Source organism: Zosterops lateralis, assembly GCF_965231275.1.
Source record: "Zosterops lateralis genome assembly, chromosome: 19".
NCBI classification, from domain to species: domain Eukaryota; kingdom Metazoa; phylum Chordata; class Aves; order Passeriformes; family Zosteropidae; genus Zosterops; species Zosterops lateralis.
Window position 1 is genome coordinate 3,916,138 of NC_139779.1, and position 59,762 is coordinate 3,975,899.

General features: G+C 57.1%; 2 protein-coding genes across 2 annotated transcripts; one reads left to right on the forward strand and one right to left on the reverse strand.

Moving 5' to 3' along the window:
- Window positions 1–13,344: 13,344 nt before the first annotated feature.
- Window positions 13,345–16,940, forward strand: TIMM22 (translocase of inner mitochondrial membrane 22). The gene is made up of 4 exons (XM_083875000.1): window positions 13,345–13,577; window positions 13,936–14,132; window positions 15,145–15,217; window positions 16,258–16,940. Exons 1-4 carry the CDS (start codon window positions 13,352–13,354, stop codon window positions 16,332–16,334), a joined length of 573 nt encoding a protein of 190 aa, XP_083731126.1. The 5' UTR covers window positions 13,345–13,351; the 3' UTR covers window positions 16,335–16,940.
- A 1,010-nt stretch (window positions 16,941–17,950) lies between these two features.
- On the reverse strand, window positions 17,951–39,833 carry ABR (ABR activator of RhoGEF and GTPase). Its single transcript, XM_083874999.1, has 22 exons — window positions 39,664–39,833; window positions 37,854–37,958; window positions 37,235–37,420; window positions 36,712–36,819; window positions 36,029–36,089; window positions 33,640–33,692; window positions 33,357–33,497; window positions 32,913–33,034; window positions 32,630–32,795; window positions 32,394–32,516; window positions 32,241–32,316; window positions 31,998–32,102; window positions 31,445–31,519; window positions 31,201–31,298; window positions 30,957–31,088; window positions 23,659–23,718; window positions 23,456–23,565; window positions 23,058–23,197; window positions 22,453–22,587; window positions 22,099–22,204; window positions 20,405–20,552; window positions 17,951–20,268 (listed from the first exon to the last, which is right to left on the reverse strand). Exons 1-22 carry the CDS (start codon window positions 39,775–39,777, stop codon window positions 20,179–20,181), a joined length of 2,454 nt encoding a protein of 817 aa, XP_083731125.1. The 5' UTR covers window positions 39,778–39,833; the 3' UTR covers window positions 17,951–20,178.
- Window positions 39,834–59,762: the final 19,929 nt, after the last annotated feature.

The window sequence follows — 59,762 nt, forward strand, 5'->3', positions numbered from 1 at the left end:
TCTCCATTCCTCTGGCAGCAGAATGCAGGCCTCAGTTTGCTTTCACGTGGAGAGGTGTGCAGTACACCTGGAACCGACTGCCCCAGGGGTGGAAACACAGCCCCACCATCTGCCATGGACTGATCCAGACTGCACTGGAAAAGGGTGAGGCTCCAGAACACCTGCAATACATCGATGACATCATTGTGTGGGGGAGCACAGTGGCAGAGGTGTTTGAGAAAGGAGAAAAAATCATCCAGATTCTCCTGAAAGCCGGTTTCGCCATTAAGAAGAGCAAAGTCAAAGGACCTGCCCGAGAGATCCAGTTCCTTGGAGTGAAATGGCAAGATGGACGCCGCCAGATTCCCACTGAGGTCATCAACAAGATCACGGCGATGTCTCCACCGACCAGCAAAAAGGAAACACAAGCTTTCCTGGGTGCCATAGGATTTTGGAGAATGCACATTCCCGAGTATAGCCAGATTGTGAGCCCTCTCTACCTGGTTACCCGCAAGAAGAATGATTTCCACTGGGGCCCTGAACAGCAGCAAGCCTTCACCCAGATCAAGCAGGAGATTGCTCATGCGGTAGCCCTTGGCCCAGTCAGGACGGGACCAGAGGTGAAGAACGTGCTCTACTCTGCAGCCGGGAACAATGGCTTGTCCTGGAGCCTTTGGCAGAAGGTGCCTGGTGAGACTCGAGGCCGACCCTTGGGATTCTGGAGCCGAGGTTACAGAGGGTCCGAAGCCAACTACACCCCAACAGAGAAAGAAATCTTGGCTGCCTATGAAGGAGTTCAAGCCGCCTCGGAGGTGATTGGCACGGAAGCACAACTCCTCCTGGCACCCCGACTCCCGGTGCTGGGCTGGATGTTCAAAGGAAAGGTTCCCACTACCCACCATGCCACTGATGCTACATGGAGCAAATGGATTGCCCTTATCACCCAGCGTGCCCGTATTGGAAATCCGAATCGCCCTGGGATTTTGGAGATAATTACGAACTGGCCGGAAGGTGAAAACTTCGGTCTCACTGATGATGAGGAACAGGAACAAGTGACAAGGGCTGAAGAAGCGCCACCATATAACCAACTACCAGCAGAGGAAACATGCTACGCTCTTTTCACTGACGGTTCTTGTCGCATCGTAGGGATAAACCGAAAGTGGAAAGCAGCCGTATGGAGCCCCACACGACAGGTTGCACAGGCTACCGAAGGAGAAGGTGGATCGAGCCAACTCGCTGAGCTCAAGGCTGTTCAGCTGGCCCTGGACATTGCTGAAAGGGAGAAGTGGCCAAGGCTCTACCTTTACACCGATTCGTGGATGGTAGCCAATGCTCTGTGGGGGTGGCTGGGAAGGTGGAGAAAGGCCAACTGGCAGCGCAGAGGAAAACCCATCTGGGCTGCTGATATATGGAAAGACATTGCCTCTCGGGTGGAGAAACTAACAGTGAAAGTCCGTCATGTAGATGCCCATGTCCCCAAAAGTCGGGCTGATGAGGAGCACCGAAACAACGAGCAAGTAGATCAGGCAGCAAGAATAGAGGTGTCAAAGATAGACCTAGATTGGCACCATAAGGGGGAGTTGTTCCTGGCTCGATGGGCCCATGATGCGTCAGGTCATCAGGGCAGAGATGCCACCTACAAGTGGGCACGAGACCGAGGGGTGGACCTAACCATGGACAGCATTTCTCAGGTTATCCATGACTGTGAGACGTGTGCTGCCATCAAACAGGCCAAGCGGGTGAAGCCCCTATGGTATGGTGGACGGTGGTCCAAGTACAAGTATGGGGAGGCCTGGCAGATAGACTACATCACACTGCCCCAGACACGCCAAGGCAAGCGCTACGTGCTGACCATGGTGGAAGCCACCACTGGATGGCTGGAGACCTACCCTGTGCCTCATGCCACCGCCCGGAACACCATCTTAGGCCTGGAAAAGCAAGTCCTGTGGAGACATGGCACCCCTGAGAGAATAGAGTCGGACAACGGAACCCATTTCAAGAACGGCCTTATCAACACCTGGGCCAGAGAACATGGTATCGAATGGATATATCATATTCCCTATCATGCTCCAGCTGCCGGCAAAGTTGAACGGTGCAACGGACTCCTTAAGACCACCCTGAAGGCACTTGGTGGTGGAACTTTTAGAAACTGGGAAATGAACCTGGCAAAAGCAACCTGGATGGTCAACACCCGAGGGTCCATCAATCGAGCTGGTCCTGCCCAGTCTGAACCCGTGCACACAGTAGATGGAGATAAAGTCCCTGTGGTACATATGAAAGGTATTTTAGGAAAAACTGTTTGGATTAATCCCACCTCAGGCAAAGACAAACCCATCCGTGGGATTGTTTTTGCTCAAGGACCTGGTTATACTTGGTGGGTAATGCAGAAAGATGGAGAAACCCGTTGTGTACCACAAGGAAACCTAGTCTTAAGTGAGAAATGGGTGTAAGATTTCATTGTGATGCAGATGGAAATAGAATAAGGGGTGGATAATGTCCTGGATTTGTGAGATAAGAATGTATTCTATTTGCCATCTGTTGGAGGTGGGGGGCAGTTATCTTATCTCTTCCAAGAACAATGTCTCCCTCCGGGGAGATGTCTCCTGCTAATGGGCCATTAAGTGACTCACTGCATGACTGATAAGGTACATCATCCCATTGTGAGATGCTCCACCCAGAAGGAGGAACCAAGCATTCCTACCTGCATAAAATAAGCTTGGTCTAAGCCATCGGCCCAGTTTTTCTTCACTGGATTCCCAGAGGAGCAGCCATCTTCGCTGGATTCCCAGAGAAGCAGCTTCTTCCCTGCTGGATTCCCAAAGGAGGACCAGGCCCATCTACTCTATCACCAGACCTTCACAGAGAACTATACCCTTCTACAGGATCTCTGCTTCAGCAGGATTTCATCTGCCACTGCAGGAGGCACAGCCACCATCCAACTGGACTTTTACCAACACCCTGACTCCTCAGGGTGTCAGGTTTTCTGACTGTATCAGTAGTTTTGTTTGTACTAATTACATTTGTTGTTCTTTTTTTTTCTATTTTAGTTTTTTTTCTAGTAAATAACTATTATTCCCATTCCCATACCTTTGCCTGAGAGCTTTTCTTTTTTTTTTTATTTTGAAATTGTGGTAATTCGGAGGGAGGGAGGGGGTTTACCTTTTCCACTTCACAGGAGGCTTTTGCCTTCCTTTACAGACTCCTGTCTTTTCAAACTAAGACACACCCTTCTTACTCGAGGTGCCAGAGGCCTGAAGGAAGCTGATGTTATGCCAAGAGTAAATTTATGTTTCAGCTCAGTGTTGGCACCACTACTGCTATAATAGAGTAACCAAACCTTTAAAAGAGATTGAGTCCAAGCCAAATCTCCTCTGAAGATTATGGATTTGAGATACAGCTTTCTGATATTCTTAAGAGTAACGAGCTCTTGCTTTATCTTAAAATGCCAGAACAAGACAAAAGAGCACACCATGACTTATTTAGCACAGGATAAAGCTCTGTGTTTGGCAGGTCTCAAGCAGACATTATTAGTTCTAAGCCCCTAAATTCAGTCAGCTGCAATTCCAACTTTGCCAACATCTACAGTGTACCAATCCCTCTATCCAGCCCATTTGGACAATTTATTCAATATCCAAGGTCAGGCTGTGTGACCACTGGTAGAACTTACCCGTTCTGTGTTTTTACACAACATTCAGAGTTCTTGAGATTATTCAGAGCTCAGATGAGGAGGAAGTGGCTGTAGATACTTGATCTGAATGCACTGTTCCTCCTCCCTGAGGAAGTGACCCCACAGATGATGCAGGCATAGGCAATGAGGGTACCCAGGGGAGGGACTGCAGCTCTGGTCATGGACCACCTTCACAAGTGAACAGATGCAGCTCAAAAATACCAGCTCAGGGTCAGAGCTGGACCCTGAGCTCACAAATGAGACTGAATCAGGTGCAGACACTTTGCTAAGAAGCTTCTTTGGCTGAAGAAACCAAGCCCTTTTAGGAGTGCAGTGTTCTGCCCCTCTGCCATTGCTGGTGAGTTTGTTTGGGCTCAGAGGGACAGCAGCATTGGCAGCTTGATAGGTTTTCCTGTTCCTCCAGCCAAGAGAAATAAAGAACTGAGATGAGGGAGTGGGGAGGCAAGATGAGCTCCTGTATTGCACTCTGAAATATCTTTGGGATACATTTGATAAATATAACTTGACCGAAACCTAAAAATGAAATGCTTGGCTGTAAGGAGACAGTCACAACATTTACATACTTCAGTTTGGGGAGACAGCCAGGAAGAGTGGTGGAGAATTTCCCCAAACTCAACAAGACCAGACAGTATATTTGCTTATTTAGAGGTTTTCTGGTAGCCCTTATAGCTATAATTACCTGATCTTTTTACTTAGACCAAAGAATTATTCAGCATAAAATTTTCTGAATTGATAAATTGCCTTTCTGTTTAATTAAAAAAACAACCCAGAAACAAACAGCTAAAATGAGCTGGCCAGGCTCAAAGAAAGCCAGGGCCTTAACCACAATTACTTTCACACAGCCAGGCTGAGAAAACAATTTCAAGTAGCAATATAAACTTTTTCCAAGTATCTGCCAGGTTCTCACCCAGCTGGTAAAATGGGTTGACAGACAAAATAACAGTGAACATATTGCCTGCATTCTGCTCAATGCACTTGCTCCCACAGCTTCCCTACAAGGTATGAGAGAATAAGATCAAATCTACCATTAATACACCTTTAAAATACTATATTTAAGGAATTTAAAGGTTTTACGTTGCAAACTCGATTAATGGTACAATTCCACAAGAACAAATATGGATGAGAATGTAATAAAATGGGCAAAGGGCAGGTTTTTGAGCGGCACAGCTCATTTGAGAAGCAAATGCATAGTGCAGAAAAAAAATCTCATACAAGGAACAAGATTTAAAATATCTTTGCATTTACAAATATTTATGCCATATTTAACTGCTTTTGTGCATGAAACAATCTTAATTACAAAGGAGAGAAATTCCATAAACAAGGCTATTATGTCAATAACAATGTCTTTTTAAAGCAAGTCTCTAATTCAGCTGCAAGGCTCGGGACGTTGCTGTCTGGAGTTAGAAAACCAAAAGCAATTACAAAGGCAAGCCTGCATCAGACAGTGGATATTAGTGGAGTCAGGCCATGGCTTTGGGACAGCATTTACTCTGTGCCTTTTTTTTTTTTTTCCTTTTGGATATAACTGATCCAAACTTCTTTATTTTCTCAGTTGCAGTGCAGATGTCAGGAAGTTCACGCCACTGGTGGACGTTTGCAGAGTGAATCACAGGGCACCACTTTCCATTTTGACAAAAACAACTCCAGCTCAGTCAACAAGATGCTGCTGATCAAATGGGTGGATGGAACTCCTGCAAGGGCTGCCAAAAAGGCTCCACCAGCACAAGCAAGCTGTGTGAGCTGGCTTGGACAACTGGGATTTATTTTTCCTTCCCTGTTCTTAAGAGGCTACTCACAGTTTTGTGTTCCTACTCAACACCTGAGGGGCTCAGCCTGTGGGTACCACCTTTGACCTGCAAGTGGAGAAAATTCTCATTGCTGGAAGAGGCTAGAATAATTAAACTGGGGTGAAAAAAGGCAGATAATGTTTTATGGAACATGGAGTGCTATAGGAGACAAGAAAAACAGCTTCCTCTGGCGCTTATTGCCAAAATTTCAGAAGACCAGACAACAACTTGAGAATTTCCAAGGGAACAGCCACTGAGTCAGTCAAAAATAGAATTAGGAAACTGCTTGTTTCAAAAGTAAGTCTGTAAGATGTGCCAGCATTTTTCAGTATTTCTGTCATTTCCAAGTAGAACACTCAAGAGTTAACACACATTTATCACAAAAAAAAAAAAAAAGCCAACCCACAGAAAAAGGCAAAATGAGAAAAGAAATCTATGTAGCAAAGAAACACTCATCATATTCCATACACTTAAAATAAAAAACACTGAGCACTTTTGCACACATTTATGCAAAGTTTAGTACTGTTTGCAATTTTCAAATGTCTCTACTTCCTTAGGCATCATCAACAACCAGGGACAGCTTCCCTGCAGTCACTCTGCTATTCAAAATGTGGATAAATCTAAACATGCAAAAGGAGCAATACTGAGTGCTCTTCCCTGAAAGAGGACAATAAGACTTATACTGTACTTTTATACTAACTGATTTTTTTTTTTATTTCAATGATTAAAAGGAAGAAATACTTAAGGGAAAGGCAGTAACTTTCTATTTTATTATTACTCGCTGTTAGTTTTCTGCTATATAGGTTATAATGTGGCACTCATTAACAATTCATAGAGAATTACCATATTCAAGTAGCACAGCAAGTTTTTACTACCTACCCAGGCAAAATCCTACACAACCCTACTTGCTCCCTTTACTTATCATCCCCGAGGGATCTCATGCTGGAAAAGCTGGCATTTTATCGCCTAACGGGAGAGGAATTCCAACAGGTTAGAAACTCCAAGGAGTCTGGAACAGCAAAACATTCCATTAAATCACTGGCAATGCAGAGAATGAAGCACTGGAGAAGATGTTTGCTGGAGGCTGCCTTGGAATTAAAAACCCTGACGGGATTCTGGAGCAATGTCCCACTGCTTTGAACTTCTCGGTGCGTTTCAGGGGGATGCAAATGAGAGAGCTGAGGTGTCGCCTTTATTTCCGAGGGATTCACGCTGGAAATTCATGACAGGGACTTCTTATACCTTGGACAGCTGGAGCAGGAGCAGAGCTGTGGAATCAGCCCCAATCCACGGGGAGAATCACGGCGAGCCCAGCAGGAACCAAACCAGGACAAATCCACAGAGGGAACTCAGGAAGAATAAGAAGGAACAAGCCCTCTAATGCACATCAAGATTGCAGAAAAAATAAAAAGGCTCTTGGCAAGATTTGATTCCCCACATAGCGATGCCTTGGAGTTCCCACCTCGTGTTTCCTCTCTGCATCTTTTACAGACAATCCATCAGAATCGGTTGATCATTGCAGTAGCTTAATAACTTATCTATTTTACAGGAAATAGGTCAGGAAATGAAAGTACCTAAATTACTGAATAAATTTCAGAAATTAGCAAGGGTCTACAGTGCTCATCGATTTTATATAAATCCCATATAAATCAGCAGTTTTGACAGACTTGCACACTTATACAGAAGCACCCAGAAATTCAGCATAGAAATTTGGCTTTGATGATGTAATCAAATTGAGAGAAAAGGGAGAATCTAAATTAAAATTCAACAATTCCTTTCTTCTATACAGCTTGTATGAACAAACATGTTTGCTACTGCTTAAACTTTTAAATCAGCTTAGGAGGCTTGAGAAATTGAACCATGCAGCTGAAATTTGACGTGCCCAAACACTGAGACCCTCCCAGCATTAACCACAATGCCACAGAAGAACTACACTAAGAAACAAGTAGTGGTATAATGCAGGCAAATTCCATTCTGAAACCCAGGTTCTGCTTTCAAGACTTGTTACGAAATTATTTCCTTGCAACTCTTGGTCAGCGATCATAATCACTCCAGATTTTAAACCCTCAGTGCAAATCTGGCACTCAATAAACCTCATAACTAAAATGAATTAGAAGCATCTTTAAGCTCAGCAAAAAAAAGATCTTGGCATGTGGCTCACGTTGCCTACGAGGCAGGTAAGGACAAATATCAACACTTCACCAGAATGAGCTCATCCTGCAGGCACAATCTTCCCACCAAACGTGCTCAGTGCCACTCGTGCTGGCTCTGCTGTGCCAGTTGTCCCCACATTCACAAAGTGGATACAAACTGCTCCTCTCCTCAAGGTCTCATTTTCTCATGCAGCACCAAACAGCTCATTACCAGAGCAGAAGCCTCCTTTACCAAAAAAAAAAAAAAAAAAAAAAAAAGACCTAAATGCCAGAAGCAGGAGGCACAGGGAATGAAGTGGGAAAGCAGCAGGAATAGGTGCTCAGTTTTCCGTGTTTCTATAAAAGCAAGCGATAATTTAAAATCTCCGGCAGATATTAAAATAGGAAGGCAATGAAGCGAGAGAACAGATTGCATGGAAAGGAAGAAGTGCCCTATGGAGTTTGTGACCTGTTTACCATAAGTAAATAAATAAATGACAGCAAAACAACCCCCTGAGGTGACAGTTTGCATGAGGGACATTAGTGAATGTGGAAGCCTATAGGAACAACTGTCATTACAGAGCAAAGGATTGAGCGGCCACACAACAGGAGCTCGGGAAAGAAAGCAGATGTCAGAGAAAGGAAGATTTGGAAATCAGGACAGCAGGGAAGTCACTCTGAATATTGCCCAACTAACAGCACTGCCCTGGTGCACAGCAGCTGAAGGCTGAGAGGAAAACAGAGCAGTTTGAGAACACCATGAAATGAAGAGAGAACACACAGACCAGTTCAATTATTTCTGCTGCACACTGAATCACTCAGCAATTCTGCCTGCCTCTGTGGCACGTGGATTATCACCATTTTGCATCCTTCAGTAGGGCTAATTAGTTCACTTGCTGACAGCACTGAAAGAAAGGACAAGTGTTGGCTCAGCCAGAGGGAGTGACATCTTCCCACTCCTGCTGTCCAAGGAAAGCCTGGGCTGTCCCTGCCTGTGGCACTGTCCTCTATTCCCTCATTTGAGGACAGGCTCCAGAATAAAGCTTATTCCTTTCAGTTCCACAAACATCCACTGCTATCAGAAATCAGGAATGTGTTATTTTGGCCTCTTTGATCTCATTCAAACCGTGAAAACAACAGCCTAAGCATTTTGCCCTGCTGTATCTCGGGGAGCTGGAAACCTTTTACCAGCAGGAAACTCTTACAGCAGTTACCATGGTGACTCTGGTAATAGATATTTAAAGGCAGCTCACTCATAATCACATTTATTAGATATCAGGAGGCTTTAGTAAGAGAGGCACAAAAAGCTTGAAACCAGGGAGCCAACCAGGCTTAGTGATGGTATAAGAAATTTGTGGGGAGGGATCTGCTTATCCCATCATTGAGCTGGACACAAAGGGCTCCTTTTCAAATCAGCACTGAAGCTTGCAGAATAAACTATTTTTAGTTTGTCATTTACAAATTGGTTCTGAAAGCCTCATTTTAATCGTGGTGCTTCAAGAAATCCTTTCAGACTGGTCATTGCCAGAAATATAAGAAATAGCTGTGCCACAGCTCCATCCCCCATTAGAGCCAGGCTGCTGGGAATCTCCTGGTCTGCCATCACCTGGAAACTCAAATCTGAATAAAACTCTCTGAGTTGAAGAGATATGTTTGGTCATATAAATTTTAAATAATTTATTCCTTTAGGTTTGAGTCCACAGCTTGCCAATCCACTGGAACACAACCAATCTGCAGAAGCAGATCTCCAGATAGGGAGCCACTTCACCAGGCTGGCTAAGCCTGTGTACCAGTCATCAAACTGAGACCTCCTTTCTCTTTTTGCTGCATATTTCCATGACAACTTTCCTGCAGCATCAACTTCTTTCTGTTGGAAAGGTCTCTCAAAGACAATTTAGGCTTCTATAGCAACAGCTGAAAGCCCTGGGAGATGATGATGCCTGAAACTTTTTTTAGACCACACGAGTGTATTTCAAATATTACAGGTGAAAACAAAAATATGTGTAATATTGGGCAAACTGTGAAGAGGAGGAGGAGTACCTTGCTGAAGTGGAACAAACACAAAGAAACCACCTTACTTTCAAAAGAGCTGCAGACTCTGAGATCTAAAACGTTAGGGAGAGCAGACAGGATCAAACACTCATCTTGAAAAGCCACATCCTGTTCCTTCTCTCTGAGTTACAGAGCACAGTCACAAGGAACAAGTCTGCTGATCCTAAAAGGAGATTTTAGTCCAAGATCTCTCTCTGAAGTCTATTTTATATTGACATAAACAAAAAAAAAAAAAAAAAAAAAAAAATTGGAAAATCAGTGAGTCAGGACACTTTTTGAGTTTTAACTCCAATATACCTGCCACCTATCTATAATCTACCCTTTTTCTTAGTACTTTAGCTGTTTGCCATCATAGTGACACAGTATTCTCCAACACTTAAAGCTACTTTAGAAGAAAAAAAAAACCCAGCTGCACTCTCAAACAAATAAATTTGTTAAACTCAAAAGCAGAGGAAAGTACAGAAGCAGAAGCAGCTTTCCTCCTTCACTGAAATTAAATCTATTTCACAAAGCATTTCACTTCTCCAGTGCACTTTCAAACCTGAAGTCTTTTAAAGAAAAAAAAGACAAAACACTACATTCACAAGGTCAGTGAGAAGTAGGAAAGGATTAAATTTAATGCATAGATGAGAATCCCACAGGGTGGGAATGAAGTCCAGCAGGTCCCAGCAGCCACTGGAAACCTCTTTGTGCACAACAGGTGAGATCAGCACCGTCACCACCTGCAAAGCAGCCCCACTTTCTTCTGCTTCTGGTGATTAAAAGCTTTTGCTTTTTTCATTAAAATACCCATTAATTTGTATCCTCTTCTTCTCATTCATCCTCTTATCAGAACTGTCACCCATCATGACAATTCTGATAAGGAAAAAGAAGTGACCACAGGTAAGAATGAGTGAAAAAGAATGGATTTGATCTAATTCTTGTTGACTTCCACCTTCAGTCAGTTCTTGTCCAGCTGAGTAACTTCAGAAAATACTCTGGGACTGGCAGTTTGACAAAATAAAAGTTGAGGACTGTGAAAACTTATTTTAAGTTTTTAATGGCACCACTTGGGTCTATTCAAAGCTTGGGAAATCTACAACCAAGACATATGCAAAACCAGGATTTCTGACAAACGCCTCATTATTTCCAAGATTTACCCTGTCTGGAGAACACTGAAGTGTGGGAGTCACTGAGTCACCGTAAAGGTCAAGTGAAACGCGATTATTCAGTGTCTCCATGTGCTGCCCTCTGCTGAAAACAGACACTCGGAGCAGCACAAAAGCTCGGGATCGTCTGTGCTGCCGTCACACTCACCCGAATTCAAAATGTTTCATTTCATGGGACTAGGCAAGGATAAAAATAACCCGAGCTCTTGCACTGGACTGAACAGCTCCAGGATAAAAGAGTGGCTGCAGGGAAAGCAGCCAGGGAGAAGGAAGAGGGTCGGATGCATCAGCTGCACACTCTGCAGTGATGAAGGTTCACAGGCTTGGAAAAAGGAAACGGCTGAAAGTTTCATTTGGACAACTTGATTATCAAAGATGTATTGAACTCTTATATTCCCTCTCAAGTCCTTAGTCCTCCATCTGATTTCACCCACATGAAAAATCTGTTCAGGCAGATGAGATTATTCAAATACTTAGACACCAGAATTTGTTCATGTGTAGAACATGGAACAGCATGAATGGGAAGAGGAGAAATCTACTTAATATCTAAGGAGGGGGGGAATAACATCTAATTACATATTAATATCCATAAATAAGTATATTTTATAGAATCATACTTACAAAACTCTTGCTTAAATATTTTATTTGCAAACAAATAGTAACCCAGCATTTTCCCCCAAAACTCAGGGGAAAGAAAGTCAAAGCAATATTTCAACTATACATATATAAACTCTCAGTGCTGAAATTCCCAATCCAACACATATGTTTTTTCCCTTTAGGCCTTTGGAAATTAGGCTTTGCTGTGTGACTTCGAGATCAGCCCAGCGAGGTTATTTTGGATCAAGAAGATTGAAATCTTAAGTTGAGGGTTCCTTAGGGAGATCATCCTGCCAGCAACCTCCCCTACCCTGTAAAGATCCTGCTGTAGTAAATTTTAACCACATGTTTCTTCACGGGCTTTGACCTTAAAAAAAAAAAAAGGGGGGGGGGGGGGGGGTGGGTGGAGAATACCCCCAAACAAACAAACAAAATTAAAATAACTCCAAGGACAAACAAAAAGAGAGGGAGTAGCAGCGGGCAGGTGGGCCCTGCTGGTGCAGCCAGTAGAGGGCAGTGAGATTTAGAGGAAAGTTGTTCAACTTCGCCTAATGAAGTGTTTGAAGAGATGAGACCATTCGTTTAACTCGTTATTTGAACCTACCTACACTAAGACATAAGCAGGACAGAGGGAAAAAAAAGGACAAAAATAGAAAAGAAAGTTTATTACTTTCTTTATAAAAAAGTTGTGTTTCAGGATATCAGGAAGATCTCATAGCAATGCATCATTTACTCAATTTTTAAAGTAATTTCCAATTACTGAAATACAGTAATTCCATGCATCCTATTGGAACCAAGACAACTATTTCTCATAGATTTTAAAACCTATGGGTAACTTCAAATAGAAAAACATCAAATAAAAAGCAAGGTATTTTCAAGGCACACCTATTGTCACATGGAGATGAAAACTGGTTCTAGACCACAAGAACAAGAAAGTAAAACAGGTGAGGAAAAAATGCAACACAAATGAGGAATATAGATTTTTTTTTTTTAAATGCTCACTGCGCCTTGTTTAGCAGAAGGAAAAGCAACATTTTCCACCTTATCACCAAACAGAACAAGCCCCCAGAGCTAAGGCTTGGGCACGATTTGAGTATTTTGCGAGGTAATATTGTGAATATTATCAGAACCCTTTTGAGCTACACACGTCCTGAACTAACTAACACTGCTGCTGTACACCAGAGGAGAGACCCAGCTCTCCCCGGGGGATGTCCCGGCACAGCGGGGACACCTTTGCCGGGCTCGGGCCTCTCAGGCCCCGCGGCCCGGCCGGAGCTGCGGGCACGACCCGCCGGCCCGGGCCCGGTGCGCCCAGAGCCCCGCGGGGCTGCGGGAGCCCTCAGAGCCCCGGCTCGGTCCGGCGGGACGGTGCGGGCACGGGCAGCGCTCGCCCGCCCGCCCCGTGCGGGACCTGTTGCCCTCAGACAGTCGGCGGCGGGGAGGACGCGGGGACACGGCGGCGGCACCGCGACACCTCAGCCCCCTCCCCGCACCTCAGCCAGGGCACGGGGACTGCGTCCCGCACTGCGGCACCTCAGCGCTCTCCCGGCGCGGGGATGCCCGGCGCGAAGCTGCCGGTTCTCCCCAGCCCTGCCGGTCCCCCCGCGCTGCCCTCACATCCCCGGGCTCACCTGCAGCCGCCGCCGCGCTCGGGGATGCTCCGGAGCCCTCACCTCACCTGCACCGGCCGCACCGGCCGCCAGGGGGGTGCTATGAGGCACGTCGGGTAATGTAGTCTCCTGGCTGCTCGCGACGGCCAATCCCCGCGGCGCGCCGCGGAGCATGCCGGGAGTGGTAGTTCTCCTCGAAGGCGTCGGCGCGGTGTAGACTGGGAGGTGTAGTCAAATTGCGGCGGTGCGCCGCTGGCTTGTCCCCACTGCGGAACTACAATTCCCGTGCGCCCCCCGCCGCGGTGGTTCGAGCCGGCCTGGACGCGGCGTCGAGCACCTGTGGGTGTGCAAGACCATCATGGCGGCCCCGCCGCCCTCAGCCCCGGGAGAGCCGGGGCCGCCGCCGCCGCCGCTGCAGTACAGCCTCCTGCTGCAGCACCTCGTGGGCGACAAGCGGCAGCCCCGCGTCTTGGACCCCGCCGTGCTCGGCGGAATCCCCTGCCCGCCCAAGAGCGAGGAGCAGAAGATGGTGGAGCGGGTCATGGAGAGCTGCCCCTTCAAGGCGGCGCTGGCTTGTGTGGGAGGTGCGGCGGCTGGAAGGACGGGGGGCAGGCAGCTGTGGGTGGTTCGGGGGGTCCCTGTGGCGTCGGGGCGGGTGGAGAAGAGGCTGCAGCCCCTGTGCTGTGATTTTCCTCCTAAGCCTCCTCCAGTGCCTATCACATGTTCCAGAAAGGGATCTCTGCCTTCTTGGAGAGGCACAGGTGCTCATGGCCTTTCCTCAGCACAGCACAGGCTGTCACAGGTGTCCACAGTACCAAGAGATTCCTGCCCCTGTCACAATGCAGTGCTCACAGACAGCGGGAGCAGAGCCAGTTCATTGACTGCGAGGAATGTGCTGCTCCAGCCCAGCCGAGCTCATTTCATTGTGTTTATCTTTTGCAGGATTTGTCCTGGGAGGTGCGTTTGGTATCTTCACAGCTGGCATTGACACCAACGTGGGGTTTGATCCCAAGGATCCCTATCGCACCCCCACAGCTAAGGAGGTGCTCAAGGACATGGGGCAGCGAGGCATCTCCTACGCCAAGAACTTTGCCATCGTGGGTGCCATGTTCTCCTGCACGGAATGCGTGGTAGAATCTGTGAGTAACAACCTCTCAGCCACTAAGAAATGTTTTCTAGTACTCTTTAAAATCTTTTACTAGATGCAAATGAGTACATGCATCCTCTTTGCAATAGGGCAATGGAATAGGCTGCTTTGTTCTCTCTTGGCCAGCAAAGTTTTTCAGCTTTGAGATCTGTCTTCAGAGATGCTGTTCTCTGACAGAATGAAGAACTCTTTTGCAATAGCAAAGTGCTTTTCAGTTTAAGTCCTGAATGTATTGGCAAGCACAGGCATTACTTTTTAAAACCCTAGCTACAAGTGCTTGTGTGAAATGTCAAACTGTGAGCTGCAAGATGGTAATTTGAGTGTCTAAAAATTCCATATGCAGAAAGGGATCATTGGATGAAAGTTCTTGAGTAACAGGCTGGTTTTCATCTGGCCCCTACAGCCAGAAATTACCTTGGTGCAGCTCAGTGGTAAATCTGTCATCTGCTTTTTTAAATAGGAAAATTAACCTGTTATGACTTTGAGTCCTGCTTTTTAATTGAAAGCCACCACTACTTCTTAACTCATCTAGAAGAAAAGTGTATCTGCTTGCACAATGGAGCAGAACAAAGAGATCTGTGCACTGGTGAAAATCCAGGGTGTCCTGGTGATGGAAATGGTCCATCTTTGTCAGCAGGTGCTGTGATTATCACCTGTGCCAAGGACCAGGTGCATGGCCAGGCTCAGGGCTGCTCTCATGTAGTTATTGCAGTTTGAGACTCAGGGCTGTGTTCTGGAGGCTGTGCTGGCTCTCCTGAGGATCCTTCCCACAGCACTGCATTGCACCATATGGATTTGTCTTACCTCTCCCAGTTACCTGCTCCTTCCTCCCTCCCTTCCCAGCCCTGCAAGTTTGGGAGTGCAGGGCCATCTGCTGAGAGCAGAGGGAAGAACATCCTCAGCTGAGAAAGGGATGGAAGGTCGTTTAATCTCCCTTGCTGTTAGCACAGACACTGGGTGTTTATCCCATGTTTACTCATTGACTCTGATTTCTAATTCCGCAGTATCGTGGGAAGTCAGACTGGAAGAACAGTGTTATCAGTGGCTGCATCACGGGAGGAGCCATCGGCTTCAGAGGTTGGTGGTGCCTGCTGGCAACTGTTTCTGTGATAACTGTGATAAGATTGAATTTGGTTATGCAGAACACAGTGTTCTTAGTGCAGCACACGCACTACAAACCTCTTTTCATGGGGTTGTGGTGAAGGCAGTGTGGGAGCGTGCTCCTGACTGGCAGAACTGTCAGCTCCAAGGATAAGTGTGGATAAGGAAGGGTTGGTCAGAGAGGAAAATCAACAAAATTCACTTGAAAGAAAAATCAGGAGTTGGTGGTGGCTGTCCACACTCTCTTGTGGTGTCATGGGAGACAGCCAAAAATACACACAGAGCAACTCAGAAGGTCTTGTGTTAACTGAGCACATCTACCATTTCACTGTCTCTGCAACTCTCCTTTGAAATTAGAGCTAAAGAACACTATTCTCTTCTTTTGTACCATGTGTAAAATGCTTTTCTCCTTTCTCATGTATCAAATTCAAACAGACAAGTCTACTTGTATTGAACGACAAGGAGCACTGGGGTTTTAGTCCAGCAGCACTAGTGGGGGACTTTCCTTTAGTGGTAACATCTGGGAAAATCTCCAAGTGGGAGACAGCTGCTCTCCTCATCAGAAATATCAAACTTCTCTCACTCTCCTTAAGAAAAAAACCCTGTCCTGTTTTATTGAGCATAAATGAAAAGAAAGCTTTTGAAAGTGCTTCTAATTGAGCTTGTTAACTTGTGTCTGTCCTTGACCTAATCCTCTTAGAGCTGTCAGGGCAGTGGCTGCTCTTCCTATCCCTCCCTAGTCCCACCAAACCTCTTGAAAGGCTCAGATGAGAGCACAGTAAAATCAGCAGTGGCCACTGGAGGGTTTTCTTCTGTCCCCTGGGTGAGCTTCAGGGCACAGCACCCAGAGAGCAAATCCTGCTGGCCCCGAGGGGTTGTACATCAGGCAGTGCCACTGTCCCCTGGGAGGCCCTGCCAGGTTCCTGCTGGTGTGAGCTCTTTGAGCCAGCACAAATCATGGAGAAGGAGAATATTTTTCCTGCTTTGTCTGATTGTTTCCCACCCTTGCCTTGCAGCCGGGTTGAAGGCCGGGGTGATCGGCTGCGGAGGATTCGCCGCTTTCTCCGCTGCGGTCGATTACTACCTCCGGTAACAACCGGGTCCCTGGGGAGCAACACTCCCTGTTCAGTGCTGCTGCTGAGAGCCTGCATCACGGCACAACCATCAGGATTACCTTTCCACTGCCTCTGGAGTCCTGGCCACTGCGAGCAGGGCGGGCTGGCCACTCTCTGAATGACTAACAGCGACCTGGCTGCGAGCCCTGGCGAGCTGCTCCAGGCAGGCTTGTGGGAGCACGGGAGGATGGAGCCAGGCACAGAGCAGCATCTCCAGGACACATCAGCTGACTGTCAGTTTCCAGGAAACATGCCTGGACTCTGAGCTCTTTCAATCCTTTGGGGCTGATTTTGATTAAGTCTGTTGCTAGCATCAGAAGAAGGCAGGAGGACAATCTTCGAAGAGAAATGCACCGATTTAGGTTGCCGCATATTTGAAGGTGCTGCAAGTGTTTTAACAGTCACCAGTTTGCAACTTGCAACTCTGTTGGGGAGAGGTAAGATCCTGTGGAGAAATAACTTTGTTCCAGGCTTTTCTTAAAATACCATCTTGAAGACAAACCACCATCTGTACAACTTGTCTTATTTCAAGTATAGAGATGAACGCCAGATTTCCTTACCATGTTTTAAAGGGAAAAGCAGAAAGGAATCCTTAGCCTTAGAGCTGTGTGGTTACTGGCAGATGAACAAAACAGTTTAAGGGAAAAAAAAGAGGTTGTTGCTGAAGTATAATTCTCTGAAGCCACTTGGCTAGCCTGATTTAACCTCACTGTGGGAGTACAATCTTGCTACTGCTTTAACTGCCCCAGGCTCACCCCATTAGTTCCAGCCGTTTGACAGTGAGACTTAGAAAGCAGAGTTGTGAAAATAAACTAGTGTTTGGCAGATAACTGGGCACTCAGCACACAGCCTGCTTCCCATCATGTCCCTGTGCCATCTCCAAGTGCCCCAGTGTTACACAAGGGGAAGTGAAGTGTTATTTCTGCCCAACATTAGTGCTGAAATCAAAACATCCTCCTGCTCTTCTAACCAAGCTGTGTTCTCAGACCTCAGAGGGTCATTTTTAACCTTCATTGAGCCACTCCATAAAGGCAAACACTCCCTCTCATCTTTTTGAGGCAGTGGTACTTCAGACACAGTGCACAAAACTAATAGGGATTCTCCCACCCACTCCTTTGCATCCACAGTTTGACATCCCAGAACAGTGACATCCCTTGTTGACCTGGAAGAGCAATATTGCCAGTGTGTTTTGGCTGATACAGTGGTCAGTTTGGAGGCGCACTGGCTCCCATTCCCACATGGAAAGAAGTGGGGAAACAGCACCATGTGATCTATCAGATGAGGTTTCCAGATCTCCTGATGTCCCTTGCTGTGCCTGTTCAGTATCCTCAGGCCAGAAGCTGTGCAAGTCAGCTGAATTTTAAGCTTGAGTAATTCTAGGCTGATTAAACAGGCTGGCTCCAGACAGTCCAGGTTTTTTTCCTCCAAAATGCAAGGATGTAGCCCAAACCATAAGAATTCTCTTCAGAGATTGCCTGGCACCATGCCTGTGCTTATACCACTAGCTTGAAGAGCAACTAGCAAGAATTCCACGACAGAAAGAAGTTGTGATGCCAAGGTGATCAGTTAGTGCAAACAGCAACACCACAGAGCTTCTTTTGTGCAAATATCAGGGCTTTGCATTTTTATTAACATTTTTTTTCTCCTCACGAGGTTTTACAGCCATTTAAAGTTTATAATCTACAGAAATTGAAACAGAACACAAACAAAAATATATCCTTAACAACTTTTGAAAGTCAAATATTAATTAACAGTTCTATTCTACCTGTAGCTGCAAGAGTCCACCCCCTCTTTTCCTTCCTGTTAGGGACAAGCAAAAGCCACTCATGGGGACAGCCACAGCCTGTTGTGCTGGGCTGTGGGGACCGGGCCTCCAGCCACTGTCGTGGGGGGAGATTTGGCTGTACAGAGTCTCCATCTGGAATGACAGTGTCGTGGACAGAGACTTGGACACATGTAACAAATCAGACACACACAGGGATCAGTTGTGCAGTCAGATCTAAAACTCGGCCTCCTTACTGGGTCCAGGGCCAAGACAGACGCCTGGTTGTTTTCTGCAATGCTGTTTCCCTTCTGTTTAGCTGGTAGTCAAGAGGAGCAGGGTCTGGAGTGTGAGCCCTTTGGAGGGGGACTGAGACCTCCCCTTCTTGGTTGCTTTGCTGGTGCAGGGCTGGCAGGTGCTGCCTTCCCCAGGGAGGTGGCTGAGGACATACCTGGTGTGTCAGTGGCTGGGCTCTACCTGGAACAGTCCGTAATTTGGGAGGGTAAAGGCAACGCCGCTGTGAGGGACACGCTTGGTCACTTCTCATCCATCTCCGTTTGGCACAGGAGAGCACAGGGCCAGCGCAGTCAGGGAGGTGGGGGGGCTTTTCCCACAAGAACACGGACTCAGCTCACAGAGCGAAAGGTTTTGTGTCCCAACAGGTACCAACACCTACATGGGAATGTGGGGGACATCCCGGGAGCCGGGCACTTGGGCAGCCTGTCCTGCCTTGGGACATGATGTGACAACTCCAGCCATCAGCTTGGGAGGGGTCAGGAACTGGAGCCACTAACAAACAGACCTGAGCTGGCTGGGCACGGCTAATCCAGCAGCAACCACTTTGGGAGAAAGACATTTCTGCCTTCAGCCAGGAGGGCCATGAAGGCTTTCCTCCTCCCATCCTTCTGTGCTGGTTCCCAGGCTGGGTGACCATCCAGCTGCTGCAGAGCACTTGCCTCTGGCAGCCAGGCTGCCAACCAAGGCAGGGTCATGTTGCTGCCACGTGCTCAGTGCAGCAGGGAAGGCCAAGGAGGGGAAAATCTCCTTGTCCCCATGGCCATGGGAGGAATGCTGGTGCCCCAGCAGGCTGTGCCACGGGGTGTATGCAGTGCTTGTGGCAGCACTGGGCTGGCAGGGGCGTGAGTGCCTCACTATGGCAGAGATAGAACTGTACAGCAGGTACCCTGTTCCCCACCAAATTTCCAAACTGGGGAAATTTGGGACCACATCAGTGCCAGAGCAGACGTGGAGTCAGCCCGTGGTGCAGAAACCAAGCCTGCCTGGCTGCCATCCCTTCAGCCTGCTGTGGAGCCAGACCAGCACAGCACCTCTGTCTCCAGCCCTGTGTGAGGGGTTACCCCATAACGCTACTCAGAGGTGAAATCCAGCGAGGGGAGAAACCACCACGCCACACACACACAGGCAAAGCACTGGGGCCGGGGCTGGAGAGGGAACTGGCCTGAAAATACTCAGAAGAGCCATGGCAGGGAGGAAGCAGCACCCTGCTCCTCTGCTCTCACAGGTTTGCTCGGGCCGGAGCAGGATCCAGGCACAGGGTCCAACGTTTGCGCAGGCAGCAAAGCCAAAGCAGAGCTGGTCATCACCGTCACTGGGGAGGGAGGCCCGTGAGCTCCTGGCCTCGGAGAGAGCTGGTGCTGCACATGCAGGCGTGGGCAGGGAGCTGGGCAGCAAACAGGCACTCGTGGGGCACTGCAGGCTTCAGGCGAGGGGTGCCTGCTAGGAGTGAGCAGGCAGAAAGGAGTCCAGGAGAAAACTTGCCAAGGGGGAAGCCTGCGTCCACGGCCCTTGTCAGTCACTACCTCTTCCGTTGAGCAAATATACATAAAAACAATCCTTGAACACAAGAAGGGACATAAGACACGACTACTTTACAGAGAGGCCCTGGCACTGGTGGGGCCAGGCTGCTGGAACGTGATTGTACAGGAGCTGCAGGCAGCACCATCCTGGGTCTGGGCTGGTCTCCCTTGGGGGCTGTGATCCAGTCCGTGTCCCCCAGCAGGGAGCTGGAGTGTTTGCAGCTGGTGCCTCCTGCCTGCGGGCTACACGTCCGTGGAGAAGTAAAGTGTGTTGCGTTTGAGCTCCGTGAAGGAAATGGGAGGATGCTGCAGGTAGTAGAGAAGGACCTGGACCTGTAGAAGGTAAATGGGGGGTGTTACTACAGAAAGGAGAATAGCTCCCACCTCCCAGCTTATCCCAGTTTATCCAGCAAAAAGTAACAAATCTATCCAGACAGGCAGGTGAACCCCTCCAGTACCCAGCTCTTACCTGGGCCATCACATCGTGGGACCAGATGTCGGAGGCCAAGGTGAGGTGCACCTTGCTCTCCCCCTCTGAGGGTCTCAGCAGTGTTGGCCCAAAGACTGTGGCCAGATTGTGGAGAGACATTTTGTTGATAGGCTCCTTTTCAGCCACCCTGTGGGGATACAGGGAGAAAGGCAGTGTCAGCCCCTAACAACCATCAGGAGTGGGGAGCCATGGGGTGATGTGGAGGCCGAGGGCTGCTCTTCCTTCTCCCAGCAGCAGTGAGGCACCTCCAGCTTTCCACTGCCCTTTGTATCCCTCAGAAAACCCAGGTGCAGGGCAGGGAGCTCTGCCCCCTTCATGGCCTCTGCCGGAGCCGCCGGGCCTGGCCGGGAGCCCCGGGTGTGATGTGGCAGCGACCAAGCCCTGACTCCTGCACTGTGGGGCCTCCACCCTTCCCGAGCCTGCAGGGTATGGGGAGCTCTGCACCAGCCCGTGCCCCCTGCACCCACTCCCCTCGAGGCTCCCTGCCCCGACAACCCTGTGGGAGCCCTGCCAGCATGGAGGGAAGCAGGACCACAACATTGCCATGTTAGGAGGCAGCTGTGCTCCCCGGCACAGGCTGCTCGCTTGAGCCCAGGCCAGGGGAGCAGATGTGGGAACTGGCTGTGCCCGGTTCTCAGGATGGAAATGGATTTTTCCTTCTCCATCCCCCAGCATCAATCACTTTTTCTGTTTGGTTTTAGCCAAACCAGAGGAACAAAAAAAAATTCCCCTTCATGATGCAAGTAACATGAGCCGTGAGCCCCTGTCCCAAGCTCTGGCCAGGCTCTGTGTTTTGCTCTGTTGCCCTTCCACAGCCCTGTGCTTTCCGTGGGTTTTGGGCCCCCAGAGAGTCCCAGTCCCTGAGTCCTCAGGTTTGGATGCACCTCATGTGGGCCAAGACAAAGCCTGTCAAACACTGCTGCACTCACCCTGGGACAGGTGACATGAGGTATTACCTGCAGTTCTGGGACATTTCCACAGAGCTGACTATGCTTGGCTCTTGGCCACCTGCTGCTGACAGGTGACAGGGATTGTTGCACCTTGTCTTGCAAGGGCTACTTGCTGGACTGGTGGGAAGGGACACAGAGCTGTTTTCCTGCTAAGGGGGACACTGCAGAGCTCCCAATTGATTCCCGTCCTGTGCTGAGGCCAGCTGCTCCCTGCAGAGCTCATCCAACCAGCTGCACACCGGCTGCAGCAGCCAAGTGTTCCATGTTTCCAGAGGTCATGTACTCCCTGCAGAGCTGACCTGGATCACTGGCCAGGCACAGCACAGGCCCTGCTGGCACCGTGGCCGGTAGTCCTGGGACACCAGGGGCTGCTCTGGAGGGGCAGAACAGCTCCAGGATCCCCTCAGCACCCTACAGGGCCCAAGGAGAGATGTGGAAAGGCAACACTGATACCAGAGAAGGGTCTGAACAAGTGTCAGCCTGGGGAATATGCCAGAGCCCAGAGAGATGGGGCAGGTGGGACACACCTGAAACTGTACCCTCTTGGAAGAGCTGGGAAAGGACCACTCCATGCCTGCCCCAAGCTACTGTTGCTGGCCTGGCTGCTGCTCTGCTCTCTACCAGTCTGGGATCAGCCTGCAGCTGTGCAGGCACCACAGGAATCAAACAGCAGCTCTAACTCTGTTTATACCCCATCCCCACAGCAAAGCAGTGAGCCATTACCTTTTCAAGTGCTCCAGCAGGAAGAGGAAGGTGATGAGGTTGGGGTCAGGCAGCGAGCGGAGAAGGTGCATCATGCAGTTCTCCTTGGCAGCAGGATCCGAGAGGGCTGGAGGCAAAGAGGGAAAGGGCTCAGGACAGGGTCTGGTGCAGCAGCAGGACCCACTACAGCCAGACACCTCCCAGCAGCCAGTGTGTGAGCACTGGGGAGCAGCACCCTGAGCTGGCCTGGAGCCAGCAAAAACAGTCAGGACTAAGTGGGCCAAGCTGGGAAAGACCCTTGGGAGTCTCCCATCCCAGCAATGTCAAACAGAGGCACGTTTGTGCATCAACCCCTTCCCATCCCCAAGCCCTTACCGATGCCCTCCATGAAGGCGGGGTAGAGTCTGTCAGTGAGGAGGGGCTCGGGCAGCTCACGGAAGTACAGCTTCAGCGTGCCAGCAATGGCATTGATGTCCATGTCACTCAGCATCACCAGGATGTCCTTGTTATCTGTCCAGAGAGCACCCACATGTGATGCCTCCTGCTCTCCTTCCCCTCCAGGTCTCCACCCTCTGTGACACTCCAGCTATCCAGACAAGCTGCCAGCTGGAGAGCAGGGACAGCACTGCTGGGTTCACAGCCCCATTAGCCAGGCTGAGGCTGGGAAAAGCCGAGTGGTTCCCGCCTGGCTGGGCAACAGGACACAGAACGATCTGCAAATCCATTTGCAAAGTTTCCCTGACTCAGTGTCTCCCAGGAGGCAGCCAGCAGTGGCAGCAGCTCAGAGGCATCGAGGCACAAACAGGGCTGGGATCTCTGGGTGTTTTTGCCCCTCCTCACCCCTGCCCCTTCCTGTGCAGGGTGGAAAATCTGTACATGTGTAGTGCAATAACCAAACCCTGAGCTTGCAGAGGGCTGAGGGGGCTCTCAGCATCTGGGAACCCTCCCATTGGAACACCAAGCTCCCCCAGGACACTCACTCGCATCAAAGACAGCTTTCAAGGCCTGAATGTCAGTGGCAACTCCAGAGATCCTGTAGATGCCGACCTCCTCGATGCCCCTCTTCTCCACCTCCTCGATGCACTGGCGCACGATGTAAGGCACCTTGGAGCGCTCGCGCCTGGCTCGGGAAACGGAGCCGTCAGCAAAGATTCCCAGGGGAACCCCTGGCAGCGAGCCCAGCCCTGCAAACCCCAGCCCAGGGGCAGGATGGGCATGCAGGAGGGAAGGATGGGAATGGCAAAGGGAATGGGAAAGTGCCCAGCAGAGAGAAAAGGCCAAGCTCCCCAGTGTTGGTGGGAGCAAGGGGACACCTCACAAGTGCAACCCCACACCCACGGGGACCAGAGCACATCAGCCCCCACAGCCCTGCATTTACTTTGTCACCACACTGATTTTGACCCCGAAGACACCGGTCTGCTTTTTGGACGGGGTCCTCTTCAGGCTCATGTCCCTGCTTGTGAACTTCATGGAGAATTCCACCTTGATCTGTGGGAGACAGGAGGTGAGTCCTGGCTGACCTCAAGGCAAGAGGGGGCTGCATTCCCAGAGAGGGGCTGTGAGTCCCCAGGCCCCACTTACCCCATTCATCTCAATCACATCCATGTGCCAGTTTTTTGTCTGCACGGCCTGTGGGTCCAGCTGTGGGGAGAGATGGTCTGTGAGTTCTGTTGGGACACAGCCCGGTGCCAGCCCTGCTGTCATCCCAACCTGGTGGCCCCCAAAGCCCCTGATCTGCAGATGGTGTAGGGAACAGGACATGCTTTTCCTTGGCAACATGCTGCTCAGGACTGGAGGATGGAGAGGTTTCCCTTTTGGGTCTGGTGTCCCTCTGGCTGTGCCCTGAAGCCAGGTGGGCTCAGCCCCCCTATCCTGCCCTCTCCCCAGAGCCCCTGCAAGGCAGTGCTTTAACCCACACCCGAGAAGCAAGAAACTTCCAAGAAATTAGGACTATTTCTGGCGGCAGATTGATGAAACAGAACTAGGGCAGCGTTTTCCATGCAGAAAAACAACATCTCCCCATAGCCAAGGCTATTTATAACCCCTGGGAACGACAGGCTCTGCTATTTCTGGCTTTGGGGCTAGCAGGGGACTTGGTGACGCTGCCCCGGCACCCGGGTGCGGTGAGAGGTGCTGGCATTCCCAAGGCCCCGGCACGTGCCGTGGTGGATTCCGGGCCCCAGGGCTGGGCAGAGGTGGCTGCAGTTGCCTTTTGGGGCTTTTTAGTCCCCAGCTGGTGGGTATCGATCCGGCCCCATCGATCCCTGTAATGCACGGGGCGGGCAGCCCGGCACTAATGTCCCCTTGGGGAAGGGGATGGGATATGGGAGCTGGTGGAGGCTCCCAGGGCTGGGGACACGCAGCTGCCAGGTCACACTTGCACCAGGCACGTGGGGTCACTCTGCAAGGACACAGGAGCTTCCTGCAGCTGCTGGGTCAGGAGATGCTCTGGGCATCTCCTGTAAAGATGTCCAGAGCTGCTGCTGCAGCCACGGAGCTGCTGTTCCCCTGCCCATAAAGTCACTGCATGTCAGGATGGGGGAGCACTGTGGGGTCCCTCATGTCCCTTCTTGCACACCAAGACCCCACAGTCCCAAGGACAGGTTTGAGCTGCCCTGGCTCTTGGCACAGACCCAGCACGGTGGCATTGCCACATGCCCAGTCCTGTGTCACAGTGAGCTCAAGCAGCTCCTCAGCCACAGGAAAACTGTGATCCCCAGCAAGGCAGAAATGCTCCTGTCCCCTGCAAGGCCCAGAAATGACACAGAGCCCTCTCTGGTGCTCCAGCCCAGCACATGGAAGGGCCCAGCGAGTGCCACGCTGCTTCCTCTGTGCCAGCCCTGTGGCTGCTGGAGAGCAGGAGGAGGAGGAGAAGGGAGGCTGCAGCTGCCCTGGGCTCCCATGGGACCCTGCAGCAGGTCTGGACACTGGGATCACGAGACTGCAGCCAGACCACAGCCAAGCCCAGTCCTGCTGCTCCAGCTCCTCTGTGCTCCCCCCCAGTGCTGCATCCCTCACAGCACTGCCATGCAAACACCACAGCCAATGCCACTGTCCCAGAGACTTTCACCCCTTCCCCCACACATCCCTGTCCCACTCATAGCAGTGAAGCCCCTTCCTCCCCCAGCCAGGTCAGGAGCCTCCCTGCTCTGCAATGTAATTTTAACTGCAGCCACCATATATGCCTTCCCCTTCCCTCAGGTCCCTCTGGCTCTGATGGCCCTGGCAGCTCACATCTGGAAGGGCTTTAGCAGAGCTCTGAAGAAAGTTTTAATAAAAAACAGGTTGGCTGCTGCCAGTGCTGCAGACCTTGCCCTGAGCACGTCACTTCCCTGCAGCCTCTTCCCCCTGCATGGGCACAATCATCCCACAGTAGCCAGCTAAATTTGGGCTAATTCTGCTGGCACCACAGGCCTGAGCCCCCTTGCAGCTAGGGCAGGTCTCTGTGCACTGCTGGGGCACTGCCTGTGGCCTGACCCTGGTGCTCTCCAACCCTCCTAGCCAGCACAGTGTGCAGCAGCAGCAGCAGCACACGACGCTGCCACTCCCCAGCTTAAGCAAAGCTGAGTCCAACCCTTCATCCCCAGGCATGGGCGGATGGACAGGAGCATCCACCCACAGAGGCAGAGGGAGCTCCTGCCCACACAGCACTGTCAAACACCCCATCCCAGCTCCCACCACCACCTCCTTGTCCTCTGAAAGGAGCTGCCTTGCTCCAGCAGGGTGCAGGGACATCCCAGGACAATGAAGAACTCCTGGGATAGGAGCCCTGGGGAGCAGCCTCTGAGCCAGCACTGTGCAGGATGAGATGTCAGCTCCTCTTAGGAACATCAGATGGCTTCAAACACCACCTTTGCCAGGGGAAACATCTCAGCCAGGTCACCAGCACATCTCCAGGCTGCTCCCTCCTGCATCTCAGGGACTCTCAGCCATGGTGGTATCCACGCCCAGGTCAGCATCCACTGTGGTGCTGCTCTCATCCATGGCGAGGTGGAACACCCTCTGTTTGCTGCCACAGGGATGTGCCATCACCCTGGTTTCCCAAATTAGCCAAAGCTGTTTGCTTGTAGGACAAGGCCCAGGGTTGTGGAGGAACAGGCAATGAACATCCTGGCAGTCCTGCAGCACTCTGTGTGTTCTGGGGAGGTCCTGCTGGTGCTGACCCTCCCCTGCTACTGCTTGTCTTGTCCATGGGACAACTCCAGACTAGAGGTGATGAGGCCACATCCTGGAATTCTGTCCTTAAGACACATCCAGGTCATGGCACTGTGACAGACCCAGGCAGGGTTGGGTGCCCAGAGCTCCAAGGTGGGGAGCTGTAGGGCTCCAAATCCTCACGCTGGCTCCCCAGGACCTCAGACACTGGGAATGCTGTGGTGGGGCAGGGACTGTCAGGCTGGGCATGTCCCTTCCTCACATCTCAGGCCCATGAGGTCACCCAACCATCAGCCCTGGGTGAAGCAATTGGGAGCAAACTGGTGACTCAGGGTGTGAGTTCATCTCTGTCAGGGCCCTGGGGAGCAGGATCCCAGAGGAACTGCTACAGCCATCATTGCTTCCCATCAGCATGGCACCCATAGATTCCCCAGCCTGGCTGCCCTGGCAAACAGATCCCTGACCAGACCTCCATGCCAGCAGCTCCTCCCCAGGGAACAGACAGTCCCTGAGCCCCCCAGTGCCACAGGACAGAGCAGCCCCCACACCAGCAAATGCTGGAAAAACACAGCCCCCCAAAAAAGCATTAATTCACAGCCCTGACTGAGAGTGACCCGAGAAGCAGCAGCAGCACCCACAACCCACAGGACCCTGCACAGACCTGTCGGGGCCACATCCTGCCCTGCAGCCCCAGGGCTCCCGGGCAGCAGGGAAGCCAGCAGCAGCCACAATGGGCACGGGAAATGAAACCTCTTCATGTTTTGACCCAGCAACAGCCGCCGGGCAGCCTCCCCAGAGAGCCCTGGCTGCCCCTTAATCCCCTGTGCGGAGCGGGAATCGAGGTTAATGCCGCTGCGTCACTGGCGGCCCCACTGCTGCCAAACCGAACCCCCCGGGCCCGGGGCAGCCCCGAGCCCGCAGCTCCCTGGGCAGGGGGACTCCACCGAGGGGAAACCCCCAGAGTCCCCCCTGGGGCTTTTGGGACAGCCTGCAAGGGTGCTGTCCCCCTCCTTTGTCGCCTCTGTCGCACACCCCTGCACTCCGTGTTCCCGCAAAGACGGGCAGCGCTGCCTGATGTGGCTGCGACACAGCTGTGAGCTGGGAAAGCCTGGATCGACCCGGCTTGCAAGAGGGGGGATGCAGGTACGGGGTGCTGTGGCACCCCAGGAACCCGGCCCCAGCCAGCCCAGAAGCGTCACTGCCTGCTGGGCAAGCTCCAGGGGCTTCCCTGCCCTGCCTCTGCAGGACCCCCCGGTGCAAACAGCTCAGCCCCCCGGAGCCTGCCAGCACACAGCCAGAGAGAGGGAAGGAGGAAAACAAACACCTCACAGGCTGCCAACTGCATCTAAGAGCTCCCAAAGCACCCAAACAGCCTCCGTGCACAGAGCCCACAGCAACTCACTCTCCACACAAACAACACAGCCCCCCACCCCACAAAAAGCCACGGTCACCGCGCAGAGCAAAGCCCGGTGGAGCCGTCCCAGAGCCCGGTGGAGCCATCCCAGAGCCCGGTGGAGCCATCCCAGAGCCCGGTGGGGCCATCCCAGAGCCCGGTGGGGCCATCCCAGAGCCCGGTGGGGCCATCCCAGAGCCCGATGGAGCCATCCCAGAGCCCGGTGGGGCCATCCCAGAGCCCGGTGGGGCCATCTCAGAGCCCGGTGGGGCCATCCCAGAGCCCGGTGGAGCCGTCCCAGAGCCCCGCAGCCGCCCCCCGCACCCGGAGCACCTTCTGCCGGAGCAGTTTGCTGCGCACCCTGCCCCAGAGCCGGGCGCCCGTGTTGGGGGCTCGCTTCCCCTCGGGCTCCTCCACCGCGGGCTGCTGCTCGCCCCCGGGCCCGGGGCTGCCCTCCGGCTGCACCAACACCTCCGTCATGGCCACGACAGCTTCGGCTCCGGCCAGGCGACACCGGGGTGGCCGGGAGCGTGCCCGCGGCTGGCTCAGCAGAGCACCCGCATCCCTCCTGCCGGCGGGGAGAGCTCAGCGGGGGCCGGCCGGGGCAGCCCTGCTGGGGCGGCGCGGCGCCCAGCGGGCAGGGCTCATCCTCAGGGTGTGAGCCAGCCTGCCGAGGCGGCGAGGCAGCCCCAAAAACCTCCCTCCCCCTGCGAGGAAGTGACTCAAAGGCGGTCCCGCCGCCCCCCCCCCCCCCCCCCCCCCCGGCGGCCCCCACGCGTTTAACTCTCGCCCTGCCGCCCGCCGCCGCTCGGGAGCGCTGGGGGGGCTGCCCGGGCTCCCCGCCGCCGTTATCCGTGTTATCCGCCGTTATCCCCGTGCCGTTATCCCCGTGCCGTTATCCCCGTGCCGTTATCGCCCCGCAGCGCCAGCAGCAGCCGCTGCCCCCGAGGCACCGTCGGCGGCGGCTGCAGCATTCCCGGCTCCGCGCAGGAGCCAGGCTGGCTCTGCTCTCCTCTCCTGTCCTCAGGAGGCTTTTGCGGTCTGTTGTCACCCCTAGGGACAGCTGGGCACCCCCGTGTCCCCTCTGTGTCCCCCGGCCCTTGTCGGCCCCACTGCCAGGGGGTGATGGGGCAGAGAAGCCCAGGAAGGGTCCCTGGCTGCAGCTCTGACAGGCAAGGACATGGTGAGGTGCAGGTTTGGGGGGACTTGCATTTGCCCCTCCAGTCCATCCCTCAGCAGCCCCTGGAGTCCACACAGGTCACTATGGGTCTCTGCAGGTCTGGGGTGCCCCAGCATCCCAAATCTCCCCTGCCAGAGCCTCTGCCAGCCCAGGGACAGACAGGCAGGCAGCTATTGCCTGAGGGTACAGCAGGCACCGTGCCCATGACAACACAGGCTCTGCTTCAACAGCCACATCCCCCCCTGTGCATCAAATGGGCTGAGGAAGGGGGTCCTGAGACCCCCCTCATGCACCCACTGCCTGTCCCCTGCAGGGCATGGGGGCCACATCCAGCCTCTGTCCTCTGCAATGTGGGCACAAGCACTCACAGCCTGCTTTGCCCACCACAGCATCTGCCTGCCATCCTGGCACAGCACCACAACACCTCTGCCAGCACCCAGCAGACACAGCCCAGCTGCTGGGAGCAACTGGGACAGCTCAGAGCAGGGCTGAGCCCTGCAGTGCAGGGGACACAAGACTCTCATGGGGACACAAGCCAAACAGTGCAGCCCTACCCTGACCACAGCATATTCCAGCCTTAGAAAATGGGGTTAATAACAACAAAGCATGGTTAATGCCAACCAGGAGCCACATCTTCCCACTGAGCAGCCAGTGCTGCTGTGTGGAACCAGCAGCAGCTCATGATGAACCCAGGGAGCAGCCGGGGTGAGGAACATCCAGGGCAGCATCTCTGCCTGAGAATCTCAGGGAGAAGGCAGTGGGGCAGCTCTGGGGCTTGACTACAGCCCACAGCCCAGGAGCAGCACTGCCCATCCTGCTCACTGCTGTCCTGCCCTGTCACCCAGCCCAGCCCTGGGGCAGAGGCTGAGCTGTGGCTCTGGGTGACAGCAGGACAGCCCCAACCCTGACACTCTCCCATCCATCCAGATCCTCTTTGGGATAAGCAGCCCCAGGGCCTTCTCTCTTTCCCTTTCTTCCCCCACAAGTTTTGCAGAGCGGGTACGAGCTGTGCTGTCCCTGTCCCGACCCCCGCATCTCCCAGTATGACTCATGTTTGTTGATCCAGGCTATTTCCGAGAGCGCAGCTGGACTGATCCCCGCGGGACACCGAGCCCCTTCCCTGCCCTGGCCTTCCCACTTGGCCCAGTGCCACCCCCACACCGCTGTTTCCTGGGGGAGAGGGCAGCAGATGGATGATTTCAGGTATGAACAAGCCACTGGTGGAGCTGAACCCCCACCTCCCACCCTGTGCCCCCTCCAGTGCTGTTTCCCCACAGGATCCCCTTCCCAGCAGCATTTCCATGCTGCTCTCTGCTCCCCTGGGAGCTGCCCTCAGTTGCTTTCCCACGGAGCAGGCAGCCATGAGGGGCCCTTTGAAGTGGCCCTGGGTCGAGGGCTGTGTCCCAGGCGTGACCCCGTCCCCAGCACAGCCAGGAAGGCAGCCAGGCTGGGGTGCCTGCCAGAAAAACATAGGGACACCCCCAGCCTGAACCCTGTCCCCCTTGCCCTGGGCTTCCCTGCAGCCTGGCCAAGGTGGCTGCAGGGGGAATAGGAGATCTGGGGGTTGCCTGACCCCCACTCCATCCTCCTGGTCCTGCTCACCTGGGAGCATCTCAGGGCAGCCCAGACCTCCATCCTCCCTGCCTGACAACCTCCAATCAGAGCAGGCTCAGCCGTTGCCCTGGAAACCCCCGTTGCCATAACAGCAGCTGATGGAGGCACAGGGAAGGCAGATGGTGGCAGAGGGGACACAGGAGGGACAGGGGGCTGCACATGCAGAGCCCTCCCTAGGGCAGCTGCCAACCCCTCCCTGCAGCCCCCTGGGGCCACGGCACAGAGAGCAGCAGAACAGAAACACTTCCAGCCCAGCTGGGGCTGGATGCACTTCTGCAGGGAGGGTCTGGCTTTGCCACCTCCACGAAGGCCCCTCTCACTTTGTCCCACCTTCTCCTGCAGCCACTGTGCCCCAGGACCATCATCCCCCATGCCTGATGCCCACGCACCTCACTGCCTTCAACCCCACAATTGTTGTACCCTGCTCCCAAAAGCAGCACTGCCCACCCCAGGCATCACCCCAGGACAACCCTTCCACTCCAGACCTTAAGGAGTCCTCCTTCAGGTGAGAGGATGCCCAAAAGCCCCAGTGCATACCTGGATCTGCCCCTTGCCCATGATCTTGTCCACAATTTCGTTGTTGTCCTTGTTGAGTTTGGTCTTGTCATAGCACTTCTCGTAGCAGAGGATGCGCAGGGACTGGGAGCCCTCCAGCTCGATCTCAAACTCCTGGGGTGTGGAGGGAGGGTGGCTCAACCCCAGCACCACAGAGTGGCTCCAAAACTGGAGTTGAAGGGAAATGGGGAGCACAGACCCCTCCCTGCATCCCACCCTCCCTCACCTCATTCCACTGCGGCTCCGTGGTGTCCCGGAACACCCTGGTCTTGGCTTTGCTGACAAAGTAGCCAAAGGAGTCCACTTCCAGCGTGCAGTAGAGGTCTGGGGGAGCAGATATTGCTCAGCAACCCCAGGAACACCCTCACCATCTCCCAAGGGACCACTGTGGGCAGAGCAGGGCCACGTGCTGGACCCCAACTCTTCTGAGCCCACCGGTCCCTCCAAGCAGGGTGGGCACCCACACTTACTGGCTGACTGCTTGAAGCCCTTGGCAGAGTGGACGATGACGTGCAGGAACCCATAAAGCCCTGGGGACTCGTCATCTGTGGCAGGAGAGCACAGGCTGTGTCAGGGCCTGGGGCTGGCCATCCCCAAGGCAGCCTTTGGCACCTTTGCTACAGCAAGCACTGTGCCTGCAGTGACACCCAAATGCCCCCAAGCCCCTGGAGGGACATCCCTTAGTTCTGTATCCCCCACTGACAGACATCCCAAGCTCTCCTGCTGCTGGACAGCCCTGGGGGAAGTCCCCAGTGGGGCTGGCTGAGTCTCACCCCGGGCACACTGGTCCTGCCCAGCCCACGGCAGGGGCTGGAGAGAGCCCAGCGGGGACTGCAGAGAGCCCAAACGCAGCCCCGTGCTGCAGCCAGGATTGCACTGCCTGGGAGCCCGACGCTGCTCCAGCAGTGCCACCTGGTGGGAAGCTGTTCCCTGCACAGCAGACTCCCTGCTCCAGCTCAGGGACCTCACAGCTCCTGCCCGAGCTCATCATCCCGAGCACAGCAGGACCCAGCGGTCACTCACCGTCCTTGTTGCTGGTGACGGGGATGTTGTGGACAGTGCGGAGCTTGAAGCAGGATCCTGTGAGCACCTGCAGCTCCACTGAGCTCAGCACAAAGGCCTGGAGGTCTGGGAGAGGACAGAAGCTTCAGAGGGACACAGCCAGTGCTGGTCACAGAGACTGGAGAGCACCAGGCTGGGATCCTATAGGACTTCCCTGTGGAGGGACCAAGAGCCCCAAGAGGATCTTGGCAGCCCTAGACTTACCCTTTTTCTGCAGTCTCTGGATGGCCTCCCTCCACTCAGACCGCTCGTAGTCGGAGGAGAGCAGGAACAGGTAGCTCTGTAAGAGAGAGGGAGATGTGGCAGGCTGTGTGCAGGCAGGGCTGAGCCCAGCCAGCCCCAGCCCGCCCTCCTCACCTTCCCATTGCGGTTGTGGATGCGGAAGGGAATGGCAGGTGAGTTGAGGAGCAGCCAGAATTCGTTCTCAAACATCTTCTTCTTGAGGCGCTCGATGGCGCGGCTCTGCCCCTTGTTGGCTTTCTGCAGACGGGGAGCAGAGAGGACCTTCCAGAGGTGCCCCTGGCCCCCAGGTCCCATCCCTGATCCAGAGCAAGGCATCCACCCCAAGAGCAAGTCCTGCACCCTTCTCTCACCTCCTTCTGCACCTCGCTCTTGATGGCAGAGATCTTCATCTTCATGTCCTCCAGCTCGTGGTCGGGGATGACGTGGACCTGCGGGCAGTGCTCCGACTCCTCCGGCGAGGGGAACACCAGGTCGGCCAGGGGCACGTACCACTTGCAGTCGTACTGCTGGTGCTTCCTGCAGCCAGGGCAGGGTGCTGGCTGATGCCTGAGCCCCTCTCTGGCACATCCCCCGGCCCACTGGGGGACAGGGAGGTTGTGACACACTCCCCCCAGTGCCCAGTGCCCTCCTTACCCCACTGCTGTCTTCTTCAGCTTGGCACAGAGCAGCACGTCGGTGAAGAGGAAGACGTGCCGCAGCTTCCGCGAGCCCTCCGACAGCTCCACCAGGAAACCATCCTTGATTAGCTGCCGGGTCTGTGGGGCAGAGGGGCTGCCATGAGAGCAGGCAGGGAGAAAAGGCCAACAGTCCACGGGGAAAGGCTGACAATCCTGTCCCTCTCTGTGGCTCAGCCACCAGGAGTATGGGAAGGTCCATGTCCTCTATGCTGAATAAGGCACCAGCAAGCAGCAAGAAGCAGGTAGAGCCCTAATCTTGTACGTAGAACTGCACTGGAGGAACCCCTCCAACTCCTCCCCAGGCACTAAGGAGCTCTTCAGGGCAGGGACATCAGCCAGGGGCTGGCAGAGGGCTCAGCCCTCACCCTGTGCCCAGCCACTGCCCTCCCCACAGGCTCACCTCGCCCTTGGGGGTGGTGACTGCTGTCCTCCGGGGGTCAATGTCCTCATTGATGCTGGAGAGGAAGTTCTGGGAGATGCGGAGGGCGTCCTGGAGCAGCGGGTAGTCAGGGTGGTCAGCTGGGGTGTGCTTGAGGAGGTCCTGGAAGGAGATAAGCACAGGTTAGCACCTCAAAGTCACCCAACCTGGAGACCCCTCATCAGCCCTCCCCACAGCTGCAGATCCCCAGGAGCAGCAGAGACAGAGCCCACCACTATCCCCGTGGGACTGGTGTCACACTCACGTGCAGGACGAGGGTGCTCCGTGTCACCCGGTCGATGGGTTTGTACAGCAGCGCTGAGGGGAGAGAGAAAGTGTCAGCAGCCACCTGTGGCTGGAGCCCTGGGCCCTCTCCCACCAGTCACAGAGAGCACAGGGACAAGGAGGAGAGCCCAGGTGCCCCCTGGTCTGCACAGAGCCCTAGGCAAGCATCTGGGATCTGTCCTGCAGAGAGCCAGCACAGCTGGACAATCACAGCAGTGCCAGGAGCAGTGGGGAGCCACCACTGCCACAGCCCCATGTCCTGCTGTGCTGGGGGCACGAGGAACCACAGGTAGGTCAGGGTGGTGAGCATCACTCTGACTGCAAGATGGGATGTCCCACCATGCCTGTGGCAGCACAGGACTGGGACAGCCCCTGGAGGGCAGGGCCTCCCCGGCAGGGCTGCACCCACACTTGCCGTGCGGTGACTGCGGAGCGGAAGAGCCGCTCGTCACCCTCAGCAGCTTTTTCAGTTTCTCTTTTGGCTCAGCCTGTCCCTCACCAGGCTGTGCCACCCCATGGGACACCCTGTACCCACCTCTCTGCACCAGCCCAGCCAGCCCTGGGTGCAAAGGGAGCCCAGATTGCTCTAGCAGCAGCAAAACCCCCACGTACAGAGAACACCAGGTCCAAGGCTTCAGCCTCAACACCACTGCCCCATGTCCCTGCCTGCAGCCCCCCATGACTGCAAGTGAGGGCCCACCCAGGGCAGGGGGCAGAGCTGCCTCACACATGGGGTACAGACAACCCCTTTCTCCTGCCAACACCCTTCCAACAGGAAACAGCTCCAGAGGTTCTTCAGAGACACATTTCAGTGGAAGCAGACAGACCCTTTGCTCCTCCCCACCCCTTTGAGCAGGCAAAGGCACAGAGCCCACTGACAGTGCTGCTCCCTGTGCCTGGGATCCATGTCTCCCCCGGCTGCTGCCAGCCCAGCTGATGTCTCTGGGTTTTCCCTTCACTTTGGAGCACTTCCCCAAACTGCCAGGGCTGAGAGCAGCCAGGTTTTGGTCAGGGGAGGGAAAGGTGCCACCTCCTCCCCCTAGGCTGAGTCGTGGGGAGTTCCCATCCCCTTTATCCCACAGGGTGCTGCCTCATGGCACCCACTCCTGAGACAGGGTGAGCAGGGGATCTCTGCTCAGGAGGCGACAATGCCAGGCTGAACCTTAACCAGAGGCTGCACCCACACAACTCCTTGCCAGAGGGTAAAACAAGAGCCCTGCTTCCTGGGATAGCCAGCAAGAACCCTGCTCTGGGATAAAGGTGACAGGCAGGGAACAAAGGCCAACAATCCATAGGGAAAGGCTGACAATCCTGTCCCTCTCTGTGGCTCAGCCACCAGGAACATGGGAAGGTCCATGTCCTCTATGCTTAATAAGGCACCAGCAAGCAGGAGGACCAGGTCGAGCCCTAATCTTGTACCTAGAACTGTACTCTCCAACTCCTCCCCAGGCACTAAGGAGCTCTTCAGGGCAGGGACACCAGCCAGGGGCTGGCAGAGGGCTCAGCCCTCACCCTGTGTCCCCTTTTCCACCATCCCAGACCCACAGGAAGAATGGACCTCCTGCTGCCATCACTACAGGCACACACAAAGCTCCGGGGAGCTCTGGGAGGGGCTGTCCCAGCTCAAGAGAGGAGCAACGGGCTCCTTGTGCAGCCAGCCTGGGACCTGGGACAGCAGCAGGCAGGGATACCCGGTGCCTCTCCTCCCAACCACGGAGAGATGGACATTCCAGCCCTGTTCCATGCTGGGGCAACAAACGGGGACCCCTCCCCATCACCCCCCACAGGGCAGAGGGGGTCCCCCAGCCCAGGATCCCCCTGCCCACCCAGCCCAGCCCCTTGTGTCCCATCCCCGGCAGGAGCCCCAGCCCGGCGGGCACGGCGAGCGCGTGGCTGCGTGTGCCGGAGCCAAGATGATTCAATCGAGCCTGGAAGGAACAAAGACGCTCCCAACTTCAGCCTGCAGAGCACGACGCAGCCTCCACCGCTCCCCCCCTCATCCCCCCCAGCATCACTCCCCTTTCACTGGCAACCCCAAATCGGAGCCGCCCCCCCTGGCCTCACCGTAGGTGCAGTTACAGCAGAGCCGGACAATGATGAGGATTTCCATGGCAGCCCCGTCTCCACGCAGCCATCGCTGCCGCTCAGCCCGGCTGCGGCACAGCCCCGGCCCCTCCGCAGGCTCCGGCACAGCCGCGGGCGGGGAGGAGCGCTGGGCAGGGGCTGGGGGGCTGCCGCACGCCCCCGGCATCCTAAAGAGCTGCGACCCTCCCTCCCTGCCGGCTCCAGGTGTGTGCAAAGGGCCCGGTAATTCACTCACTCACACACACACACACAAATCTGAGTCCCCCTCCCCGTGCCCGCCGTACCCTCCATGGTGACGGACGTGTGGCTCTCCTTCGAGTCCTTGGGGCCCTTCACCTTCAGCTCCTAGGGAGGGAAAGGCCCATCAGAGCAGCCCGTGGGGGGGAAAGGTCGTGGCTCAAGGTCATGGGGTCCCCCCCCATCCTTCCTGCACCCTGATATCTCCCCCTGGCCCCAGCCTGGCCGTGCTGGAGGCCACACTCGGGTGCTGGGTGAAGGAGTGTGGGTTCCTGCCTGGCTGGGAGCAGCTCTGGCTGTGCCCAGCAGCTGGGACATGCTGGTGATGCCACCGAGCTGAACAGGATGAGGGGGTCCAGGTTGTAGCCATGGAGGTCCCCATTTCTGTAGAGGAGCCAGGTATGGAGATGCAGGCAGCAGGAGATGGGTGAGCCACAGGTGCCCAGCACCCACCAGGACTGGACTGGGGTGGCGATTGCACAGGCTGAGCCCAGCCTGAGCTGGCACAAGGTGGGAACAACCTCCTGCAATGCCCCAAACACCACAGCCCTCCAGCACAGCCCCCAGTGGCCCAGCCCTTGGGGACAGTCCCTGTGAGTCCCCAGGGCAGGGAGAGCATCTCCACGGGGCAGACATGGTCAGCTCAGCCACGAGGACAGCGTTCTCTGTCCTGTGCGGGGACAGCCCGGGCACAGCCCTGTCCCATTGGCACAGCCCCATCCCAGCTTACCTCCGAGATCTTCTGGAACTGGTAGTTGCTCTGGCTGCACTTCTCTGCCGTCTCCAATGCAATTTTGTAGTTATCCACAAAGGCCTTGTAGACCCCCAGCTGGCTGGCCTGTGGGGAGTGGGGGTTAGCCAGGCACCAGCAGGGTGCTGAAGCCCCCCACAGCACCCAAGGGGTCAGGCAGCCTGTCACCTCAGGCAAAGGTGACACCGCCAGAGTTGTCCCCTCCTGGAAGGACACTCAGCCAGCTGGGGGTCACATTCTTGGCTCCTGCTCAGGGCAGGATGGTGGGGCTCCTGCCCAGCCTGTGCCTCCATAAACCTCCAAAATCCAGCAGAGAGATAACAAATGCCTTGCCAGCAGAAGCTGAAGCTACAGCCCTTCAACCTGGCCTCTCCTTCTCCTCTCCCCAGCATGGTCATGGCGTCCATGGGCACAGCCCCTGCGGGCATCACAACTCCAAACTCATCACAACGCCAGCCCTTCTCCTCTTCCAAGTAGAGCAAAACACAGGGAAGGTGCATACCAGCTTCTGGAAGAGGTGGCCCATGGTGACATTGCTGTCCCACTGCTGCACCTTCGGGCACAGGCTGTCGTAGAACTCCTTGTGGATCTCATAGATATCCTGGATCTTGTAGAAAATCGTCTCGATCTGCTGGAGGGTGAGGACAGGCTGTGACGTGGTGGCTGTGGCCTTCAGTGGCTTCATGGGCTGCCAGAGAAGGGAGAGTTTGAGATGAGGGCTAAGAGGACAGCACTGGAGATGAGGAGGATCTGATCTGGCAGTGAAGGCTGCCTGGGACAGAGGGACCAAGGCTGGCAGCTGGACCAAGGGGCACTCCTGCATCCTCGGATTTCCCCTTAGCAGTGGTGACCCCGTGTTGTGCAACAGCGTCTCGCCATGAAGGTCACCAAGGCCACAAGAGGAAGCAGGGCTATAAATATGTCCCCAACATGGACATGGGCACTGGAGGACAGTGAGATGGGGGCAGCCAGGATAGAGCAAAGCTGGCTCTGGTGTGGCTTCTGGAGCTTTGCTCCCAGGCTGACATGGCTGGGGAAAGCCACCCAGGAAGAAATCCATCCATCCATCCATCCATCCATCCATCCATCCATCCATCCATCCCTGGAGGGGCTGTGCTCACCAACAAGAGGGCCTCCAGCTGGTTGATGTAGATCTCCTCGCTGGCCAGGAAACCGGAGAGCACCAACTTCCGCATCTCCAGGCCTTTGCCAGCATCCCGCTCGCCCTGCAGAACACAGCAAGGAGCCTGGCTGAGCCAGCAAGTGGCACAGGAGGAGACCCCTCATCCCACCAGCCCATTCCTGGCATCCCCACGTGGGCACATGTCCCTGCCAGTGCCGGGAAAGCTCCGTGGCAAGGCGTGGGCATGTGCCTGCTGGGCAGCAGAGCCCGTCTGGAGCCAGCTGGGAAAGCCACGAGCTGTGCTGGCTCCTGTCCCCTCCCTGCTCCAGGCTGGCCACAAGCCCAGCGTCACTGGCAGAGCTCCAGGATGGCGCACGGCATGGCAGGACTCTCCCAGGGCAGAGTCCAGAGACGCCCAGTGAAATCATGCTTGGCGCTGGATGGTGCTCCCACGTGACGTGGCACCACCCTTCCCCTTGGCTGAGGTTTCCCTTGGGAAGTGCCACCCCAACAGGCACTGCCCAGTGGCACCGGGGCATGTCCCAGCACCCAGGTTGGCTGCAGCACTGATGCTCCTGTGGTGTGACCCTCATGGCAGGGAGATGTCCGGGCTAGGGGGGCTCTGGGACCCTCAGCGAGGCTCTGTCAGTGCCCAAACATGGACATCTCAACCCCTGGATCATCCCCTGGTCACGCCTTGGCCCCTCCCCTTAAAAATCACACTTGAGGACCAGGCTTTGCCACCCAGACAGGGGCCAAGCAGAGCCAAGAGAGCACCACTCTGGGCCATTCAAGATGGTTTGGGGGAGACACTGGTTGTGCCTCACCTCTGCCCATGCCAGCCCTGGCTGTTGTGCCAGGGGAGGTGGCAGCTGCAAACACCTGGGGGGCACAGCCCCGAGGTGGGCATGGCTGAGGATCAGCATCTCTGCCCCACTCTAGTGTCCATCAGCCAGCCCTGGGCACTGCTGTGACAACCAGAGTGTCCACCCTGCCAGGCTGTCCCAGTAAGGCTGGGCCACGGTGACCAGCACAGCAGGAGGGTGCGCGGGGGGGGCCGTTTTTATTCACTGGGAGCTCGTGGGCTCCTTGCCACAGATTAGTCACGGGCTCTTCCTGCTTCCCCCAGCCTGGGCCCTGCGCAGGAGCTCAGGGGACAAGGGGCCCACCCACACTTGGGGCCCGCACGCCCCATGGGGACAATGTCAACTGGACCCCCATGAGCCAGAGCAGTGACTCTTAATCAGGGCCTCGTGGCTGCCCCACGCAGGAGACCCCAGGAGGAGCAGGGCCAGAGCCCTTTGCAGCACCCAGGCACCCTGGCAGGGTGGGCATGAGAAGGATGCTGAGCTGCACCTGCCAACACAGAGGTGTCCCCAGGTCTGCCCCCCACCCAGCTCTGTTTTGGGACTGTTTAGGAGTTTCTGGTGGCCGAGCAGTGGGGCAGAGTGTAAAACCAGCCCCTTCCTGAGCACCCAGTGCTGGCTCTGCTGAGCCACACAGCTCCCACCCCACAGCATACGTGGCTCTATTCCCCCCTGGAAGGACAGCTGGGTGGTGACCCCACTCTGAGCCCTCCACACCCGGAGCCTGGCACAGCCCTGCCCGTGCCCCTTGCCCCTGGCCACAGGCAGCCCTGGGGGTGTGCTGGGGCCTCAGTGATGCTCCCACTGCCCCCAGCTCTGCCCCCGCCAGCACCCACCACATCACCCCAGGAGGTTCCAACACCAGGGCATCACCAGCGCCAGCAAACGCCCCTTGTCCCCACGCCCACTGCCCAGCACGGGGCAGGGTCCCCCCCTGCCCACCTTCTCTCCGGGCGGAAACGGAGACACGGGGCTGGTGGGGGTTCCCGGCTCGGAGTCATCTTCATCCTCCAGCACTTTATCCAGGTACCCTATGGCCTCCTCTTCCTCCTCCATGGCCGGCCGGGCGGCGGGGCGCACAGGGGACCCCACAAGGCTCCGGGCAAGGGGCACTCACGCGGCTGGGCTGTCCCAGCCTGACTCAGCCCTGGACTCCGGCCGCCAGCGCGGGATGAAAGGAGCCATTATGGGATCCCCGGTGCTCCAGCCTGACCCAGCCCCGGCCTCCCAGTCCCCGGCGGGCCGGGCTCTCTGCTGGGCCGCCCTGCGAGCCGCAGCTCGGGGCTCCGGGCAGCGCTGCGAGCACCGGGCCAGCCCCGCTCCCCGCCGGCTCGCTGGGCCAGGGGCCCGGGCGGTGCAGGGGCTGTGCCCGCGCCCCGCGCCCCGCACCGGCCGCGCCGCTCCGCCCTGCGCGCTGCTACAGGAAATGCTCTCCGGCGATGGAGGTGGGGCCGCCCCGCCGCCGCAGCCGCCTGTGGTCAAGGCTGGGGCGAGCGGCAGCCGCCTTCCCCCGGCGTTGTTTAACAACGTGTGTCCAGCTGGAGCTGGAGCGGGGAGGGGTCCCCTGGCAGCCCCCCCGCGCTCCCACCCCCGGCAATGGGAGAGCATCCCTTGTGTGTCCCGTGGGAAGGCAGGGCCGGGCCGTGGGGATTGCCAGCAGAGAGAAGTGAGCCTGGAGGGCAGCAGCATCACCAGGTCCCACATGGGGGGGACTCGGCTGGGCACCCCCAGAGCTGCCAGACCCCTCCCTGCCCCAGAGGGGACTTGGGGCAGTGTCACAGAGCAGAGCTCACACATATCTGTCACTCAGTGACTCACTGTCACTCTGGCACCTCACCGCTGCCCCAGCCTGAGCACGACCCCCCATGATCCTTATGAGGGACACGGGCCTTGGCAAACAAGGCAAGAGCAGGCTGGAGGAGGGGACACTAATGCAAGAGCTGTTTCAGTAGTTTCCCCCGGGCTCCTCAGAAGCAAAAGGGGAAGCAGTGGCTGCGTGTGCTCTGCCCACAGGAGACATCTCTTCTCCCTGCACCCGTGTGAGCCTGCAACAAACTCCTGCTGTGACAAGTGGGCAGGGACACAGACACGGGGACTTTCCAGAGCCCCTGTCCAGCCCTGTGTCCGTGCCACAGCCCAGCCTTTGCCCAACATGGCAGGGAATGGTCCCTGTTCCCAGGAATGCCACCCACAGTGCCAAACCCAGCAGTACCAAACAGGGGCTGGGACACCAACTCCACACCACAACCTCGTGTTTCCCAGGTGGGATGGGGAGGGTTAAGATGTATCTGCAGCAGTCACAGCCCCAGACATGGTTACAGCTGCCCCAGGGGCTTGCAGGATGGGATGCCTCACCAGAAACCTCCTCCAGCCCTTTCAAAGGCAGAGCCATCAGTCCTGCCCCGCTGGAGGAGAGCAAAGGGGTGAACATGGCACCCTGTGTCCCCCGTGGGGCTGCACACACAGTGCTGGTGATGGAGGGTGCTCTGCCAGCACAAACAGCTCCAGATAAAGAGATGGAGGCAGAGCTGGCACTTCCCAATCCCAATCCAAACACAACCAAGTCACCCTGTGCCCATATCCAGAGTGCCCCACGAGACCCCAGGGACTCCCCTGTGGCAGCATCTCCCCCCAGCCCCGCTCCCCAGGCCACCCTCTGCTGTCCCTGCTGGCCTCGGGCTCAGAGCACTCACAGCCCCTGGGGGCACCGGCCTGTCGGGGCTGTGCTGGGGGGACAAGGAGCCCCAATCCCCAGCGGTTCAGAGACAGCCCCGGGAGGCGGGGGCAGAGGGCAGCAGCCTCCTCTCCCTCCCCAGGGGCGTTGGGTTTCGGGACGACGATGCTGCGCAGGGCTACCCTGGGGAGGAAGCCACACCTCTCCCTCTTCTGCCTCAGCATCCGGGTCAGGAGCTTAACTCTTTCCATGACAAAAATAAAACTTCACTTTTCCCAGGCCGGGCAGCGCCGGGGGATGCCCCAGCCCGGGGCCGTGCCTTGCTCCCCGCACTAACCCCGAGGGCCAAAGCGCCTGCCGGGCCCCCACCGCCCCCGGGCTTCATGGAAACTTGCATTTTGGAAAAAAAACCCACATTTTTTTCCCCTTTGGATCCCATCCCGCAGCTCTCCGGGCATTCCTCCTCTTTTGGAGAAGCAAAGATGCGCTGGGAACAGCAGGGGTTACATCTAAACTGTCCAGAGCGAGGAGGGGGCACCTCGTGTCCCCAGCCCTGCTGGTGACCGGTCCCCCAGTGCCACTAGATGGAGCCGGCAGCCCGCGGAGCCGCTGTGCCCTGTCCCCAAGGGCTCCCGGAGCTGGGGACCCTGAGAACTCCCCGCTTCCAGCACGTCCACCCCTCTGTCCGGCCAGCGCATCCCCCCCGGCTCTGCAGGGACAGGGGCAGGGGCACAGAGTGTCCCCCGGGCACGGCACCCCCAAACCGCTGCTCCCCACACTGCCACGGCAGAAATTGGGCTCAATTCCCCAGGTCACGGCAGCAGCAGAGCACCACAAACACCGCGGGCACCCAGAGCCCCGACCCCCCCCTTGCCCCCAGCACCTACCCCAGTGCCGAGCCCATCGGTGGGCGTGGGCGAGACCCCGTCCCCGCTCTCCTGGCCGCGGGCGCTGAGCTGGGGGGACATGGTGGGCGATTCATCGATGTAGGGCATGGTTTCCGAGCCCTCCGGCAGCGCCTTGGGCTCCTCGTTGCCCTCGGCGTCGTACTCGTCCGCACCATAGTTGAAGTCTGTCGGGGTGAGAGAGGGGTAGCCGTGAGCATCGGGGCACGGCTCAGGGTCACCGTGTGCCACCAAGGCCACCCAGCCCGGCCTGTGGTCACCCGGGGCCACTCCCGGCCAGCCCAGCCCAGCCCAGCCCAGCCCAGCCCGGGCTCGCCGCTGCTCAGCCAAGCAGGCAAGAAGACATCGCACATCACGCCGAGCATCCTCGGCCCCGCGGGCATCCTCTGCTCGACACACTTCCCTATATTTGAATAATTAACGGAACCGAGAGGCCGCCGGCCCCGTCTGCGCAGGGACAGCTGCTCCGCCAGACGCTCCAGCCCCGGGCGAGTGGCTGTGCCCTGTCTGCCCGCCGGCCACCACCCCTGTGCCGCCCCTGTGCCGTCCCTGTGCCACCCCTGTGCCGTCCCTGTGCCACCCCTGTGCCATCCTTGTACCCCATCCCTGTGCCACCCCTGTGCCGTCCCTGTGCCACCCCTGTGCCATCCTTGTACCCCATCCCTGTGCCACCCCTGTGCCATCCCTGTGCCACCCCTGTGCCACCCCTGTACCCCATCCCTGTACCCCATCCCTGTGCCACCCCTGTGCCATCCCTGTGCCACCCCTGTGCCATCCCCGTGCCGTCCCTGTGCCGTCCCTGTGCCATCCCTGTGCCGTCCCTGTACCCCATCCCTGTACCCCATCCCTGTGCCATCCCTGTGCCGTCCCTGTGCCGTCCCTGTGCCATCCCTGTGCCACCCCTGTGCCATCCCTGTGCCACCCCTGTGCCACCCCTGTGCCGTCCCTGTGCCACCCCTGTGCCGTCCCTGTGTCGTCCCCGGAGAGAGATGAGATGAGCTGGGCTGGCAGCCACAGCCGCCGTCCTCCTCGCTTGCCCATGCCCACGCTCCTGGGAGCAGGGAAATGTGTGCCAGGCCCGGATCCACAGCACTGGGGGCAGTGCCACCCCCCTGGCAGAAGGGCTCCATCGCCTCCCCAATGGGGGACCAAAGGGGGCTGCATTCCCAGCTCAGGATGAGCCCCCCACCCCAGAACAGCACCCATTTTGGGGTGCCCCACGCTGACCCATAATCACCCATGGCCCAGGGGAAGACGTTTTGGGGAGACAGAGCCCCAAGTGGGAGGGCTGGGGGGGTCTCCAGGGTCTGCAGTGGGGCCCTGGGGAGCAGCGGGGGACCGGGGTACATCCCAACCTGTTACCATGGGAACGGCAGCGGCTCGGTGGCGGCGGGAAGAGGTGGCTGCAGCAGCCCCGAGATGCTGACAAAGGGGAGGGGGAAGGGAGCCCGGCTGCGGCAGGGGCGGCCGGGGGGTGCAGCCAGCCCCCCTCACCATGCCCCCGGCCAGGAGCCCCTCGGCAGCTCCCAGAGAGTCAGGGGGCTCATCCAACACCACCCTGATCCCACAGCAGCCCCTCACTCCCCTCCCATCCAGCAGCCCCAGGGATCCCTGGAAGCCACATCTCCACAGGTTCCTGGGCACGGGCACTGGGGAGACCCCAGCTAAGAGCCCAGGTGGTAACCTGGCCAAAACGGGGTGCACTGGGGTCAGAGCAGCCACCCCAGACCAAACCCCACACCATTCCCAGGCCATGTCCCCACGGCCCTGCCCATCCTGGACAAGGACTCCCCCGGCTCCCACCAACACCACTCAGGACATTAATATTACATCCTGCTTCCTAAGGAAAGCGGATAAATCTTTAAATCAAAGAGCGCTGCAAAGCCTGCTCAGGCCAGGAGCCCTGCCAGTGCCACTGGGGAGGGATGGGGAGTCCCATCCTGCACCTGAGGGGGGTTGGAGGAGAGCTGTGACATGGGCCAGATGCACCCCATCTCTGCCAGGACACCACAGCCCCTCTCAGACCTTAGCTCTTTAGCAATTAACTGATAAAAAGAGGCTGTGGAGTCACCCTCAGCAGGCCACCACAGCTCTCCTCCAACTCAGGAGCTGCCTGGATTGGCCTCCCCACCCATAACACCCCCTGGTCCTCAGCTTCCAGGAAAAAAGGATCCCTGGCTCTAACCTGCCCTGCCTTTTCATGGTGGGATGTCCATGGTCTCTCCCACCTTGGACAGGTTCCAGCACCATCCAGGAGCACGGCAGCATAAGGATCACAAGCACTGGTGTCCCCCATGATGGCCACACACCCACCTCCCCCTGAGCCCCCACAACCAGGGACTGTCCCCAGGCTGGGAATGCCCCAGAGCATCCCAAACTGCCCATCCATGCACCTTTTCCCACCAGGTGGGGTTTAAGTGGGAGCCAAGGCAGCAGAGGGAGGCCAAAGCTGATGGTCCCCACCAGCTCAGAGGTCATCGGGTGCCACCACCTTCCCTCCACCATGGCCAAGGTCTGCAGCTCCAGGCTTAACCACAGGGACACCCAGAGTGTGCCTGTCACTGTGGCAGTCCTGGCACAGCAGGGTGGCACACCTGGGTGCCTCAGCATCCAGCTAATGAGGAACACAGCGTTAATGAGGCAGCTGGGGACTCTGGGAGGTGACACCTGCAGCAGTGCAGGGAAGGTGCCATGGAAAGGGAAGGGACTGGCCTGCAAGGGTGCAGGAATGACCTGGCTCCTGTTGCTACCAGTTGGAGCAGACCTACATCCCAGTCCCAGAGCAGACCTGGGGATGAGATCTACAGGCAGTGCCCAACAGGCACCCAAGGAGAGGGACCCTGTGCTGCCCACAGGACAGAGCCATGTCCCCACGGCTCCAGCTGTGCCACCCACGGCTGTGCAGGATTTGAGGGGCCTCACCTGGGGAGCCTGAGCAGAGGAACCTCCCCAGCAACCCCACAGGGAGGGGAACAAGCACCACCAAGCAACCAGGAAAGGCAAGGGAGACACTGATGGGCAAGGGGACAGAGAAAGGTTGTCCCCTGTGTCTTCCTGTCTGTGGGGTGCTTGTGCCACCCAGGCAGCCCAAACCCAGTGCCTCCCTCCCTCCTCCCCCACAGCTGCATTGCCCCTGCAGCCTGTTCTGTGCCCGTGCCAAAACCCAGTGCTATTTTTGCTCCTGATTTTTAGCAGCAGTGGAAATCCTCCTGCTGCACCCCAGGCATGGAGACCGAGGGGAGGGAGGAAGCCTGGCCCAGGGGAGCCACTCTTGGGGGGTGACACCCCGGCCTGAAACAGCCTTGTAGCCCCAACCCCAGAGACAGCCCCGGGGCCCTGAGCTGGATCCAAGCCCACACTGCACCAAGGGATGCTGACACCCATGGGATGCTGACACCCATCAGAGCAGAGGCCCTGTGAGCTGGCACACGGCCCCAGCAGGGTGACAGGGCCAGGAACACATCCCCTTGAGGGATTATTTTCCCCAGGAAAACGTTTTTTCTCTGCCACACATCTTCCCAGGCTGACCCAGGCTACTGCCAGCACGATGGTCCCCAGGAGGGAGCTCAGCCAAGGGCAGCAGCTGGCTCCTGCCCAGCCTGGACAGAGCACAGTCACAGCAGCTCAGGGTGGCATTTCCAGCTGGACACGTGCTGTTCCCCACACCCTGTCAGTGTGTGGGCACGTCCCAATGCTCACCCATTCCATCTCACTTCCAAGAAAAGCCCAACATCCACACAGAGCCTGTGAGATTTTGGGGAAACGCCACGGTTTCCCTGTGCCTGGGTGAAAATTCACCATGACAACACAGATGTGTGAGCTGGCCTCGGACCTGCCTCCGTGGGCCTCTGCTGAAGGGTGGCTCAACACAACGGCATCTCCTCCACACCATCACTGCCTTGCCCACTGTGATGAAGGTTGGACCCTGCCCTGCATCCCCCAAAATATGGGCATGCCAAGCAGCCTCCCCCACGCCTTGGGGAGGGCAGCTGGAGCAGGATTTGGGATGGCAGAGCCATGGCTTTGCAGAGATGCCGTGGCTGGGGAGGAGGGTGCAGAGGCTGGGGCTGGATGTGGCCCCTGGGCTCCAGCCCAAACACCTGCACAGCCACCCCAGAGCCCGGGGCTGCTGCTGGATGTGGCCTCTGGCTGTGGAGCCAGAGCCTTCAGGCTGGAAAACTTGGGGGAGGCGGCTCAGCCCTACACAAGGCGCCGCTCGGCGGCCCCGGCTCCCTCCGGGGCATGACAGATGCCAGACCTGTGCGTGGAGCGTGCCCTGGAGCATCCCACCTTCCCACGCACCCGCGCCAGACCTCGCTGCCCCACCAGCGCCGGGCTCAGCACTGCACCCCAAACCCCACCCCGGGATGCCCACACAGCTCAAAATAACAACGGGGACCCTGTGCCCGAGCCCCCTCATGCCCTGGCCACGTCCCTGGGCGCTGCTGAGGGACCAGGAGCGGCACGGCCGCGGGGCTCGCTCTCCCCTCTCCCCTCTCCCCGTCCATCGGGGGGATCCGCACCCCCGGGGCTGCTGCAGGACGCCCCCGGCCCCGCCGGCTGCCGGGACCGACACCGCGTTGCCACAGCACCGGCGGCACAGCGCCTGGAGCTCGCTGCGAAAATCACGGCTGGGAGAGAGAGAGAGAGGAGCCTTCCCACGGCAACGGGACGAGGGGCCAAAACGCATCCCCATCCCCAAAGCCCCCTGCGGGCAGTGCCAGCTGTCAGGAACGAGCTGCTCCAGCCCCAGCGAGCCCCACCGCTCTGGGGCCGCCACCGCCACCATCCTGCTCACACAACATCCCCCCCGGAGCAGGCAGAGGGTCCCCAGAGCCGGGGGGATGCCGGACCCATCCCGGCCAGCGCCGCGCTGCCCCCGGGGAGGGGAGCACAGCCCTGAGCCGGCCCCGCCAGCCCCTGCCCGGCTCTCCCCGGCGCAGCATCCCTGCCCAGCGCGACGCAGCGTTACACAACAGGTAGGGGCGAGCCGGCCCCTCGCCCCCCTGGCCCCCCCGCCGGCCCAGGCCACGTACTGCTGTAGAGGGTGTCGATCCAGGAGAGGCGAGGCAGGCCGCGGTGGCTCAGCGGCTCCATGCTCGGAGGGCTGTGCCGGCGCTCAGCCCGCTCTCATCGCACAACAAAGGCGGCGGGCGGGAGGCGGGGGCCGCGGGCCCGGGCGGGGGATGGATGCCAGAGCCGGACACGGCCGCCTGCCCGGGCACACGGCCGCGCTTCTGCCAAGGGTGCCCGGGGAAGGAGGTGCCGCCCGGCAATGGCAGCGGCGTCCCGCCTCCCGCCCCTGCTCGCCGGGGGGAGCCGAGCTCAGCGTCCCCCCGCACGCAGCCACGCCGACCCTCCGCAGGGGTCTGGGGACCGCCGGGGAGGAGGAGGAGGACAGGGAGGGGATAGTGGTGGCACAGCAGCGTATGCGGCTGCCCCCCCGGACACCCCAAGGAGAGCGGGAGGAAAGGGGGAGCTGGCTCCATCACCCCTTCCATCACAGCCTTATTTCCTTGCTGTGACCTGGGGATGCTGTGCCCACTTCACAGCAAAACCCTCCCGGCCCCTCAAGTCATACAGCTGAAGGACACACACGGGCTCTTCCCAGCCCTGCTCCCTCTGCTCCTGGAAACCAGGGCCTGCAGAGCCGGGAGCAGCCCTGCCCCACACACCTGGGGCTGGCGGAGCAGGACGTGGGCAGGCAGGGGTTAAACCGCCCTCCCCAGCCGCGTGCAGCCAAAGGAAATACGAAGTGCCAGAGTCATCAACCCCAATATGTCAGGGCGCCAGCCAAGCGTTCAAGTGCAGAGAGTGCCCTGGTTCAGGCTGTGCCGGCACCGCTGCCCCGGCCCGGCACTGCGGGCACCGTGCCCTGCCCGCGGGGCAGAGAGGGGAAGGGCTCCGGGGCCAGATGGGAGCCAGGCAGGAGGGATGATGCTCTATCGGGCACACGGGGAAGGTGGAGCCACCAGAGCGTGAAGTGCCAGGACGTGGGTGAGAGACCTGAGGGGACCCTGCCAGGGCACTGCCACCGCCTGAGTCCCGGAGCCAGGGCTGTCCATGCTCGGCTGCAGCATTTTGGGGGAGCACAGGGAGCTGTTGGTACCTGGAATCCAGGATGAGGAGCCACTGCTGCCCCCAGCACAGCCCTGCGTCCAGCCCTGGCATGGCAGGGACATCCAGAGCCTCCTGCACCCACGGGCTGTGAGTCACGGAGCTGAGTCAGGGGCACAGGGTGCAGCCCTACAGCTGCCATTGTCCACCCTTCCCCTGCCCCATCCCAGGTACTATGGGGAGCTGAGACTCCGCTTGTCCCCAAAACATTAGCACAGGCAGTGCCCAAAGGTGGCCACGCTGTGACAGTCTTTGCTGCTGTCCATCCCTCACCAACTCCCCCATTCACTCCTGCTTTGGCTCAAGCTGAGCATGTCCTGGCTTTGTCCCTCAACGGGTGGAGAATTTCCTCCATACCCCACACTCCTGCACCCCCCAGCCCCTCAGAGCCTGAGGCCCTGCCAGGAAGGTGACAGTGGTTCAGCTGAGAGCATCAACCTTGTTCATGGCAGGAAACCACACTCCGTTGGTGCCTTGGGGAGCCCCGCAGCAGCACCAGCACAAGATGCAGCTGCTCATCCTCAGCACCATGGCTGCAGAGCCGCGGGGGCAGCAGGCAGCTGGTTTTCCATGCACAGCTCCCTGCATACAGGCAGGGAGAGGCTTTTCCACATTTTTCCCCCAGCCAGATACACTTCCTGGCTACTCCCGCCCACGGCACCAGACTCTCCGTGCCCACTTTGCACATCCTCCTCTTTATTCAACACAGGACGTGAGCTGAGCACTTGGGATGAGCTGCCAGACCTCCTGGAGCCATCCCCAGGATGGCCACCCCCAGCCTGACACCACACAGCAGGTCCTGGCAGTGCCACGGCCAGGAGGAGCAGGCAGGCAAGTGCCCCACAGCTGGGTGAGCATCCTGGCCAGGGCAAACCAGGGCCACCCTGTGCTGCACCACTCAGCTGGGCAGTTGGCCTTGCACAGCCCACACCAACCAGCCCCACCAAACTGCTGGGCTGTATTTTCAGTTTGGTTTTCACACTCTTTTCACCTTTGCAACAACAACAACAACAACAATAAAACCTCAAAACCTGCAAAGTAGCTGAACCCTCCTCCCTCTCTCTGTGGCTGGGGGGAGCACTCACCCACACCCTGGCACCCACCAGCCCTCGGTGACAGAGACCAGTCCTGGGTGAGGAGATGCTGCCAACCATGTTCCCAACCCACTCCAACCACCCCCAGCTCCAGCTGGGAGCATCCCTGCAGCAAGAGCTGGGAGCTGAGTTCCACCATCCCTCCCTACCAGCAGCCAGCCCTGCACAGCCTGCCTGGTGTCTGGCTGTCTGCCTGGCATCTGCCCAGCCCCTGCCCGCCAGCCCACGCCGCGCTATTTCTGGGCTCTTGTGCAAGAGTCCTCCAGTCGCAGCCACAGGAGCTGCAGGAGCCCCAAGTGCTTGCCCAGAGCTGGTGGTGAGCACCCAGAGCTGGTGGTGGGCACCCAGGACTTCTGGTGGGCACCAGAGCTGGTGGTGAGCACCTGGGGCTGGTGGTGGGCACCCGGGGCTGGTGGTGGGCATCCAGGGCTGGTGACGGGCGCCCAGAACTGGTGGTGGGCACCCAGGGCTGACAGCAACCACAGAGCAGCTCCACAGCCACCTGCACCTCCAACTCTGGGGGAGTTTTGCCACTCTAGGAAGAGTGGAATGGGAGAGTGAGGCTGAGGGGAGCACCATGCAAGTGGCTTAAGAAGTTAAGGATTGAAAGAGCAGCCCAGAGTGCTTTGGTTTAGGAGAGGGAAAGCTTCTGTGTGCTGGAACACAGCCAGGGCTGCAGAGTCTGGGGCTGAGGTGGGAGATGCCAGAGGAGAGCTTGGCTTCCCCAGCTCCTCTAGTGCCTCCTCTGCTGGGCTCTCAGGAGGTCCAGGCTCTTCCTTGCTGGTTCCCTCTCCCCTTGCCAGAGGTTGCAGAGAGGGAAGAGAGGAATAAATGAAAATGTTTCCAGCCTCCCTGCCAAGGAGCACAGCAGGTCCTCAGTCCAGCACTAAACTTCTCTTCCAGTATCACTCCCCTGTGGAATTGAAACCCTGAGGTCTGTGCCTCATCAGCCCCAAGCTGCACTCACTGGGGCACACCTGAGAGGTGCCTGGAGAACAGGGCAGTCACTTGGAGCATCCTGCCCCCAGAGCAGTGCCAGACAGGGCGCCAGAGCCAAACAAGTGTGGGGAGGAGGGCAGAGACTCAGCCACAGCAGCACTACTTCTGGCCTCTCAAAATACCAGATAGAGAAGGAATGAAAGGTGGTGGCTGGTCAGAAAAAGCCCTTGACTTCAGGTGAAGGCCTGGGCCAGCTATTGCATTGTGGTTCTTTTCCAAGAAGGAGGCAGCTTTGGCTGTATCTGCCACAGCCCCAGCTGCTCCTCTCCCCCAGCCCTGGTGCTGAGGTGGCTGGGCCAGGTTTGCTTCCCAGCACAGGAGCTGTGGAGCAGGAGGAGGAGGTGTTGGTTCACAGACTCAGAACAAAAATCATCCGCAGAACAAAAACCATCCATGGCAGAAAGCCCTGTCCCAGCACAAAGGTCTCCCTATCTGCCAGATCTCCAGAAAATCCCTGAACTTTACAGCTGGGACTTATCTGGAGGCAGATCTGCAGGAGTCCTCTGGGATTCTGCTGAGGCTGGCCAGGCTCTGCTCCGGCTGCAGCCAAGGGAGCCAAGAAGTGCTGCTGCTACTGATCTACACACGCCAATTATCCTGCTTAGTAAACACTGATAAAGTCATTTGGGGTGGGAAAGCCAAGCCTGCTCAAAGATGTCTCTGGGGAATGGGGTGAGTTCTGTGTGTTCCTTTGGGCTGGCTCTCAGCCACTGCTCCAGGTGACCTCAGTGGGAGGAAAATCCAGCAATGCCACCAACCAAGGTGCCACTTTCTGGGATGGATGGACACTTGGTGAGCTGCCCTGGCTAATCCAGGCTCCTTTCTCTAGCCCGAGAGAATATGAATTCCCTGCCAGTACAGAGGAAAGCTTCTCCCTGTGATCACTGCTGCAGGGCTGGCCACAGCAGACAGCATCCAGCAGAAGACAGAGCAGAGCCATCCACTGGGATCCCAACTGGCGGCATGGCTGGGCAGGAGGGGAGGAGGAACCCGAGGAACAAAGAGCCCCGCTGCACAGAAGTGTCTTCCCAGGGAAATAGAAAGAAAACAAACCCCAAGCAGATTTCAATAGCCTTACAATGCAAATGTATTCAGGCCCCGCAGGGCACTTCTGGCTCTATCCAGCCACCTAATGAGGGTTTCTTGCCTGCCCTGCTGCTGCCATTGCTTCTACCTGGGGCTACTGATCACCCACAAGCAGCCGCTGTGAGCCTGGGGCCACCTCTGTGCTGAAGTGCTCATCCTCATGGTGGGCACAGCCCGGGGCACTGCTGGCACTGAAGGGCAAACCCCATCCCCTCCTTCCCTTCTGCAGGGAAGGTGCAGCACAGCACCAGCGCCCAGCCCTGAATGCTGCTGAGCTGGGGGAGCTCAGCATCGGCTCTGCCCCAAATTCTGGGGGCCAAAACCCATCCAGTGGGACAATGCCCAGCTGACAGAACACAGGGATGCTGCATCCAGACCCACCTTCTCCGGGAGGGATGCTGGCATCTCTGCTAATGAGACCAGAGTGCCTCTGCCCAGTGAGACAGACAGGGACTCCCAGCCCTCTGTGCACCCACCCTGCTTGTCTGCAGGGCCCTGGCATCTGGAAGGGCTGTTGCCCCATCCAGAAGATGCAGCTGCTGCCACGATGGTGCCCACAGGCAGAGCTGATCACAGGTTTCCCTCTGCTCTTGCAGCTCCTTCACTATTTGCCCATCAAAGGGCAAACTCCAACAAGCAGCACTGACTGCTCTCACTTAAAGCTTTAAACTCCAACTCTTCTACTCAAAGGCTTTCCAGCCTCATAAACTTTGCATTTATTTATGATCTTCTCTAACAGTGACAACCTGTCCCAGAGTTAACCTACAGTCCCCATCTCAGACAGCACCACTCTCTGAGGAAGCAGCCTCACATCACCCAGGGATTGCTGTCACAATGCCATCAGGGAGGTTTGTGGAGAGAAATCACCTCCCCAAATGCTGTCGGGCCCCAGAGCAGATGGAGACAGTTCAAAGGTCCCCAGCAGGCACATGCACACACACGCTGCGGTTTTGTCCTCGCCTGAGCAGTTGAAATTAAACACTGAGACTCTGCCCTGGTCAGAGGAGGAACTTACAGCCTCTTCAGAGCCAAACAAGCACTTTCTAACAATGGGGAAATATAACGAGGTAAATATTTAAAAATTAAATATAAGGACACGGAGGTGGCAGGTGGGCTCTTGGGAGACACAACTGTCCCCACTGCACCTCCCTGCTTCGGCACCAAGATCCCATCCTGCTGCTGGAGGAAGGGAGATGGAGGCACAGACCACACAACATTTCACCCTCCTTGGGCTGTGGAATCACCAATCCTTCCCCTCCTGCACACCTCTCTGCCCCAGGCAGAAAGAGATGCTCCAGGACAAACTCTGGACTTTGCTCACCATTTTCCGTTCTGCTTGCGCAGAATATTCCAAGAAAGGGATGAGGAACCAGCAGGATCTAAGTGCAGCTTGGGACAGCAGCACAGCGCTGCCCCATCACCTCCATAGCTGCAGGGAGTTTTTCTGGGACAGACAGAAGTGCCACTTTTGCAGCAGCAGCAGGACAAGCTGAAAGCTGCGATGGAATAGCAAGAACAAACCCTGACTTTACCCAAATCATGTCAGGAGCCCCCAGCACGACACCCATGCCAATCCAGCCCTCATCTGGGCACGCAGGGGTGAGGTGGCCAATTCCCCAGGAACTCCAGATGCCCCAGGGTCCCTTCCCCATTTCAGCCCTCCTCCTGCACACCCTGACACCGCCATCCTTCTGTGCTCACCGCCCTCTGAGGCAGGACCCCACTGCTGCCAGCAGCTCCTTCCCATTTCCCAAGGTACCAGTGAAGGCAGTGCAGCTGAGCAAAGAGAAGAGCCCACGTGACTCCAGAACCTTTCCTTGAGAGAAACTGTAATTCCAGCTAAACACAGGGCTGGGGATTCACTTACAGCACATCTCGCAGCCGCCGCATCCTGCCGTAACCAGATCCACCAACCCACGCCATCACGGACTATTCCAGCCATGCCAGTGCTCCCCACCCCAGAGCTCACATTTCTGGGGTGTAGGGCACTGCACAGGGCAGGTCAGGGGCTCCCAAACCCCGCAGCCTTCCAGAGGAGCTTCAGCTCCATGGCAAAGCCAGCCTCTTTCTGTGCTTCCCAAGGACAAAGCGAGGAAACCCAGCACCGAGCTGGTCCCACCTCTGCGCTACCTGGCTGCCAGGCACAAAGCATCTCCACCGAGCATCACCACGTCCTCCTCTGGGCCACCAGCACCATCTCCTGCTCAGCTCACCCTCTCCTGGCTGCCACCAACCCACAGCCCTCCATCCCTTCCGTGGCAAACAGAGGAGATGGAAGCAGCACCCTGGCACAGCCTCACACCGCGCATACTCAGCTGCAGGGCCAGCTGTGTGCTTGGCCACAGGGACAGGTGACAGCCAAGACGAGGGGAATTTCAGCCCTTTCCACGGTTCGTTTTGAGCCATCTGCTCGCTGACGCTGGGATTTTGTTGGTCCCGGGTGAGCTGGCACGGGCGTTATCTGGGATGCCAGGATCGTGTATCTGCCTGTCACACGCGCCCGCTCTCCTGCGATAGCCGCAGACGGGGGCACGGTGCAGATTTCCTCGCTTTAAATCAGATTAATCACAAGCTACTTAAAGGAAAACACTGCATTTCCCTGGTAATTCCCATAAAGATGATATTCAACGGTCCTTCACTCGCTGTCCAGCGGGTGCTCCCCAAGGTTGATCCAGCTGGGGGGTGACTGCGTTCACTAAGCTCCAAAATTCACATTAAAGTACTGAGGGGCCCAGGCAGAGCAGCACTAACCAGGTTACACACCACCAGAGTGCTGGCAGGAAAAGCAAACAGCACCACAATCAGGAATTTTCAATCACATCTGAAACATAGAGAAGTGAGAAGAAAACAACAGGAGCGCCAGGTAAACCAACTGTCAGTGAAAGGGGGATCCAGGCAACGACCACACACCTCTTACTGCACTCTCCAATTCTGCTCTTAAATGTCAGCACAGTCTGTGCACACAGGGGCCCTTATAACACCCAACAAAGAAAGTGCTGATGCCTGGGAAAGGCTCAGGACAGGCTCAGGACAAGGCTGGGGAGGGCTGAGCCCAGCCCCCTGTGCAGAGCCCAGCCATGTCACGGGGCAAGGAACCAGGCACGCTTCCTCCTCTGATGAGTGCTGGAGCTGCTGACCCTGAGGAAGACCCATTTAGGGGAGGAGGAAGAGGAGGAAGAGGAGGAAGAGGCCACATTCAGCCACAGCAGATGCAACCTTGGACTTCAAAGTCTTGCTGAAATGCTCAATCCCACCAGCTGCAAAGGTCTCAAAGGGTGGTGCAGGGCTGGACCCCTCCAAGTTATGAACCCAGGACCCTCAGGGGCTTGTGCTGTGCTTCAGGGAAGCCCCTTTAACATCACCCACCAACCTGAGAGCAGCCTTGCACCAGTCCAGCTTTGAAAACATCCAGGAGCATATCCCAGATATAAACAAAACGCAAGTCTGAGCGTAAATCAGAAGGATTTGCACTTGGTCGCTCTGACGCACTTGAGCCACTTCAGCCACAGAGCAGCTCTCCAAGAACCACAGCCCGTGCCTGCTGCTGGGAGCTGGAGAGGGGCTTGGAGCAGCCCTTTGGAGGCAGCATTCCCAATGTGCTTGTCCCTGGCTGCAGGGCTGGGCACACTGGACCGACTGGAGAGCAGGACAAACACTCACACGTGCAGCCCAGCACAGCACGACGACAACACTGAGAGCAGCCACGTACTTTGGACATTTCACCTCCAGGCAGCTCAGGAAGGTGAAGTGGAAACTTCCTCCAGCACTGCACACTAATGCAATAAATACAAATGAACTAAATATTAAGCATAATTTGACATCAGAGCACTTGCTCTCCAGGCAATCTTAAACACAGCCTCAGGGGGGGGGAAACCACCACCTCCAACAATTGAGCAAGAACAAAATTAACTCAAGTCAGCTGCAGAATTAGCAGCATTAAAAGTGACATTCCCTAGCTGCCAGGACTGTGTTTGAACCGGGTTTAATGCTGATGCAATAACAACTTCCAGGCCGCTGGAAGTAGGACAGTGTGACGGCTGACAGGGCTGGCTGTGCCTTCAGTGCCACCACCACACAGCCCGCCGCTTGCGAAATAACATTGTCCTCAATCCACCTAGAAAAACGCCCGGGGACGTGTCACCACCTCGGCGTGTTTGTGCTTTAGAGCCTCCAGGAGTTCCCCGCAGGAGGTCACAGGGTGTCACCTGAGCCGAGGTGTTGCCCTGAGCCAGGTCACGGCGGGAGGAAGTGACTCCTCTGCATCGTCCCGGCCCCAGAGGTGGCTCTGGGGCCACTGGCCCATCACCACGAGCCGGCTGCGGGGGACTCACCAGCCACCCTCCTCGCACACCCAAGGATGGGGCCTTGGCATGAGATGTCCCCTGGGAGTGTCACAGGGAGGACACGGGGACTGGGGTGACCTTAGTGGTTGTTCAGGGACTGCACAAGGGCGGGGAGCGGCGCTGGCTGTTTGATGGGGATGGCAAAAGGGGTTTGGGCATTCTCTATTACATTTCAGCACGGCGTGCTCCTGGCTGCGTGATGGGGACACTCTGGGGGGTCCCACGCCCAGTCACAGCAGGGACCACACCAGTGGCGGGGATGGCCCAGGGGCTGGGGATTGCAGGGACCACGGGCACGGCACGGGAGCGCCAGCGCCGGGGATGTCCTTGACGGGGGGCGGGGGCTGGGGACACCCCGGTGCCCCGGGGCGCGGGTGGGGACGGCTCCCCTCACCCACCTGCCGAGGAAGCGTCCTCCGCGTCGGAGCTGCCGGCGCTGCCGCCCTCCGGGGAGCTGCCGGCGGGGCGGGGGGCGGCGGGCGGCGGCGGGAGGGGGGCCCGGGCCAGCGCCGCCTCCAGGTATCCCACCTTGAAGCGCTCCTCGGCCAGCGCCCGCTGCAGGCGGCGCAGGTGGCGGCGGCAGCGCTCCAGCTCCCGCTCCATGGCCCGCACCGAGCCCAGCTCCATGCGGGGCGCCGGCTCCCCCGGGAACTGCGCCTGCCAGTGCCGGGCGAAGTCCTCCCGGGCCGCCTCGCCCGCCGCCATCCCCCCCCCGCCCCAAAGCCGGGCTTTCCCCCCACCCCCGGCACCGCCGCCTTCCGCCCCCCGCCGCCGCCGCGGGGCCTGACGTCGGTGCCCGCCCCCGGCCCGCCCCGCCTCGGCTCGGCTCGGCTCGGCCCCGCCGGGGCGGGGGAAGCGCTGCCACCGCCCCCCGGATCGGCCCCGGCTCGGCCCGCGGCGGGAGAGGGCGGGGAGCGGCCGAGGGACATCCCGGGACAGCGGGGATGGACGGGATGGGATGGGATGGATTGGGATGGGATGGGATGGGATGGGATGGGATGGGATGGGATGGGATGGGATGGGATGGGATGGGATGGGATGGGATGGGATGGCGTGGGATGGGATGGGATGGGATGGGATGGGATGGGATGGGATGGGATGGGATGGGATGGGATGGGATGGGATGGGATGGCGTGGTATGGCACGGCATGGCATGGCATGGCATGGGACGGCATGGGGACACCGGCGGGGTGCGGGTGCTGCGCTCCTGGGGCTCACAGACTCCCCCCGCCCTCTCTGGTCTCCCGGAGGAGCTGCGGGCAGGGGGAAGTGGGCGAGGGAATGCCCAGTGCCGGCAGCTCAGGGCAGTAACAACATGATAACTCGTGCCAGAATCCATCCCACGCACTCCAGGAGATCCCCGAGCTGGGAACAACCGAGCCTTGAAGGTTCCTGTGCCGTGGGGTGGCTCCTGTACCTTCCACAGCTGCCACTGGCCTTCAGTGCGGAGCTCTGTGTCCCATCCTCATCCTCTGGCCAGTGAAACGCTGCCAGCCCTGTTGGTCTCAGGATGGACAAGCCATTCCTGGCACATGGAGCAGCAGGCACAGGCTGCTGTGGTGGGCAGTGAAGGCCTACAGCTTCATTGGAACCTGGTTTGTCTCTGCTCCCAAGGAACAAGGGACGGGACAAGAGGAAGTGGCCTCAAGGCTTAAATTGGATATTTGGGAAAATGTCTTCACTGGAAGGATGGTCAGGCATTGGAACAGGCTGCTCAGGAAAGGAAATGTTCAGTAAACATGGATGTGACCCTTAGTGATTTAATGGTAACAAGGCAGTGCTGGGTTAATGGTTGGATTTGTTTAGAGGGCTTTTCCAACTGGAATGACTTTGGGATCCTGTGAAGGCCCAGGTAAGCCTTTAGCCCAGTGCCAGCCACATGTGCTGTGTCTAAGCACATGCCCATGGCTCATCCCCACTCCACAGGATGTGGCTTTGCAGGCTGTGCCCAGGGCAGGGCTGTTCCCTGGTGTGCTGTGCGAGGTGCTGGAGCAGGGATCTCACCCGCAGGCGCCTCCAGGCCTCCTCCCGTGCCTTGCAGGGTGGCTGCCTGGCCATGGATGACTCACCAGCCCGTGTGGCTTGTGCCCCAGCAGGAACAAAGCGCCCTATATTTATTTACCCGCGGGCCCAGGCAGTGTCGCAAGAGCCGCCTCCTCCTCCTTCCCCTCGTCACCAGGACGGGCACCTCCCTCCATGCCGGCCCCAGCTCTCACCCTTCCCTGCTGCAGGCTCCCCTGCTTTGCTCTGGCACATCCAGAGCAGCCTTCCCAAGGAGGATGGATGGTGCTGGGACAGTGCCAGGAGCTGGGCAGCCCCTCCAGGCCCTGTCCTGCTTCTTCACCCCACCAGGGTTTCACCTCCAGTGAGGGCTGGGCTCCAGCAGCTCTCACCTGGAAGCATCAGCAGTTTGGATGGATGTGGCAGCCAGGCCAGGGCTCTTTGCAGGAGTGTTAGGGATGCACACCCAAAACACACCTTTGGGCTGTGGGACCTCTGTGCCCAGCACTCAGCAGTGCTCCAGTTCAGAGTGACACAGGCTGGGAGGTGGGGAGTCCCCGAGGGCCAAATCCCTTCTTGGAGTCTGGGGAGTGCTGTGAATGGCCTGATATATGTGTGGAGACAGATAATTACGGCTCTTTCATCATCTGTCAGGCAGACGGGCCCAGCAGAGCCTCACAACACGTTTCTGGCTCCCCATCTCAGCCCATAAATCTCTCCAGAAGAGGGTGATAAATCAGCGGGGACCAGGGGAGCAGGGCCTGGGTGGGCGTTCCTGCTGACCTCCCAACCTGTAATGGGCACCTCTGTCGGAAGCGCCCAGGATGAGGTGGGGATGGCCCGGCGGGATCTGCTAATTACAGGTGCCATCAGTTGCCCCATGATTTACGGTCTGGCCCTGCCTCTTTCCTGGAGCTGGGGCTGGATCCCTGCAGCCAGGGCTGCCCAGAGACCCAGAACCCCTGGCAGTGCTTCCCAAGGATCTCCAGAGGCTGCAGGCAGGATGGGGACAGCTTTGGGATTGCTGCCCCAGCCCAGGCACCACCCAGCTAGGACTGCCTTTGTGCCCAGCTCAGCCACCTCTGTGTCTGCTCTGAACTGCACCTCCTGACCTCCAACACCAGCAAAAACATCCCCGTGGCAGGGATCTGTCCTGCTTAGCTGGGTTTTAGACAGGCACGTCCCTAAGTGGGTCTGACATCTGTGTGCTGCTGGCATTCAAGCGTTCCAAAGAGCCAAAGCTGAGCTCGCTGGGTTAGCCAGTGGCTGGGGAGCCTCCACCCCTGGCAGAGGAAGACTGGGAGGTGAGAGGGATGCTGGGGAGAACAAGAGGGTCACAGTGAGCACAGGTGAGTGCTCAAAGATATTTGCAAGCTTCACCTCCCTTTGAAGTCCTGCTGCCTCATCCTCCCCTGTCCCCGAGGCTCTGGCTCCTGATTTATTGGGTTCCTGAAGCGGGGGCACCTAAATTAGCTCCAGCTTCAAAGAGCCAGGAGAGGAGAAGGGCAATAGACAAATAACCCCCTGCTAATTGTGGCCATTGATCAGACATGAGCTGGGATGATCAGATAGGAGGGGATGGATCAAGGAGGGGGGGACACATTCTCCCAGGGCTCTGCTTTTGCACCAGACACCCCAACAATTTGTCAGAACCACTCCCGGGCCATTTCTCAAAGCACTACCCCTCGCACAGGAAGGCATTTAGCGGCTGCTCGTTAATGAGATGATGGGCAATCACACGTGGCTGTCCCCACTGCTCAGAGGTTGGGGACCTTGCCCTGCCCATGGCCCCCGGACCTGCTGCACCTGGCCAGCCCCTCAT

Coding starts and splice junctions, on each gene's coding strand:
- ABR (XM_083874999.1), bottom strand. CDS start 39,777: ATGGAGGAGGAAGAGGAGGCCATAGGGTACCTGGATAAAGTGCTGGAG. Junction 33,498..33,639: donor GGAGCACCCTCGTCCTGCAC/GTGAGTGTGACA, acceptor ATCTCCTTCCAG/GACCTCCTCAAGCACACCCC. Junction 32,103..32,240: donor CCAGAGACTGCAGAAAAAGG/GTAAGTCTAGGG, acceptor GTCCTCTCCCAG/ACCTCCAGGCCTTTGTGCTG.
- TIMM22 (XM_083875000.1), top strand. CDS start 13,352: ATGGCGGCCCCGCCGCCCTCAGCCCCGGGAGAGCCGGGGCCGCCGCCG. Junction 13,578..13,935: donor GGCGCTGGCTTGTGTGGGAG/GTGCGGCGGCTG, acceptor TATCTTTTGCAG/GATTTGTCCTGGGAGGTGCG. Junction 15,218..16,257: donor AGGAGCCATCGGCTTCAGAG/GTTGGTGGTGCC, acceptor CTTGCCTTGCAG/CCGGGTTGAAGGCCGGGGTG.